Source organism: Plectropomus leopardus, chromosome 13 (genome assembly GCF_008729295.1).
Source record: "Plectropomus leopardus isolate mb chromosome 13, YSFRI_Pleo_2.0, whole genome shotgun sequence".
Lineage (NCBI taxonomy): Eukaryota > Metazoa > Chordata > Actinopteri > Perciformes > Serranidae > Plectropomus > Plectropomus leopardus.
The window spans coordinates 14,579,232-14,643,116 of NC_056475.1; the positions used below are offsets into that span (position 1 = coordinate 14,579,232).

General features: G+C 39.2%; 1 protein-coding gene across 1 annotated transcript; it reads left to right on the forward strand.

The window, feature by feature from the left end:
• Nucleotides 1–3,332: 3,332 nt before the first annotated feature.
• gabra6b (gamma-aminobutyric acid type A receptor subunit alpha6b) lies at nucleotides 3,333–37,214 on the forward strand. Its single transcript, XM_042498959.1, has 10 exons — nucleotides 3,333–3,717; nucleotides 3,870–3,994; nucleotides 4,423–4,490; nucleotides 5,573–5,793; nucleotides 6,388–6,470; nucleotides 7,677–7,820; nucleotides 8,050–8,202; nucleotides 14,636–14,910; nucleotides 27,376–27,632; nucleotides 36,138–37,214. Exons 1-10 carry the CDS (start codon nucleotides 3,629–3,631, stop codon nucleotides 36,148–36,150), a joined length of 1,428 nt encoding a protein of 475 aa, XP_042354893.1. The 5' UTR covers nucleotides 3,333–3,628; the 3' UTR covers nucleotides 36,151–37,214.
• Nucleotides 37,215–63,885: the final 26,671 nt, after the last annotated feature.

A 63,885-nucleotide genomic window follows, 5' to 3' on the forward strand; every position in this document is an offset into this window, starting at 1 on the left:
GTTTACATGATACAGTGACAAAAAAAATCATTTATTCATTCATGGGCTGGCTCTACATGCACTTTAATTATCCCCATTGTGCAGCTCTCACTCCTTCAGAAGCAGCTACAGATTGTGTTTTTACAAACATGAAATGAATGGCAGCAAAAGAAACAGGGAAATAACAGTTATGGTGATATTTCAAAAGCAACAGATTGTTTATTTGAAAATGCAATGTTACTATTGTACATTTGGTTGTTACTGCAAAACCTCACCTCAGTGAGTCTGTGACTTGCAACAAGTTGATTTTTTTTTTTTTTTTGGAAATGTGTACAGAAGTTAGTCTGCTATAACGGTTGCAATGATAAAGGTTTACATAAAAACAGCCATCGCTCTGACCATCTACCTGTATTGACATCAACGGGAATCTCATCCTGTTTCTGTGTCAAAATCTCTCTCAGTATCAAGTATGAATTTACTGTGTTAATATTTTGTGAATACTGAAGAGACCTTAGTAATAGGTGACATGCCTTAAAAGCAGAAATTAATAATGCCTGCGTGGGTGTGTCCAGTGCATGATACTTACCACCAGCTATAGAGGTGGATTAAAGAGTAATGGCTCTTGTCTGTGTCATGTGAGTGTGTGTGCTATACTCATGGGCCTCTGCTTGTTTGTGATGCCACTGCATAGCATGCAAAGCACATTTGCACCAATGAGGGGAAAGAATAACTTCACTCTTGTCCTGGCTCATCCACAGCCTCATCTAGTGCCAGCAAAGTGAATCAGGTCAGGAGCCGTTCATGGTCAGCGTGTTGCGGTTGGTCCGTTGAGCTGACCTCACGGTTGATAAGATCAAGTTGATCACAGCATTAGGGTCAGATTATGTTCTCTACCAGCAAGCCAGCAGAGACACTGAAACAGCAACTTGTTTACAAATGATATAAGACTCGTTTTCAACTGCCACAACTGCCTCTTCTCCATGCATATATGACAACTGCTGCTGCTGCTTCTCCTACATGCCTACCATCACTGTTATTTCCACCGTTCCCCCTATACTGCTATTTCTACTCCTGCTACTGTTTTTCAGCTTCAGATTGTGGGTTGCAATGGATACAAAGAAAAATATCTGAAGATATTTGATGTGATCCCCCAGTACACCCAGCAAGGTTACATATGTCCCTGAACAGCACACCATACCAAGAAACTCCTCTATAGTGTTGCACCACAAGAAGCTGTTTGACGGTGACTCCTCTGAGGAAATACATACACTCTCTGTTTGTGTGGATCACATGAAAACACCAGTTACCTCATGTAAACCTGAACCTTCCGCTTTTACTATAAAGCTATATCTTCCAGTGCTCGCTAGAGGTTTTTAGTAAAAAAAAAACCAAGAGGAATCTTTTCATTCATCAGAAACGTCTAATCTCTGAAGGGAATAACTCTGGACGTGCTTGATCTGAAAGTGATCCATTGTTTCTGCATATGATTTTAATCATATTTTGAAATCATTATATAACTTGTGTTTTGAGTACAAAGAGGCCGGGAGTTGAAGGATTATGTTGTGTAATCAGTCAGATTTTAATGCACTCAGAAGAATATCCTATATTTTTTCTCCCTCACATGAATTATTGATAATATGACTATGATACCACTTATAATGAAAAAGTAATGCTGTGCTGAAAAAATGTATTCTAGCTCATTGATCAGCGGAGACACAATGTAGTGAAGACACCCGCTGAAGTTGGAACATCAGAAAACATTAGATCTTTTTTTTCTCTCTTTTTTGTGTCAGTTTAAGGGTCAGGTTAGGTTAAGGTACATTACATGCAGTGCAAGGGTTATAATTAGCATTTAAGTCAGAAATGGTAGTGCAGTCAAAAGATCCCTCCCACACAGTTTTTGCTTTAACTTGTACTTGTTCACCAGCTTTAGAACTTAATAATCATCATATTGAATGTATCACAGGTGCATTTTTTTCACTCAACTTTTAAAATACAAAAATGTGCCAAAATCAATTTTTTGTTTGTTTCTTTCTTCATTTAAACATGTAAATGATAAAAAAGGTACAAGACATAATTTGCAAAGTTATGTGGCTGAGAATTGCATAAAAACCCTTCAAGGGCTTGAAAATTGGCATTCACTGAGCAGCATATTAGAGGAAATAATTACAGCTGAATACTGTAATTTCTGCAATTTGAATGTATTTTTCAATAATTTAAGACATACACTGTACAAATTTTCCCCCAAAAATATATTAAACTACTGGCAGCTGTGGTTTTCAGCATTCTGCCATTGTTTTATTGTTACAACCATATTTACTTTATCAGTATATTAACAGCAAATGTATTACAGTATTCTACAGTTCAGTACAGTGCATTTCTGGCACCAAGCTTTTATTTTTTTGAAGCGCCGTTACCATTTATTCTTGCAGTAAGTTTTATTTCTTTGTGTTCCAAGCCAATGTATTTACATTTTGTGAAATATAATTGAATATGTGGTAATTTTTCTAATGTGTGGACCTTAAACTGATGATTAAGGAGAAATCTGAACCCTGTGACTGGACCAGTTGGGAAGCACTGCTGTAGCTGACCTGCAAGTGGGTTCTGTCTCTCCGTTAAGCCTAATTCTAGTAAAATGAAAAATACTGCATAATGCTGTAAAATCAAACAGCAGCCTACTGTTTATGTTAACAGTTTCTGTATTTTGGAAAAACAGTACATTACTGTAAGAATATTGTGACATTTTTACAGTAATTTGTTACAGTGTAGACTTTGGCACTTGGCTAGAAACCCCTGTGCCATAACCCCCATCAGATGATGGTTATGCACGCTGCCACAGTATGTTTGCCACTGAAACCTCAACCTTTACCGTACACAAGGAAAAAAATGATGCAATTTCTTGAATTGTGTTTTTGCAACAGGAATATTCTGATGTCAGAGCTGTAGGAATAGCTGTCTTTGTGTGGTACTCCCCCCTTGCTCATTGTCTATGGATAGTGTGAGTTTGAAGTTGTACTAAATGTATCTACCACCTACTCCACTCAACCACCCAACCACTATATGAATCACAGTTCATCATGCTTTATCTCTACTAGCAATTTTCTGCACACACACACATGCACACACACACACACACACACACACACAACTGTAACAAAAGCTGAGAAGGCGGTAGCAAAGTGATATCATATAAAAATTATACTGCATTCAAAAGGTCACGGGGTATACTGTCCATTGATATGATAGTACAGTTATTTGTGCAGGCTCTCTTCCTCCACTTCTCCCTCCTCCCTCTCTCTCTCTCTCTTTCTCTCTGACGCTCTTTTCTCTTCATCCTCCTTAATCAAACAGGCGCCGTCATTATCTCCATCAAACAGAAAGATGTTTTCAATATCCAGGTTGCACTTCAGACCAGTGTATTTCTTGTTAAAATGCCTCGTTCTGTTAATATTATAGCTCCCCTCGTCCCTCCTCTTCACTCTCTTAAAAACTCTTCAGGTTTTTCCAACTGAGCGATTCAGGCTGAGGCGGGCGCAACCGCACTAGAGAGGGAAGTCAAGTCGTGCTGGACTGGCGCGATATCCTCGCACCGTTCACAACTAAAAGAAGATCTGACCCGCGGTTTAATCATGCTTTTAAATGATGGACTATGTTGATTTTAAAAGTTGACCAGGGATTTCTAGTTGTGGGGTGTTTGCGAGGCATGGCTTTCCTTTTAACTTGCTTATTTCTGTCTTGGTGAGTATGACAACTCTTTTCTCTGCATGTTCTCCGACTTTTACGCACGGGAACCAAAGACTGTGGATGGATGTGCATTTGAGAAACTCTGTGTTTTTCAGCTGTTTTATTATCTGTTGGAATAGGCTTTCATTAGTGTGTATGTACTTTAGTTACAGTGCGAGCAGTGTTTGGGGAAACCAGCACGGTGATACCAGTATTTATTTGGATAACATCACGCGCATATTGGATAGATTACTGGATGGCTATGACAACAGGCTACGACCTGGATTTGGAGGTATGTTAGTGACCGTGTCATATTGTATTTTATACGCTATTGCCTCATAAATTATTGGATTAATGTTGTTTTTTCAGAAGAGAAAGTTTCACTCCAGTAGTTGTGTTTCTCATTTTCATTTTGCTCTTGTGCTGTAATGGTTAAATTTTACAGTTTATTTTCCTTTGTACAATTTTGAAAATAACCAACAAACAAACTGGAAACTGAGTTTGAAAATCAACTTAGATTAAAAACACAACTACTGGAGTGAAACTTTTATATATATATATATATATATAATTCCCAGTGGCCATTTTGCTAAATGCATAGGGTATACATTAAATACAGCCTATTTTTTTTATGCTTTTTATTTAGAAAATATTCAAATGTCTGATTCAAAGTTGTTGTTTTTGTCTGTACCAAAGCAACTACTTATCCCTCTGCTGTAGGTCCAGTTACAGAGGTCAAAACTGACATCTTTGTCACCAGCTTTGGACCTGTTTCAGATGTTGAGATGGTATGTAAAACATACTGACAGCTGAAACCGCCAATTCACTTGCTATCATGCACATAAATGTGTTTTATCACTTGTTAAAGTCAAAGTCAATGTACGAACACAAAAGAGAATATGTACAGTTGTCCGGTGCATATAGCATCTACTGTAGTCATGGCTCCCCCAGCCTTCATTATTCCAGCATTTGGGCAGAATGTCATTAGTGCAGCTTAGGATTTTAATCTGGTTGACAATCCCCCCAGTCAGAGAGCGAGAGAGAGAGATATGTGGCTGATGTTGGGACGGGATAGGTTTGCCACTCCAGTCATGGGATAGGCTGAGTGCTCTATGTCTGTTGTATTCTACACTGTTCAGGCTTTCGTTGCATCTAAAGCCCACTTTAACTGCCATGGGATATGATGGTGGCAGTTCTATAGAGAGGCACGTAAAAGGCTCTTCAGGGCTGCAAGGCCATCCATTCGAGCTAAAAGCATCCTATAGTTTATGCTGACTCTGTAGATGAAATAAACTGTATTCATGTTTAAGATTTTGTCATAAAGCACTTCATAAATGTATGCCACTTTCACACAGGGCAGTAAATAGAAAATACCATAAAAGATAAGATAAACCTTATCACATTTATGCTAAAAATATATTTTGTGTCTTTGGATGTGTTTGACTTGCTGTCTTTTAAAATATTAAAAAAAAAAAACAGAATCTTAGTACTATTTTGAAAAGATTACAGTACATCTGTGTGCCACATGGACTTGTTAGTATCTAAAAATCCCATATAAACTCCCTTAAAAGAAACAATAGATACACGTCTTGATTGTTAAATCTGTAAATAACTGCAAATCTATGTTTTTAGTTTTATTAGTACCGGCAGCAATAGAAGAATAGTCCAGAAATGGAAAAAAAAAACAACAACTGACTACACTGCCAGCACTCTATCCAGCAGGTCCAACAAAAACCATGGCTCACAAACCCATCTGCCATTCTCTCCGGGGGTAGTGGAGATAGTAGCGGCAGGAGCAGAAGCAGCACCAGCAGTAGGATTGGTAGTAGTAGTAAATAAATCCTTAACCCACACTCTAACCTCCACCCAGGAATACACCATGGACGTGTTCTTCCGTCAGACATGGATCGACGAGCGGCTGAAATTCGAAGGCCCCATCGAGATCCTGCGGCTCAACAACCTGATGGTCAGCAAGATCTGGACGCCAGACACCTTTTTCCGGAATGGCAAGAGGTCGATCTCTCACAACATGACAACCCCCAACAAGCTGTTTCGCATCATGCAGAACGGAACTATCCTCTACACCATGAGGTAACAGTGCTGGACAGCGAGCACCAAACCCAGCCAAGACCGGAATAGAGCACAGACCTGGAAGGCAAATCAAACAAAATAAGCATCCAAGAATATGCACAGACATGAAAAGAAATGAAGAGTGCCATTCCAAAAAAACAAGATATGTGCCATCTGATACTGAAAACAGGCCTGGAAAGCAATTCAAACAAACATGACTCCAGCTTTGTTCCAATGTAGCATGAAAAAAAATCCCCCTGGAGCTGCTGATGGCACAAAAAGCTGATCTTTTAAATAATTAGATTATTTAAGTGGATCAACTTTACTTTAAAACCCTGAATGATAAAGTTCAAGAGATTTATTTAATCCATATTATTACCTTGTGTCATTAGTTACCTTTGGGAGAGGTACAGTTACATAATGCGATATCATTACCTATTAATCTCCGCTGAGCCCAACTTACATTGTTTTTTTTTTTGTTTTGTTTTGGCTTTAGTCATATGTTGTACAGCATGGCACCACAATAACTTTCTCCAGCTTTAAACATTACTTAGCAAGTAACAGTGTATCAAATATAAATCAAACACTCCTTTCAACTCTTCTCTATTCTGACAGATTAACTATAAATGCAGAGTGTCCCATGCGCCTGATGAACTTCCCGATGGATGGCCATGCCTGCCCGCTCAAGTTTGGGAGTTGTGAGTTTGTTTTTTGTTAAGCCTCGCTGGTCTGACAGATGGTGTCACTCTCAAATGATCACTCTGTCACTGAGTAACTGACTGTCTGACAGCGTATATTCAAAGATTTCAGTTTGAAATGTCTCCTACAGAAACATTTGGGGGAAATTTTAAAACAAATCCATGCCGGTCATTCTTCATTCAATATCTGTCAATTTTAACTTAGACCAGACCTGCAAAAATGTTGAAATGAAAGTAAGATTTCTCACCGTCAGGGAGAATGTTTCTGGTTGTTGTTCAACAGTTGAATATGCAAACTGGTATTTATTTACTTGATTTATTATAAGAATGCAGACAGTTACTTTTGAAAGCCAGAAAGCGGGGAGCAGTAAAAGTCTTTGTCCCTGTGTCTATTTTCTTCCCAAAGCGTCAAAGTTTCTTACTTCTTAAAGAATTACGTGGTGATGGGGTGATGTTTATTTGTAGGCCAACATGGAAGTTACCATTGCCCTGAATCTCTCGTCAAAAGGCAATTTTTCCATTGGATTTGTGATTATTGCAGATAAGATAAATAAGCTCTGTGGCAAACAAATGTTTATGATATTTCCCCGCTTTTGCAGCAAGATAAGCTTCACAGAGGAACACCGCTTTCTGTAAATGATTTTTGAAGAGTACATGCAAATGCCTTAAGTAAAAAGTAAATGTTAGACTATCACTGAACTACATCACGGTCACAATATGGACTTCAACATCGCTACCACAACAAGACTGTAAAGCTTTTCTGAGTGTGACGCTGACGCTGATTTAACTCATTTAGCAACTTGTTAACATATTTTTTAAGACATGTATGGGCTTCAAAATTTATGAATGGAGAAAATTATCAGCATACTTAATGTTGTGGAGCAAAACCTTAAATTCTCTCTTAAAATCTTGTGTTAACCACAGACCTTATTTCAGGAATCTAACCAAAAACCTATTAAATAAACCCATTGACTTCGAGACAAGGGAAGAAGGAGGTGAATTTGTGTTTTTGAGGATAGGATAGGGTTACAATAAGAATGTCAGAGTCAGAAAAAGGCAGAGTAAGATGGACTTTTCCTTCGGTATTCTAGGAAACACAAATTCGGGAGTGCTGAAATACTAACTCATTTCTGGGTTTTAGGATTCCTGCAGCACTCTATAGTGGTTGACTAAATTCTTACATAGTTCTTCATCATTCCTGTCTAGATGCTTATCCTATCAGCGAGATTGTGTACACTTGGAAGAAAGGTCCTCTATCCTCTGTGGAGGTGCCACAGGAATCATCCAGTTTGCTACAGTACGACCTCATCGGTCAGACTGTGTCGAGCGAGAGACTCAAGTCCAACACAGGTGAGAGGATGATACTTTACGATTCAAAGCTCTGTGTTTCTATAGGGTTAGGTAATATCTTTTATAGTACATTGCTTGGGTTTTTTAAAATCAAGATATTTTGAAAAAGAATCAGTTATGTTAGAAAATAAGTAATAAGTTCTTAAACTTCTACGTGTGTGTCTAGGAATTACTGTTTTGCCACCATTAGAAATACAAATGTCTTATGTGTTAACTCTCTGAATACCAGGCGAATACGTCATCATGACCGTCCACTTCCACCTGCAACGGAAAATGGGATTCTTCCTGATTCAGACTTACATTCCCTGTATCATGACTGTCATCCTGGCTCAAGTCTCTTTCTGGATTAATAAGGAATCAGTTCCAGCTCGGACTGTCTTTGGTAAGATCTTTTAATTTTCTTATATGCTATATATATATTCCTGTGTAAGTTTCAAGCTTATTTGAGCGAAAAGGGATTCTGATGCAAACTGAAATAAATGGAGGGAGAACACATGCTGCACATTGCTTTCCTGCTGGGATGGAATCATTTGGAAAATTCGAGTCTATTCTCACTTTAGCTGCCAAAATTGCAACACAATGGCTTGCAAATAATGAAGGTGTTTTTTTTCCAGAAAAAGCAGTTTTCTCAGCTTTTATTTTGCATGATTGCAATCATTTAAAGAGGACTATCATGCGTGGTATGTAAATCACATCAATTCACTGAGTAGAAAAAGCCAGTGAATTTCTAAAGCTGTGCCTCTGATGCATAATCTAGTAGTAGTTCTAATAAGTTTTATATGTTGTAAGATTCTTTTTTTTTATCAAGTTTTTGTTCTAAGTTTTCAGCTCTTAAAAGTTTTTCCTGCAAGTATCCAAGACTCAAATGAAAATTTATTGACTCACCACCCACTGCTCGACCCCAGTGTGAGCCTAGCTCTGCAAACTTTAAGCAAGCATACTTTTCTCTATTTACTGTGCTCTGATTGGTTTGAACTGCACTGAGTGGTCTTTAGAATACAATCTTCTGCATGAAACAAAGACAGACACAGTCATCACAATACGATTTAACCTTTCTTCATTATCCGTATTTCTCCTTCACTGTGGTAGAGCTGAATTAATTGGGAATGAATGTCCCTTTTTGAAACTGGTCATGCAAGGGCCGAGGGAGGGAGAATGTTTACTTGGCTCTCTTCCGAGCACTCACAGGTTCCGCTTGCTCACATTACATTACGCTACAGTTGCCACCAAGCTCTAGCCTCAGGAGCAGAGAGGGTGAGAGACATTGAAGAGAGATGGAGAAAGTGAGACTGAGAGGAATGAGGGAGACAAAAAGACAGCAAAGAGGAAAAACATGGGGAAAGTGTGTGGAATTTCCTCTATATTTTAATTCAGTTTATGTTCATTTTCAACAAGCTGCAGCTGAGTGGTGTAACACCGCTGGCCCTTGTAGATTATGGTCCTGTTGTCTGTGCTTGTCTTTGGATATGAGCCAGAGCTCTGACGAGCCTGCGCACACTTCTTCGGAGAATAGATCCCAATCATTAGTGTTAGCGTGGAAGTTAGGGCCCCATGCGGAAAGCACATCTGTGGCAACTCATTAACCCCACTTGTCCTGCTGTTTTCATTTTACTCAGTATTGGGTATAGGATAAAAAAAAGCTCATTCTCTGAATTGGCTGCTGTTGAAAAGGAGCTCTGGGCAAACCCAAGGCACGCTGGGTATTTTAGAAGAGGTTGTATAGAAAAAATTTAAATACCACATATTGGATTTTTTATGACAAGAAGCTAAACTTTATCTTTGAACTGTAATAAAGTTTGTTGTTTTGAATTAAAGTGCACTCCTTCGGAGCTCTTAAAGGAGTTACAATATGTTGTTGCATATTTTCTCCACTGTAAAATCTGACAAATTGATCTTACTCAAGATAATTTTGGAAAACGACTGCTTTGGAAAAGGAAAGTAACTAACTATTAATCTTAATTTGTGTTAACTTTATACTTATACAAATATACAATATACAAATATGACTGACCGGTTTGAAACCAGCAGAATATAGATATATAGCACAGTATACTTGGTTTACTTAAGTTGCTAAAACTTAGAAAGATTGATTTAATTAAACTTGTAATTTTCAAGTTGCAACAACATCACAAAGTGTAGCAAATATAACTACATTTTGAATAACATAACTAGATATAAAGTATCCATAAATTAAGACTAATAGTTATATTTACTTAAAATTGTCAAGGCAATTGGTTTTCAAAACTTTTTAAAAGTAAGATTATCTTGTCAAATTTTACAGGGTAAATTGGCAATATGTTCAAAAATTCATTATCTAAGTAAGTTTCGTTGTTGGTGCATGTGAGATAAAAGGTTGAAAATGAGGCTAAGAGAAGACAAATTGCTATAAGGTTGTGCTCCACCCTGACAGTACATTAAGTCATCGCATGTTGTGTGCTGGATTGTCAACAACCTAAAAGCTGAAAGTCCCCTGAGCACAAGTCTCACAGACTTAATTGAGTGTGGCCTAATTTGTACCTTGCTTTTTTTCATGTAAAAGGACATAAATGCCCCAAGCATTTCATTTCTATCCTGTCTTTATACTTCATCCCCCTCCCTCCCACACTCTTTCTTTCTTTCTCTTGCCTCTCCCTCCTACCCTGACAGCCTTTCTTCCCATGTTCCTCCTCCCCTTTGCAATCATTTAACTTGTGCTTGAGCTTGAGACAGTCAGCGTTGGCTGGCTATCGGAGGAGCTTGTATTTGAGAGCTGTTAGCTTTCACTGCTGAAATGGTGTGTAGAAATGCTTTTGAGACGTTATTAGGTGCATTAAATCCCCCATAAGTTCCAGTGCTGCTAATGAAATGTGCACGACTACAGCACACACTTGGTAAGAGCATGGACAGCAGTGTTCAATGGCCCCCTTTTCCCTGCTTGCTTTAGCTTGATGAAAGTGAATTAGATATGTACTTTGTTAATGGGCCATTAAAAGAGATGTTCATTGTCAGCATCTTTATCTGACTTAATAAGGTTGGAATCTGGGCAAGACAGAGGAAAATCCTTTTTAGTGATTAGGAGCCATTTTTCTGGAGGCAAAATAGCACTTCATATCTATTTGTTTTGGTGTGTTTTGATATTTCGCCACTTCAAAAGTGCCTCTAAAATGCAGCTGCCATGGAGGTTTGTGTGGTAATTTCAAACCATCATGTATCCAAGAGAATTTGTGAATGGCCTCAGATACAGTGTTTTTCTTGGCTTTATACACTTTGAGGCTGCGCTCAAAGGGATCTTTGCCGTCTGTGCTTCAATCTGGAGCCATGGCCAGAAGTTTAGAAGAACTTTTGACAGATTTTGAAAAGCCTAACGCAGTCTTACTTGCTGAGAAAGATATCAGAAACCATGTTGTTTTCACTCTCCGTGCATCTATTGATACATGCGATAAACAGATATTAGCGCTTTGTGGCTTGTGTTTGGGTCATCTTGACTTGACAGCTTTCTTGAGAATGTTTACAGATAATTGGTCCCTTTTACTGGCATGCCAGTGCAGGGGCACGGTTTAGTCTGCTTATGGACAGATTAGCATCAGCTGAAGTGAGTTTTTGGCAAAGCTTACTGGGCTGAAATGCCACATGGTCTGACATTCTAGTTTTATGCCATCAAACAGAGCTGCTGCCATGTGTCAAAGATAATCCTCGGGAAAAACAATTGTGCACACACTGCAATTCCTTAATTTCAGTATTTTGTTTGGTGAAATTAACTTTAATGCCTGTCATTAGGGCTGCACAATTAATCAATATATTATCCAAATTGCAGTATGGCTAAACGCAATATCCAAATCTCAGGAGCTACAGTCTTTTTGGCAAAGGTTAAACCTGTTGCAGCATATCATTATGAATGAAGAATTGTGGTATTACAGAAATGCCTCGACCTGCAAATGATATTATAGATGAAAAGGAACCTGCTTGTTTGATACAGACCCAAACAAAATTCACATGATTTTTTTCATTTTTTTCCAAACTAAATTGAAATGCAAACTAAAAAATTACTGCCTTGTGGTTGTATGCGTCCACAAACCACTCAAGTTGCACTTACAGCTTACATCCATGTCTGTAAAAACATGTATGCTATGCCTCCCACACATCTCCCCCGGCAACACAGAAAATCTGTACAATCAGCACAGTGTCAAGATGGGCATCCAAGATTAGCAACAATTCAGTATCCAACTAAATGTCTCCCCTTCTGTTCCTGACTTGTGGCATGAAATAATGGCCAGAAAAGTAATTTTTGCAGAAAATTATGATGTCAAAGTAAAGCTGACCTTTGACTTTTTGGATATAAAATGTCATCACGTCATTGTTTTATCCTATGAAACATTTTTGTAAGATTATGTCATATTAAGCATATGAACTCTTGAGTAGGGTCAAAAACATGTCATGTGAAGTTTGACCACTTAATTCTGTATGCAATATGATTTTTGGCATATCATGCAGCCCTACCTACCATGTTATACTATATCTTGTTACACATTGTGTTACTTTATATATAAAATAACAAAATATTTTTGGACAAAACACAAGAATAATTATTGACACCTCTCATCCGGGGGATTAATGAACTGCCTCCAATTTCAGTTTCAAGTTTTGCAGTGTGCATACATGTTTTAAAATTGAACTAGGATCAAAGATGATGTAAATTGCACAATTGACCTTTTCTGCTTGTCTCCATTACCTTTACTATCATATTGTTACCTGTATCAACACTGAACACACTTTGTATGTAATTAGGTTGTGCGTGCCACGGTATTCCAATGAAAGAGTAGACATGAAAACTCAAATTTAGCCCCTTAAGAAGAGTTTTAATTGGCGTCTACACTATGAGCAAGACTTCAATCTCGCACACTGTGCATCTTCTGCATTTTTATTCACAAATTGAGTCTTCAGAAAATCATTTAATGATAGTGTTGAAAGCTGTCAGACCTGTGTGTCAATGATTCACTGTGTCACATGCTAAGACCTCACTAGCTTTGAATCATCTCTGCAGCATTAGAGAGTGCTTCAACTGCTATCATCTCCGCAATGCTGAAGTGATCACAGACGTTATTTGCCAGATGGTATAATTTGCTAAAAAAGTTGAAATGGCATTTTCCAAAGAGATTCTGCAGTTTTGTTTTACCACTTAAATGATAAAATAGCTTTAGTGAGAAGACCTGGTAGATTTGATCTATTGATTTGGAGAAAAGAGTCTCTGAAGTCAAAAGGCAGGCTGAATATCCTTAAACTGTCTTCTAATATATAGTGTGGGATTACATTTGTTTGTGTGTGTGTGTTTGTGTGCCTGGGGTGTGTCCAAATCAAGCTGATTGCAATGGTCTCTCATAATCAAGCCTCTACATTGTTATTCATTGACAAACATTTCCAGGCGTTGAGTCATTTGATGGTTTCTCAGAAACAGAAAAATAAAAACTTACATGCCTTCACATCCATCATCATTTTCCAGCTCCCTTCATACATATCTGGAGCATAACTAATCACAACTGAGAGCTGAAATCTTGGTTAATAACCACTGTCCATCCAAGCAGGGCGTTGTAGTTGGGGGAAAAAACTTGGACTGATTTCCCATGCCCCAATTGGGAGGAGAGACATCGAAAATACTTTTCAAAATTTTGATTGATAGTTTCGTTTGTTATTAGTGGCACAACTAGATTAAAATTGGCTTAACAATCCAGTTAAAATACTGGACTTTGTAATAAAAAAAACAGTGGAAGCTCTCTGGGGGTCCTCTCACCCCCAAGTGAGAGGACCCCCAGAGAGTAAGTGAGTGAGTAAGTGATGGCTTGTGCTGCGGAAGCACCACTTTACACTGTTTGTCTTTCCTCACAAAGAGGAATAGGGGTTCCCAAAAAATTAAAAAATTAAAATAAATTCAAAAGGGGCATGAGAGAGGCACTGATCAAGAGAATAACGGCCGGGTGCCCACAGAGACTAATTATGCATAAGGCCAAGAATTTAGTGCTATGCTGACCAGAAGATTTAAGAAAACAAAAAACAAGCTTTACTGTACCACAGTGCTCTATTGAGCCATTTAACAGGGAAAATATGTATTCGCTTCCCTTATGAGAGAGATGAGAAGATCAATACCATTCTGTTGTCTGTGCATTGAATATGAAGCTAGAACCTGGAGGCAGTTAGCTTTAGGCATTTAGACTTTAAGCAAAGGAAAACACATAGACTATCAAAATAATGGAAGTAGCTTCCATGACATCATTGGTTTGTGGACTCTCATTTTAAAGTCTCAAGTTTGTCATTTCAGTCGTCTCCATTTTATTTTTTGGAGCCAGAACTGACTGAGAAGCCGAGGACACTGCTGACAGACAGTTTGTCACTCAGTGCAGCCCGCTCATAATTATGCAAAACTTTAAGTATAAATATAATGTAAACAGGTGAGTTATAAAAACACTCACCCCCACCAACAGCTGTTATGAATGTTAAATTAGCTACAGAGACCAAAACTGTTTTTTGGGTTGTTGGTTTTTTTTTGTATCAGGCTGTAAACATGATTATTTCCGTGTTTGCTTCATTATTGAGCCACTGAGGTTGCTGCTTGTGAAAACATCTAGTCTCTTGGCTAACAGAGGATGAGCAAATTAACTTTTCCTAGTCTTTTTTGTTTGTATACAGATTTAACAAACCAGAGAAATTGCGGCAACTCAACTTAAACTAACATACTGCCACAATAAACACAACAGAGGCAAGATAATCAATGCTAGTTCCATTGTAAGATAAATTTGAAATCAAGACCAGCCCACTCATGATTTCTCTCTCCTCTCTGCGTCCAGGTATCACCACTGTCCTGACCATGACAACACTCAGCATCAGCGCCCGCCACTCCCTCCCCAAAGTTTCTTACGCCACAGCCATGGATTGGTTCATTGCTGTTTGCTTTGCCTTTGTCTTCTCCGCCCTGATTGAGTTTGCAGCCGTCAACTACTTCTCCACCCTGCAGGCCAACCGGGAGTTGAGGAAGGCAGCAGCCATGAAGGCGGCAGCTCAGGAGGCAGCCGCTGCAGCTGCAGCTCCGGCCGCAGCCACGGGGAACGACGGAGAGGTCTCAGTAAGTCTGCCTAACTCATTCACTCTTTTTGTGTATACATGTATACAAAGTCAAATCTGTTCTGACACAAAATCAAACCTGCTTAAACTCACATTTAAGAAAGGGAACTGTGTTTTCGGTAGAATTTGGTAATTAAATGCAAATGCTAATAGACATGCTCCATGCTTATCAGTTAAAGGATAGAAGGTGAGATGGATACAAAATTTAGGTCTGTACCGATCTGACTTTTCTTCCCCTGATACCATCTCAGATACCCAAACTCTGCCAATAAAGATCCAACACCAGTGCCCCCTTTTTCTCTCTATTCTAAAATCTGTAAACCTCAGTGTGCAGAACTGAATAGGAGTCCTTTTTGTGTCAGTGTTGACCTGTCTTATACACGAAGGTTACATGCAGGGGTAACATTATTAGTGCTGTGTACAGATACAGACCTTACAAATTGCATTGAGTTTCTGTGATAAATGGTGATCAGAGCTAATGCTGCACTCACAGGAAAGGGAAAGGGCTTCACTTGGCCTCATTACATGCCTCTTCATCAAACCACTCCACTGGCTCCACCACACTTCTGTATTTTTTCTCACAAATCTAAACTGAGCTGCTAAATAACATAACTCTCTGCAGGGCTTTTTACTCCATTTGCTGAAAAATTTGTCATAACATCAGTACTCATTTTCTGAGCAGTTCTCCCTCATCAAACTTTGTCAAACATGTACTATATTTTGTCTGTGTAATGTTTACTGACATGGAATGTCTAGAAAAGACATATTAATAGCAATTTCCGTAATGCTGGCTAATCCCCAAGACTTCCGGTTTTACAATGACGTACCACTGCCTTTACACAGAACTTCAGTGAGGAACACACACAGAGTGGTGGTTAAGTATCAGCAGGAGATTTGCACATCAAAATCAGATAATGCCAGCTAAAATTGGGTGATATGACAATGCATTCTGCTTTCTCACGCCCTTGCACATTATACACTGAAAGCACCCTTTCACGTCTCTATTAGCCTTTTTAAATCTGGCATCAACATGCATCTGGGTGATCTGATCACAACTGGATAGCTCTAAATACAGGTATAAATGGCCACCAAGACGCATTTTCAATGCTATCACTCAACCACTTGCAAAGGTGGTCTGGGACACATTTCACCCAATATCTTTTGTATTATAAACGCTAATGCCATGCTAAGGCGTCTCTGACAACGACAAACGTCATCAATGCAGGAAATGGTGGCTGTTATGCTCCTTAACTTACTATTTTATGTTGAGTTAGATGAAGCATTGTGTAACCATCCCTCGTTTTGCCCTATGAGACATGCTGGATTCTGCTGACAGCAAGATCTCCAACTGTACTGACACAACTGCTAACATGAGTAGCGAGCAGGCAACAGAGAGGCCAGGATGTAACAACTGTGCACAGCGCAGTAATGGGTTAAAAAAAGTACCTAATGTGTGAGTGACATGAGAAGTAAATACAAAGTTTGTGATTGACAAATGTAAGTTACATATTGTTATGTAAAAACAGCAGTGACTTTTGGTTTCACATGCGACACAAAAAGTGGTGTCCTGGTTGAAAGTCTATGTTTGTTTGATCCATCCACCGCCCCTCTCTTCCTCCCTGAAAGAGTGGACTTTCCCACTCTTTATATCAAAACAACTGCTCTGAGCTTTAAATACTGCTGTGGATGGGTTGACATAGAAATTAGTTACCACCCAGTGGGTCTCATAGAGATGTCAAAGAATTCCTACTGCATTGGAGTTACGTTTATGTCACAAACTGTTGGTTTTCAACAACCTTGGAATGAGAACATGCTGGATATGACGGTATACACCATGTTATGGTAGAAGAGTGTGCATCAATAGAGACTGTGTCTACCACAGGAGCTAATTAAGGCAGGCTATATTGTAAATCAGGGTGTGATCTTGTGAGCTCACAAATCCAGCTGCCTTGCAAGGTAACATGAGGCATAATTGTTCTCAAGAGCCTTAACACTTTCTTTTTGAAAGACTGTTTTTTTAAAAATAATTGTTCAACTGAATTTAAAGAGCAATTACTGTATTGTGATATATATATACACACACACACACACACACACACACACACACACACACACACACACACACACACACATATATATATATATATATATATATAGTTACTGTGATTTAAAATGATAAATACTGTGAGAGAAGATTTTGGCCATATGATACACCCCTAATCCTAGCAAATCCATGGGGCAAAACAGTTTTTTTTTCATGTGGATTGGTCAAATCTGACTGATAATTTTGTGAAATGTCATGCTGGACTAGCTAAAAGCAGAACCATGGGTATACAGATTTCATGAGAATGTGGATGACTTGCTTTTAAGATTAGCTGTGATTTCTGTGGCAATGTGTGCCAAGTGGCTGCAAAGGGTTAACCCAAATAAGAGAGCAAGCAGTTTTGGGGTTTAGTACCATTGTAGATATGTAGTATACATTTAATCTTCCTGTCACTATCATCTCTTTGTATAGCTGGTTCTATTTCACATGCCTTTTATTTTTCTGGTTTGACTCTCTCAGTTGTTTTCTCTTCCTAAGCTTGTCTCTATTTCTCCTCTTCCTGTCTGTCCTTTTCTGTTTGTCTCTCCTTCTGCCTTAATGCAGCTCTTTGCCTTTACATAACAATTTCAATGTTCTCCTAGTTTTCCAGTTTCATTTACCTTGACTGGCATTAAGATGTAAACACACCTGTGTTGCAAAAGCATATAAAATGAACAGTGGAGAAAATAGTGGTAATTATAATACAAACTGGTGATAGAAGAACATTTCTTGAGCATAGGCATAAATCCAGCCTGACAGCATAAAGACATTCATGTCACAAGCTCCATATGTGGTAATTAAGTACATTATACATACAGTATATGTACTATAGGTGGTTAAAGACAGATATATGTTGACAGGTTACTTATTATCTCTATGTCTTGCATTGTGGCAGCAGGTAACTAACTGAGCTGCCGAGCCCTCCCACAGAAAACAAAGTTTTTCTGGCAGAGCTTTTGCAAAACTTGTATTTATCTCTTGTGGGGTTTTTTAAAAAAGATCTATATTTTGGACACATACAAAACTCTGTGTTTTGTCAAGATTTTCCTTCCATTCAGCTTTTTATTTTTATTATTAGAAGTTCTATTTAGGGATTGGTTGTAGGTCAGTTTTCAGGTGATTTCTTTTCCTCTCTCCATTGTGGACTATACTTTTCTTTAAGGTGTTTTTAGAAGTTTTAATTAGTTCTGGGTATTGTTTAAATAGTATGATACCCATACCAGTACTAGTACCTTTAAGTGTTGTGTGACTGGAGACATTTTGATACTGCCTGGTGCTGGATTATTTTAGTGGATACCTATTGAGTATGGAAACCCAGGCTTAGTTTTAATGGAGACGGAATATTGCATATAAAGATGGATGACGTAACAGCTCCCCCAAAGTGAGGGGATCTTAATCGTCCCCTGGTTGCTGGCTGCGGGACAGGCTTATTAGGCCCACCCCCTCCATGTTAGTGGATGGGGCAATTTTTACCAAAGATGGTTTCTGTCATTTAAGGCATTTTTTGGGTTCCCTTTAGCATAGCAGGGGTATGCGACATCCTTTTCATACAGTCAATAGATGAGACTGGTCTGAGGCTCTAAGGCTGACTGGTTGTACTGGTTATAGCATGGTGAGGATGTTTCAGTGGCTCTGTATCAAGCCCCCAGGGAGTACGCCAGGCGCTGATGCAAAATTTACATAGTGGCCAAAAGTGGAATTACGCCATCTGGGTCAGTCAGGTGATGCACTCTGGCCCAAAAAGACTTTTCCCCATTGATTAACATCGGGAAAGAGACATCTGTAAATCAGTAAATAATTTTTTTTTGAGTGTCAAAACCCCTGCGAAACGACTTTTATCACTATCTGGATTTAAACCATCCAGTTTGATAACATTTGGAAAGTCTAAAAGCTGCGAGATTTTAGACCGCCATTCAAACTAGCGAGGCTCTAATCCGGAAGTTGGTCCAGAAGTTACCTGCTCTGGCACACTCGGCCGCACTTGGCTGCACTCGGCTGCCGTTAGTCTCTAAGTACGCATGCTCTATGGGCCAGTAGATCCCACTATTTAAACCCAGAAAACGAGCTCTTTCTGCTTCATGCACCAATGAGCAGCTCTCATAGGAATGAATGAGGCCCCGCCCCCATGGCTGTATCCAGACTTCCCTATAACACATCTATCACTGGTCCAATATTACTGGTTACAGAAAAGTATTATATGAGGATGTGTTTGGTTCTTCATGGTTTAGGTGGTTTTATCTTTTTTTTTTTATCTTTTCTACTTGCTCTACAATATCTTCTTCCCTTTTCATATAAACGATGCACACTATATACAACCTCTCTTTCATCCGTTGCCTCATCCTAGAGAAAACCCGTCATCACCTAGCTTATATGTTATCCATACATTCATCCATCCTTCTTTTCTTCTTCCTCGAACACACATACACAAAACTGTACCAGCATGTAACATCAACCCTCTTTTTCTGCCTCTTCTCTAGTCCCCTGTTGTGCTCTCAATGTGAACCCTCTATTCTCTCTCAACACACACTCTCCCCCTCTCTCTCTCTCTCTCTGTGTCTCTCTCTCATGAACACTTGACCATCTCTCTTTTTGCTTGAATGTGCTGTCCGCATATACACACTAGAACACCACAATCTCCACTTTATCCACGCTTGTCCTCACAGTCCCACACAAGAACACACATAATCTGCAGCACACTCAAACCCATCGACAGGCACATATATGCACACACGTAATCTGCAAATTACGGGCCACACATCCATACAATTCACTCATCACTCTATACGATGTTTTATCCATCCATTAATCTACAGTGTGTCTATCATCCATCCATCCCTCTCTCGCAGTCTTCTATTCTGCCCTGTAACTGTGATAACCACAGAGTGACACGAGGAGACAGCCAGTGGCTCTGTGAACGATGTTGCTGCAGATTATGTAAGAGCCATAGATTAAGGGAATATCCAGCAGATCACTGCAGGCTCACAAGAAGGAGGGCAGCCACCACAATGAAGCAGAGTGGGGGCTGAGAAAGCTGGCCCAGTCCATTTTTTGTGGAGCAAGATGGAGAGATGCTTGTGAGGAGCCTGTGTGGTTTGTTTTTGTGTTGTATGTGTGTGCGCGTGAAAGAGAGTTACACTGAGAGAAAGAGAGAGTGGGAGGGATGCATCATGGAAAATGACTGCTTTCAACAAATATGTAGGAGGAAAGACTCTTCATTACACAGAGAAATAGGAAAAAACACAATGGTGTATCGTTGGGAATAGAAATAGCCGTCCAGCAGTCACGATTTTAAACACTATGACCTGTTATGACTGTCAGGTGAAGCCATAACAGGAATGGGAACCTCACAGCGACATAAGATAATTGTTTCATTTAATGAGTCAGATATACAACTGTAAACACAAAGGGGAAGGGGGTGTTTATCGGTGTGTATAAAGGCTGCTGCATGCATTGTCAGTGGCGTATGTGAGTAGGTGGTGCAGTATGTGGTGCAGGAAATAAACAGAACATAAAATATTTGTGGGAGGAAAAAACTGAGAGAGAAAGAGACAGAAGGGACCTTTATTTTTAGGCCGAGCCACAGGTGCCGGTAATCACAGGATTGGTGATCACTGCTTTGGGTGGGGAGACGTCCTGATTAAATCAGTGCAGGTTTGATTTTTAAGCTTTTTTTTTTTTCATGGCGTCCTGGTGTCTTTATAATCAGTTCTTAGTGTTGTGATTTTCAAGCTCAGGTGTGAGTTTTGACAACAAAAGATGCCATTCACTACATCTAAAGTAGCTTGTAAAGTTCCTCTATTTTGTTTATATTTAGTCTTTTTCACAATGCATTGAATGTGTCCTTGAGGCTTCCCAATGTGCATTAGATCAGTGGAATAGAGTTTAACAAAGAGTCATGACATTGACCCCCTGTGGTGACCAGCAATGGCAATAATTGAGCATTATAAATGCCATGTTACGCACTTAGTATTTTTGTCATCTTCTTCTTCTTCTCTCTGCAATCAGCAGGAAAGCATATCATGTCAGCCACTTGCTTATGAACTTCTACGTTTGTACCCATTTGTGTGCTAGTAGGGAACAAGATGCATATAAAACATGGAAATGCTCAGAAAAATTGCTCTGTAACACCACTGGTAATCCAAAACTCCACATGGTGCCTTTATTTTTTGTACACATCTTCAGACATTTTAATAATGTGTATGACAGCATTATGAGTGTGACATTACACTACATTTATATTGTTGTCAGTAGCCTCGTCAGTGACTTCAGCACTACATTATTCTGCACTCTGTTCCCTATTCGCATGGGACTACCATTACCCGGGGTTCTCTGGTAATTTGTAATAATTGTGGAGGTCGTTTGAGATCCTAATCCCGTGCAAATCGGACATGCCTGTAATTTGTCAAGTAAAACTGCCACTGCAAATTACTTAACATATATCGCCAAACACATAGTTTATATGATAATATTAGTCCTGTGGGAATTAAAATCTAGGTTAAAGGATCGTATTAAGATTTTCTGTTTTCTCCATGCCTCATTTCTGCTTCCTGGTTGATAATTAAAGAGGCTGTGTTGGCAATTATGAATGAAACTTTTGGCAGCATTTTGGCGGGAGAAGGCTCCTCTTGCTACACAGCGTGGAGACCCGTTTGCAGAAAAGCAAGCTTAAATGATAGTAGAAAGAAGATAGAAAACATGACAATGTATGGCACAATCGGTTCTGTTTGTTTAATGTACATTTAGAAGAAAAAAAAGAGATTAGTACTGTATGCTACACCACTATTAGCGCCATGCAGTGCCTGCTGTGTTGCGTAGAATGGAGTTAAAGATAGCTGTGCACATTATATCCGAGGATAATGTCAGTAAATTTAGGTAAAATACAGTCTACGACACGCCACATAGAAACGTAAAAACACACAAAGGTGCTCTGTTGAGGGGCCGTAGAGCTGCACACAGAGGAGAAAAAATTAGAACAGCAGAGCAGCCTTGTTGATTATAATGGATGCTCTGCCGTGTCCCATGTATTTTGGCCGTTAGGGGTAAAATCAAAACATCATTTTTTTCTTTTCACTTTTTAACCAGCAGGGGTTTGCATCTTTTTTTAATCTCACGGTGTCATCTGTCTGACCAGAATGATGCAAAACCAGCGTTTAAATCCAACATTTTTGCCACAACAAGCTACAGTAGCAGACTTAACATTTGTCCAGTGAAGAAAAGGGGCAGAGTGGTCTGTGGAAATGTTGGACTTAAAAGTTATTTTCGCCCTGAGCAAACATTTTATCATTCTGGACAGAAAGAAGACATTTGTAAAATGTTTTGACTTTTCTCCCAAGCTTTGTGTAACGGAGACTAAAATCATTTGCTGAGGTCTCAAATGGGACTATGGTTATTACTAGTGTTTTTTAAAGCCTTATCACTCTCCTTTACTGTTTCCCCTTGAGGAAGTCACATAGCAAGCTAGTAGCTAATACTACACTGGAGTTCAAGGTAGAGTGTGGATTTGCGGAACGGGAAAGGATGATATGTCAGGATGGGAGGTAAAAAAAAAAGTCTTTCAGAGTGTTCCTTTTTATTTTATTTGTAACCGATGATAACATAGTTTTTTTCACTTGTCAATTCTATTCCATCTTTCACATGGAACTAATTCACTTGAATTAAGTGTAATCTGTGTGTTTTTCATGTTTAATCCAAGCACAAATTCATTTTATTCTTTTACTTTCTAAAGCTAAACAATGAAAAAAAGTATCAAAGCTGATATACTCAGGATACATGCTGCCTTGCTTCAAATACATGAATACATTTACATACACATATTTAACTCCACCAGCTAATAATCATCCACTAATGTACATACACCCACTCAACACCCACGTAGATGAACTTCCTTGCACTTACTCCCGTGCCATATTGGTAGTGCAGTTAGAGTAACCTTATTTTACACACACACCTACACATGCACTATAAAACACACTTACATATATCTCCCGCCTACCCACACATGACTACCCACACCCAAACAACATCCATACATCCATCAGTCAATGCCCATCCTCCCTGTGTCAAAGTGGGTCTTTTGAAATCTAGAGGATCGAGAGGATGGATAAAGAGAAGCTGATCCCTCTGGGATTCGACCAGGAAGAATCCGAGCAAGCCGGTTGTCATTATCAAAAATAGCTTGTGTATCAGATCAGCTGCGCATACCTACTTTACGGCGCAGGTCATGCACAGTGTGTAATCACTGCAGGATCGCTTACCTCAAGTGGAAGCATTACAGTGACAGGGAGCTGACATTTAAAGCTTCAGCCTAGTGTTGCAGTTTTTTACAGCAACAACACAAAACAAATAGACTATCAAGACCAGTTTGAGCATAAATCCTCAAATTAATCTTACAAATAAGCAACTAAAAAAGTGCCTGGCAGAGTGCACATCTCTGCTGGGCAGCCATATGGTCACCCAGGCTGATTGCAGCCACTCTAAACAATTGTTTTAATTCCAGCTGACGTGTTGCAGAAGCTACCAGTAACTTTTATTTTTTTTTTCATTTTTTTTTGATGGAGCTGTGGCATAACTAGACTTTGAAAATAATTAAGGAGCAGTCTGTCTTTAGGCTACTACACAACAAATAAGAAAAAAAAACAACCATAAACACAATTAATATAGACCAAAAAATGAAACAATCTAACTATGTGGCCTATTTACTTACTTGTGATAGAAGCACAAATATCAAGGAAAAATGACCAAATCAACAAAACTTTTAAATTTTACAAAATCAGGCCAGCAAAACACTCCATGTCTGAAATACTCTTATTGTGGTATAAGGCTGTGTGGTGGGCGGAACAAAACCGGGGAGAGCTGCAGCCAGTGAAATTTTCCCTCCCGGCTCCCTCACAGTCAAGATGGTGGCAAAGATAACTAAAACAGAAAGTAATTCGTCTCATAATGTGCCTAACTTTAGTTAGTCATAACATATCAGAAATGGAATGGATCCTCCGATGCTCCAGTTTAAAAGAAGAAAAAAAATGTCTTTGGATGTTTTTAGCCACGACAAAGGCCAAAATGTGGCTTGCAACAGACTCAGTAAGGCTTGTTGTTTCTAGGTGACACGATTTGGGGAACAACAGTTAAGAGGAGTAATAAGTCAGTACTTAATGATGGAATAAAACAGTCAATTCAAAAGATGTCTTCAACAAAAGCCAATCAGTGCAACCATCAGAGATCCTTGAGCGTACAGTCATTAATGTGCAAACAAAATATTAGGTTGATTGGTCTAGTAGTTTGCAAGATTAGCTTCGGACAGATACACGCAATCGCTCACTCACACACACAAACACAAGATCAAATGCGTGATCTACTCCAGGCTTATGCCTGGTGGGGATAATAAATCAACTGCAGGGAGCATACCTAACCCACAGATAGGGGCATGCATTGTAATTTAGTGATGAGTGAGCTTAACGTCAGGATGACCAGCTGTTAGACTGCCAGGACCCGTTCCCCCGCAAAGCCCTTCCTCGCTCTCATGTTTCTATAGGATTTAACCAATCCTAATCTATTGTTTTTGTATCCTTTCATCTACTCCATGGACCTTTCAAAACGCCCTATTATACTTTACCTCTCACTTCTGTGGAGTCAAATGCTGATATAAATATTTTACTGTAGATTGTAGTCTCTTAACCCTTTAAAAACCTGAGCAAATTGGCTTGTATGCTTTCAAAACATGGAAAAAGGCAATGAATAATGAAATAAAAAATGATCCAAATATTTGCAAGAAATTAGTGAAAAGTACCAGTAAAATACCTGAAAATTAGTAAAAAAATATATATTTCAAATATGTTTTTTTTCCAAGCTTTTATCTTTTCCCCCCATACATTTTCTAAATCTACAATTTTTTTGCTATTTGTAGATCATTTCTTACCAAGTTGCTCATGGTTTTTAAAGGAAAATGCTCAGTGTTCAAAGGTTTAAATACTTGTGAAAGGTGTCTGAAAGCAGCACAAGAGAAGTGATGTCACTCCAGATTTCAAAGGGTTAAAGATATGTACAGCACACCAATGAAGCCTGAAGAGAATTTAAGACTTGTTTTTATTATTGGGCAGCATCCTTTATTCTTACACTTGGAAACTATCAGTGCTTTTCCAAAGTGAGAGATGATCCTGCATTTTAGGGATACTATGAATTACAATTTTATGGTTTACCAAAAAGGAGAAAAGTTATTCTGTAAATATTTTGGACTGAAGAGACTGAGTTTCTTACTGTATGCAGTTGCGCCAAACCACAGTCATGTAATTTACAAACATACAACAACCTCTATTCAGAGACCTTCATCTTTCATTTCTCAGTTTCATGTCTCCATGGTTATGCTCCTGATGTCAGACCATTCAAACAAAATTGGAATGACAGGATCGCTCAACATAATCAAATCCACACTGCCTAATAGTCAATAACTGTACATCTAAAGACAGCTGTGATACCAGCATCTATGAGGCTGTTTGGGAGATGAGCATCAGGGCAAAGTCATATGACAACAACACTGAACCCTCTCAAACCTGGGCCAGTAGGCTTGATTTATAAAAAAAACAACAAAAAAAAAAAAAAAATGGGGAAAAAGGAATAAAAAAAAAACAAAGGAAAGGAGAGAGGACAAAGTATAGAAAAACTGACCTGAAAATCAGCGAACAAAGAAACCAAAAAACACACACTAAAAAGAAAATTGGAAAGTTAAAAAACACCACATAGGAATAACTTGAAAAAAGTGCTAAAAAATTATAATAATAATTAAAATAAATTTATATACAATAATGATGAAAATCATAAATTTCTAAATCTAAACTATAAATATAGTTTAGATTCAAAAATATGTCCCTTTGCTTTTGAAAAAAATAATTTTCTAAATTACTAATTTCTTGCAAACTGCAGGACAGTTTTTTGGCCTAGTTGCCGATTGCCTTTAACCCCCATATTTCAAAAAAACCAAACCAACTTGCTCGAGGTTCAAAGGGTTAATAAACACTCAGCATTCCTTAGTTGTACATGTATTGTTGGGGGAAAAATGAATCTGCAAAAATGTCAAAGTTTAGGAAATGAATAACTCAGGGACTAATCTAGCTTTATTTTGAGACTGACCACTGTGCACTTTTGGAAGCGCTCCCCTCAGCCAGAGGATTGTAACAGTTTGATAGTTTCTCAACCTGTAGAGGAGCATGTAATCCTGTAGCCTAACAAATCCAGCCTAAATCTTGCAAGTTCAGTTTTTGCTCCAAGACTGTGGTCTGGAAAAAACATCCACTGTGAGCTGAAAAAGCCTGACAGCTGAACACTGGATCGACCAGTAAACTTCAGGGAGTTTATTTCCTAACACTTGCAAACAACTAGTCAAACTCTACACTGCAGTGAACATGATTCTGCAGAAATTTGGTTTATTCCAGGACCTGTTTGCTGAATAAGTTAGGAAAGCTAAAAAAAGCGGACAAAATATGTAAACATATGTCCCCATGAAGAATACAGTCTTAGAAATCATAAGGTTTGCGAAGGACAAACATTTTTTTTCCTCTAAATAGGGAGTTAAAGATCTTCTTAAAAGTCCATAATCATCATTTCTATAACAACTTCATAGAGCCTCTGTACTACCTTGATCCATTAAGAACTCACTGTTTGTGCTCTTTCAATAGTTCAGAATGATACAGTAATTTATACATTTCTCTTTGGTTTATAAAAAAGGATGGCTCTTCTTTTCACTCTTTCTTTCACTCTGGCTGACTCTACCTACAGGCAGCACGGTGTTCCTTGACCCATTTCCCAGATGTACTCTCCCTTTCTCTCTCTGTACACATACTGTAGCTGATTTACAACTATTAGAGCAGGGAGCATGTGCTGAGATCACACTGGTTTACTTAAAGTTGATGAGGCATAGCGATAACCATGTGTCAATACACCGCAAGCCCCTTTTGTTTAATATGTTTTGTTTGCTTCCCACCACTGTATCAATCTTCATGGAACGGGTTGATTGAAATCACATCAAATCAGAAACAAAACATCATTGATTTCCTTTGTCAAGCTTAATTACTGCGTCGCTCATTGGTATTCTAGACCTTTTTTTGCACGTACCCACACTTTCCACATGCACTGTTCAACTCACAGCTGTGCACTAACATCATGATTTCTTTGTTAATTCTGTGTGGAATGAGTTGATATAAATTCCACTATAACATGTTATCCTTTTCAGTCAGTTACAGCATAAAAATTCTTTGCACATAACATATAATGGTTTTATGACTCTCTGGAACCAGCACAGCACCAGTTTCATAATTAATGCTCTCATATTACATCATGTGGTTACTGCTGTAATGTCAATTCACTCTTACACATTTCCTTTTTTCCCTCTCCGAGGTGGATGCCAGCAGTGTACTGAAGAAGAGGATGAACTCTGCCCCGCTGTTTGACCGCCCTGCTAAAACATTCCCCAACCCCCCTGTCAATGCCCAAGCCTTCCTGCAGCAGGGTTCAGCCGTACCAGCCAACAACGTTCTGACTGGCACCAGTATCATCGACAAATACTCCCGCATCCTCTTCCCCCTTTCGTTTGGCGCCTTCAACCTGGTCTACTGGATCGTCTATCTCACTAAGGACACGATGGAGATGTCCAGGTGAACAGATGGCATGGCTGCTACGAATATTTTCAGCACATCCTCACTGAATATGATTTATTTGTTTAGATCTTGAACAATTTGCAGCAGTAACTGTGGTAGTTTAAAAATGAATCAAAACAGACCGCAATGACTGCATGGCCTACTTTTCACTCTACAGAAAGAGATTTTAAATGGATTGTTTGGATGAAATAAGTTACAGTTTCCAAAATTTGCTGACATAGTTTTCTTTGTGAACTTGATGTGATGATGATGGTGCTGATGTTGGTAGGATGCCTGAATTCATCAGAGTTGTTGGAGCTTTCCATTTGTTTCTTATAATTTAGCTAATAATAGTGAAATGTCCAAGGAGCAGTAGATAATTTAAGCCCATTCTCACTCCCAACTCATATTTTTTTAAATTTGCATTTGTCAGTGATCTCTGCGTTAGATACTGATGCACTGAAGCAGCTTTCACAGCAGTATGATATGCACTGGACGATGGCAGTTTTTGATGCAGTGAGCAACAACCTGAATCATCAAATGCTGCTGCTTTCTCAATGGCGACACACAGACGTCACCCATTGCAGCAATATGAAATGCATTGGCCAGCAGGAGTTTATAATGCCACTGTGAAATATGGTAGTATAAAAAGCGAGAGAGTCCCAAAGGTTGGGCAGGAAGGGATGGTGGATGGGTCAAACAAACTGCACTTTCACCTGGGAGCCAGCTGTACATTTCCTGTGTGAAACCAAAAGTCAATAGAGCTATTTTAATAACACTGTACTGTATTATTATGTGTAGCATCTTAGCATAATGATGTATGCCACAGTGTATGTCACATGACATTCCATAACGTTAGTAACAACTACGCTCATGTTAAGCCAAGCCATGGTGTTTTTTCTAAACCTAACCACGTGCTCTTGTTGGCTAAGGTTGAGGAAATAAACCTAAAAGTGTTAAACCTAGGTTGTAATATTTGTTTAGGAGACTGTATGCCTGTAACAAGCAGAAACTGTATGTACAATGCACATGACAAATGCAAATTGACACGCCGTCCATGAATGTCTAAAACTGACGCAGGAAGGTTAGCGCAACATAATCTGACTTGTATGTCCACTGACAAAGCAGCAGTCTTTGCAGAGTGAGGATGAGAAGAAGTTGGTAATCTGTATCATTGCAGTTTGTAGTTTTAGGCAAAAAGGTGCATCACATACTGTATATTGTATTGCATATTGAGTCGATAATGTATGCAAAGATTCTGTGCTCAATAATCCATATTTCAAGCAATATTTTAAACCACACCACATCTATGGGCACATAGATGTCCCAATGCTCAGAAAATAAGGTAGATAATATGGAAATTGCACTGGTTGTTTGCTTCGTCTATAAACTCTTCTTCTGTGTGTGTGTATGTGGGGGGAATGCAAAGTACGCATCTGTCTCCAGTATATGTTTTCTTTATATTTTCATTTACCAGCCAGAGAGTTCATATATTATTCAGCAGCCACACAAAGCTCTCCCACTTTCAGCTCTAATTATTTACCATATGGCTTTTCCAAATGTGTCAACAGAGTTTAAGTGTTGGTCACAAGCTTGATACAGTAGTTGATTTATAATAACAATACAAGACCACCAGGCAACACTGGCTGGTATTTGTCATTCACTGTTTTGCAAATATGTCCAGCACTGTACAGTGCCAACGGACTGCAGAGCTCATAGCCTGCAGGTGTCTGTGCTTTCCATATACACTAAACTACAAACTGCACACATGTAGCGTTAGAAAAAAAAGTTTCATACTGAATAAAATGCAAACCCTACCAGCCACATTCCCAGCTATTGTGTGTTGCTGAACCATTTTGGTAATATCTGTGATATCTGCCATACGCTTTTAATTAAAACACCATTCGTTTCAAAGAAAAGAACAAGATGGCTACTGTGGTTGTCAAGTTGAATTGTGAAGGCTCAGAGGCACATAAGTGTCATTTCAAGTGTCTCTCATGCACATGATAAACTGAGACATATACTATATGATTCACAGACTGATACACACAACAGTCTTCATGCCGTTGTTATTGCAAAAGCAATATGTCTGTCAGTGGATGAACTAACACTGCAGTGTTTTGATGGCACCAAGAGATGTATGTTGCTCTCATACATCACCTCTATGTATCCTGTACAGCTTGACACTTTGACAGAGTACTGAGAGTTATGCTGGAGGAAGGAAAAAAGCTCAGTTTATGATCCATGTGTGTATGCAAGTTTGTGTGTTTGATTTGTCCCAACCATATGCTCTAAACAGATGCATGTGCCTGGTTGTGCATTTATGTGCAAGCTATCGATGCGCTTCACCACCCCTAACTCCGGGGCTTTTCAACTGTGTGGGTTCAGCTCCTTTCATTCGCTGCCTTGCACTTTCTCTAAAAAGGGAATAGCCCTGAGGCCTGAGCGGAGACAAGTCAGATGACATGACAGTGTTGGCAGGCATCTGGATAGCTCTGTGTGACTAACCCTCTTAGTGACACTGTCTCAACTGTTTCTATTAATTGATAAGGACTCTAAGTGAGAAAGCAGATCCTGACAGTATTCATGTAGGAGAGCGGCAGAGTGGTGGCCTTCAGGCAGTGGGAAAAGACAGGAATTAGAAATAAGGAAATAACATGCAATATAGTTTGCAAGTGTTTCCGTATAAACTGGTCTGCAAAACACAGTACTGCCTGCAATACATTCAAGTGTATGACTGAGCAAGTGCAATGAGTGGGGGGTAAAGTGATGAAAGGAACGAGAAGGTGATACAACACAGTGCCCCAGGGCTGATAACTGTAAATCCCAGCAGTGTAAGAACCTGCAGCTGACCACCAGCCAGTGCGAAGAACAAGAACAACCACAGGTTGTCACTGTGATTGATTGTGGTTACATCATTCTCACTACAGCAGCCAACATGGACAAAAGCTGTCACACAGTGTAGCTGCAGATAGTGTGGAGGGAATTTACGCTTGAGTTCATTTTATCTCACAAAATGGCTGCATACCAACAAGAATATAAGATAAGATAAGATAAGATAAGATAAGATAAGATAAGAAGACTATAATACTGATTAATGCTGTTTAATAGATTTCACGTTACATCAGCTCAAGAGCCAGAAGCAAGAGAAAAATGCCCAAAAAAAAGTATTTTGAGTGTCCAAAAATGATAAAATATTGCAAGAATACAAATTAGATTAAAAAAATACTATAACATTGTTATACACTACAGAAATGTTTTACTTTTGTCAATCTTTACTGACCAGATTGCACAGAAACTAGCTAGCCATTTTACAGTCACATACTAACATGACATCATTTAGGCAAGTTTATATACATTTAGCTTTTCACCTATGTGTAAACTGCAGTTTAGTAGGGCTGTGTATTGGCAAGCATTTGGCAATATCATGTATATCACTATACAGAGGTTACTTTTCATTATATTGCCATTTATTATGTGTTATGTTGCAATTTCTTGGCAAGTCTTATTATTGGGAAACTATAACTGTATTAAGAACACACCACCATATACCTAAAAACAATGGATTTTTACTACTGTGTGCAATTTGAGCAAAGGAATTAACATTTTCCTATATCAATTTTAAAAAAAAAAGAAAAGAAACAATAACAATACGGAAACAATAAGAAAAATTTGTAAGCAATTAAAAATCAACCTAGTATTTTTGAAAATCAACACAGTATCGCAAAAAAGTATTGCGATACTCAAGTGTGTCCATACTTTCTTACAACCCTACATTTTCGGTCACTGAAAACAAACCTATTATTAAATTCTAGCTAGGGTGAAGATTTTCTGCATTTTGTTTTCAGTACTGCAGTGTAGAAAGGGAAAACAGTGTTTTGGGCTTGTAACATCAGTGTGTGTGCTGATTTCATCTTTGTAAGTTGCCACAAGTGAAGCAACATTTCGTGCAGTGGTGGACGTGGCCAAAATAGTGCTGGCTCTGACCATCCGAACAGGACTCTTTACAAGTTTGCACATAAAGGTACAGTCACTCTTCCACTATACTGAGGAACGGCGGTGTCAGAATGGGCCATGAAGGTCGCTGCTTCAGGTTGCCTTCTGGTAACTGCTTTTTTTCCCAGGCTGCTAATTGTCTTCTTTGTTTGGCTTTAGGCTATATAGTCTTCTGTTGGTTTAGTGTGCTGTTGACAGCGCTTCAGTTGTGTTTTTAATTTAGACAGAGATTTTGTTTTTTTGAGAATGAATGAGGGAAAAATCCCATTTTCAAAATTTCATGTGCATGAAAGAGGGCAGTGATCTGTGTGGGTGAGGGAGGTGCGTGAGCCTGTAATAATGAGCAAAACAGCTCGAGGTACATTACCAACATATGGCTTGCCCTGATGTACATATAGCCTGGTAAAATGAGATCTGCCTGTGGGAGAATATTAGTGACAATGTGTAAACTAAAGAGTTAAGATAATGATAACGCACATGTAATTAAGCTGAACTGTGAGTCTATGGAGCTTTTATAGCTCTGGTGAAAATGAAAGCATTCCTGCTCAGTGATCTGGGCCACAGCTGAATCACAGTCCACCGTACAATGCTTCACACTTCCACAATTAACACTTTACATTTCACAGCTATTTTTATGCAGCACCACCCACACTAATGACCCCTTGATTCTTAGTTAGAATCACCTTAATCTGAATATCACGTCCATTAAATGAAAGCAGGCAGTCCTTTTCACTCCAAAGAAATAAATATACAGCTCCAGAGTCCCCAACTGAAAGCAGATAGCGGCACATGCAACAGACCTCTTTCTCTCTTTGTAGCCTCGCTTTTATTATAGAAGGCCCTCCTGCAAAGATGAGCTGGACCAGAAGAAAAGAGTGTCTGTTTGTGTGTGTGCAGGTGGATTTGTGTGTGTGTGTCTCTACTTCTGTGAGGATACAGGCGAACAAGTGTATAAATGTGCCATGGCAGCAGTGCCTACCGACTGGAGGCTATTTTAATGAATAGCAGCATTCAGGGTGAGACATGAAGGAAACAAATTTGCTGAAAACACTTCCTTCCATGAAGGGCCCCAGCTGGTTGGTTGACTGGTTGCGGGCTGGCTGACTGACTGGTGTATGTGTGTCAGAGTGGGTACAGCAGGCGATAAGCCTTGCCCCTCTTTATTGCCCATCAGAGTGCCAGGCTTGAAAAACAACTTCCCCATTGTTGCTCATAAATCAAAACCACTAAATGCTGTTTCCAACTCAATTCCTATTTTCGACTGCGGGGCCGTAGCCATAACTTTGGTGTAATGATCATTCAATTACAGGCCACTCAGACAGGGAGCGAAGAAGACCGATATAAACAGCGATCCCCTATCTATCAAATTTCTGTGCGCGGCCTCGTGGGAATTGCTACATCCGCCTTTGTCGACCTGTTTGTGTGTGTTTGCATTTCTCACACATCTACCTGTGTTTACATGGACGTCTGTGTGCACAGTCAAGCGTGGAAGTGTGAACAATTCCTTATAAGACAAATTGTTATCACACAAGAAAACTGCTCTCTGTCCCTGACTTTCCCTTCACATATACGTACATGCTCATTCTCTCTGTCCCACTATCCCTCACACTCAATTGCTTTCTCTATTCCTCTCTTTATCTCAGTGTCACTCTCTCAGACCCACACTCTCCCTCTCCCTGCTTCCACCTCCCTGTCTCTGTACTCCCCCTCTCCCCATCGCTCTCTCTCGATGAACTGCCTGTGCTCTGCTTCCTCTTTGATAAGACAGGACAGCCCAACAGGCTAAGCAGAGTGGTGTCCCTCTACCTCATCCACTCAGCATTATTCATTCAGTCATTTCGGAGCATCTAGGAATCTCGTTTCTGGAGGACTGTGCAAATGTGTCTTGTCTATCAGTCTTCTTCACTGGCTGTACAGATGCATATTGGCCATCTGGTTACTTTGGCAAATACATTTAATGAAACAGGGCAGTCTTGTCTGCAGAGAAATGGGCCCATCACCAAAAGGTCACAAGTTCAGCTACTGCAAGAACCAATATGAGTCTGTCAGCAGCTTTATGACCCATCAGTGTTCCCAGAACGCTGCTCGCTCATTTTAAATGACACTGGATACAAATGTGAGTTATTACGAGGGCTGTCTAATAATTAACTTTTAAAAAAGCAATTAATCACTGAATTTCAGTAGTTTATTAATCACATTTCTTTGATCACATTTACAATTATTTTGCATTTCAAAACAGTTTTGAAGTTCAAATTAACAAGGTAAAGCAATTCCAGCCCATTCTCACTCCTAACTTATTAAAAAAGTGCTGCTATGTCAGTGCTTTATTGCACAAGAGTTTCATGAAAAGCCACCCTGCGTGTCAGTTTAAATAATCTAACTTCAGAGTTCAGTCAGTTTCACAGGTTTTCATCAAGTATTTTCTGACATGGGTTTCAAAACAAATCACAGATTTTGCTTTACCTGGGCTTTAAAATCAGTCTCTACAGTCAGATAAATTAAAGTGCAGATAATAATATCAGCATTTTTTTTCCTGTTTCAAACTGTGTTCAGATAAATGACCATCATTTGTTTTCTGGCCAGGCATTCTTTGCCTCCAGATATAGTAGTGTATTATTTTCATCTTGCGTGTTTAGCAACATCAATCTGAAAAATGACTATTTCAATTTAGTTTCCTGTTGTGTGCCATAAAATGGTCAAATACATCAATATCAAATGAGGTTTTTCTTTTCAAAGAATATCAGAAGAGATAGATAGTACGAAGATGTAAAATATTTTTTGGCAAATTCAAATGAACCTGTACCCTCAGTGTTTTGTTGCTCACGCTGGCTGGTTTTTGAGAGTCTGTAGGGGTCCATGAAATGCTATACTGTACATTAACCATATTTTTATTCAGACACAGACATTTGTATTAAATAGGTTTCACAGATATAAAGAGGGTCCTCACATAAAACTAGGCCGTCTATAGAATACGAAGTCGCAAATACTTTTGAAATTGGTGCTAAATGACCAGAGAAAAGAGAGAAAAAGTACTTTGGCATTGGCATTTGGTCAAAAGGTGGAAAACTACAAGAATTAAATTAATAATTTTACTGCAATATACGGTTCTACTGGTGGGTGATGTACTGCAGCCTTGTCTGTCCAACACAATTACCACCGGCGGGATCTGGTATTACAGTTAAACGGTGAGCTAAAACATGTTTTTGTAAACATGTGAGGCAAGAAATATGCATCGCAGTGACAAAAACTTGGTTTATATTTGCTTAGTTTTACCGTAGTTTTTTCAGCGTCCCTTTCCACTTTGCAGGAAGCTGTATGGAACCCTCTTCTTCTTCACAAGCTATTACTGTGAAACTGGGCCTTAAAAAATATTTCTGAAAACATTTCAGGCACAACACAGGCAGTGCATTAAAATAATCTTGATTAACATTCGATCAGCACTGCCTATTTTTTTCCGTGATAGAGAGGGTAGGAGGCGTCTCTTGATCAGCTTCTTTACTCTTTGTGTCTGCGTGGAGGCATCGACAAATACAGCCTGTAGTCCGAGTAACAACCCAACAAGGGATATCTAGGCACTAGTTAGATGGAGTTTAATCAGCACATTATACCCTCACTGTTTAGATAGTAGGCTGGTTGAAAATTGGCAAAATTCAATTTTCAAAATTTAAATCGAACAAACATATTTTTACAAATCAAATCTAGCGCTCAAATATTACAATGTTTTGACACTAAGTGTATGGCTACATAAATCAAACAATATGTGCACTGTTTAACATATGGACAGGCTACCTGTTGTTAACCTGAAATATTCACACCATCCCACAGTCACTCATACTGTAGCTACACACACAAACACACATTTGCATACTGGAAACATTTCAGAAATGACTGTAATTTGCAATATTCAAGTAAATTCAACAGCATTTTACCCCCATGTTTGCCCTTTAAAGCACATAGACATGGTGCCTATTCCATCCCAAAATGCCTCCTCACCAACCAACACAGAAAGTTGGCTCTTTTTTGCCAGCAGCCATGTAAGTTCTCTGGCTGAAAATGGCTCTCAGTGCTGTCAAAAGTGTCTCCTGCTTTAACACATCAGGCGGAGGAGGTGGAGGTGTGAGCTACCTGGCAGAGGTTCCCAGACGAGATTCACAAGGTCTTTGTGAGCAACGTTGGCAGTGAGGGACCCAATAAATTTAAATTTTAAATTCAGCCTCAAATGGATGCCAACCTTCACAGCAACACTGAACAACAGCACGCTGTTACATCATACTACTGCGCGTTGTGCAGGCAGATGTGGACGCATGTGAAATGGCGTAGGGGTGTGCGGAGGTGTACGCATATATCTGTATGTTTGAATATGATAAAATATGAAATGCATGATTGGAAGAAAAAAACCTTTATTTACTCAAGGCAGCACACCAGAGCGCCCTTCTTTCTCCCTATGTTTCTCCTTCACACACACTGTGCACAGTTGCCATCTTTTCACTAATTCTATCTTTCTTTTCTCTTCTTTCTGTCTTACAGGGACACCGTTTAAGCCAAGAGTTCGTCTTCCTGGAAATCACATACACTGTCATACACCTGCACACACGCTCACACACACATACACAATAAATAGATGACAGACGCTTGCCAAGCACTCTTTTATGCCGCCTCAGTGCATTGTATTTCTTTTTAAGTACTTCCCTGGAAAGTGTGTTTTGAGAGCAGATGTACCAGCTCTTTTTGCCAACTTGACCCGGGAGCTCACAGCCTGTGGGCCCCAGGCTCTGGATAAAATTCAAACAGGTACTACATCGCTCTGTCTCTTTCATTTCTATTTTGTGTTCCCCGATATTTAAAGAAAGTTACATGTTATGACACTTTTTTTAGTGTCCATCCTGTATCCCCTACCCAAGTGGATGGGGCATGACGCAACAGCTAAGCTAGCTAGGCTGCAGCACCAGAGGCAGAGCCACTACTTTGTTGTACGTATTTATTTCTGTCGGCATGCAGTCCCACACGATAGTTATTTTGCATGTGTGTTTGAAATGACACACTCCCTCCACACTTGAGGGAATGCGTGTACCCAGTGACCTTACTGGATCCAGTGTGACTGACTGAACTCACAGCTCTTCTCTCTTCCTCCTCCCAAAACACCCGCTATTTTTCACTTCATTGGCCTAATTTCCCTCCACTGATGGAGTACAGAGAATGTGAGGCAAAATCTTCAAAGGGTTTTTGTGGTGTGTTCCACAGATACATTGACCAGCTTCAATATTTACTGTCACATGCACATGCGGATGGAGAAACGTGCACATATGCACACAAAAATACAGACACTAAAACGTACACATATGCCACTCACTTACACTTAAGGCTTTTCATGATTTCCACAATGTCAGGGCTCTATTTCCTGGATACCCTCCAGACAGACAACAACTCTGAATCATCAGTGCAGGATCAAATGACTATCATATAAAACAACTTCTTGTACCATTTTTAGAAACACACAGTACCTACCCATAGGAACAAGAGAGGAGTGCATTGCCAAATTGTTGTTAAAAACTAATGTTCAAGTTCACTGTGTAGGATTTATGGGGATATATTGGCAGAAATTGAATAAAATAAGTATTTTATTTTTATTTTTTATGATCACCTCAAATTCAGAAATGTGTTTTTGTTACTTTAGAATGAACTGTTTCTAGATAGGGAGTGGGTCCTCTTCCATGGACTCTGCCATGTTACTACAGTATGGACAAACCAAACACTGGCTCTAGATAGGGCCATTTGCATTTTTGCATTGGCCACTGTAATTAGCAGCCCCTCTATTCTGAGAGTGTCGGAACAATGATTTTTAAATGTGAAACTGCTTTACTCAAAGTTTTTTCTGGTTTATCACCAAATCTGTTTAATTAGGATAAGATGAAAAGTCTGCGGATAATTTGGCTTTGAGTAAGAATCGCCTGAATGTTTGGATCTGAAGTTATCAGAGAAATACGGTGAGCAGACATTAGCAGGTGCTGGGCTAGCAGGCCGTCTGCAACCAAACAGTGTCAGAGGGCCACTATTTTGTAACATGGAACTGCTTTATTTTGTGTTTTTTGGTGAGCTCAAGAAAGGAAGAGACTTCTGAGGATAATTCAACTCACGGTAAAAACTTCCTTAAAGTCTATCAGAAAAAAGGTGAGCACACTTTAGCATGACATGCAGAAAAGCATAGGAGAAACACCGACTTCTTAAATGTGAAACTGCTTTATTCAGCCTTTTTTACTAGTTTTAATGACCTGGTCCATTTGTTTCAGAGAGGAAGAGACCTCTGTGGATAATTCAGCTCATAGTTAAAACCTCTTAAACACTGAACAAATTGTAGCCAGGAGAAGTTTAAGCTGGTTGTGTACAATTTAGGGGGGATTACAGATTGCACTGTTCCTTTATAAACCAGAGGAATTCCTTTGAGCTGCTAAATGTGTGGCATGCAAGACACTAATGTTAACACAGTGGATGGAAAGGGTGGGAATAAGGAAAGAAAACATACAGTTAAACCACTACTGCACATACCCGCTAGTGTCTCATACAGTAACCTGTATCCTGGCAACAACTGATTTTTCCCTGGAGAAGATTTAAGCCTTTATACTCTAATTGTTATCATTTCCTTTTTCCGTTTTGTTTCTGTTTATTGAAGTGATTTTAATTGAAGTTAAAGGATTCCTACATTGATTGCCAGTTATTTTTTATGATGACAGCTCTGGCTTCTGGTTTTTCATTACCAGAGCAGCAAAAAAAAAAAAAAAAAAAAAAGACACCGAAACCTATCATCATCTATTATACGAAAATGCCAAAGCGTATTCATTAATAATCCACTTGTGTGGATTTGCATATGATTATGCACTGTTTCCAATTAAGCACAGATTTTAACATGTTAAAGCCATGTGGTGTCTAAATATACGCTGATGTTTGTTTGCTTCCTCACGACATCCATCATCTGCGAGGATGTTCTCATTAAAGGTGTCTCTTATTAACACAGGCACCTTATGAAAAAACCTGCACACAGTGCCAAAATATTATAGTAGTCTTGAAAACTGTACACTTCCTCCATCTGTTTATTGGATTTAACTTTGATGTAAATTCTCACTCAAACATTTTTAAAATGTTGTACAGTTATTGTAAATTCTTATTAAATCTTGCACATACTGAGGGCCCTATTTTTAGAAGTTATTTAACAAGAAGTAATATGATTTCCTGGTTCTTAAATACTGTGTTATGATTTTTATTTATATTCTGGTTTGGAAAGAAGCTTTTCATTTGTTGTAATTCCATGTATTTCTTATGAGCACTTTGATTTGTGAACAGACCAGCATGGTAGAGCACAGTGCAACAATACTGGTAGATTAAAATTATGCATGATTAAAACTTTGCATCATAAACGTTTTTTTTATAGAATAAAAATATGCAATGTAATAAAAAATGCAATATAGACTCTGGTTGAACCCCTAATGATGGGATCCATTGCTCAAAAAATATAGTGAAGCTGCAAAGCTTTCTTGAACTTGCAAACAACGACAAGAGGATCAATATTGGACAATTCTGCAACAGTGCCAAGGATTTTAAATTGTTGCTTTCTATAATATCTGCAACTATGGTATGTTTAGAGTTAGGCTACTAAAGCATAAAAAAAGGCAAACTCCTGAGAGGACGCAAACTTCACTCTCTGGCATGAAAATCTGATGTGATCTGGACTCGAGTGTACTTTAAATCTTTGGTCAGCTGACACTGAAATGATGTGTAACTATGGCCTCATATCAGTTATGGAGTGCAAAGGATCTGTTCATTTAAAGGCCTGTTGTTGCATGTTTTTTTTTCTTTCACTTATACACCAAAGGACTAAAAGAACAGTGGTGTCAGACTGTATGAACTGTCTTTGTATCCTCCCTCTTTCTCCACTTCATCCATCTCCCTCCTCCCCTCTGTCTTTGAGGCAGAGGCTGATGAAACAGGGCATTTCAGCCCTTATTGCCCTGCGTGTCAGGCTCCATTGTGGGAGAAACCTGACTGCCAGTGAACTCAGACTGCCACAAAACTGCTGGCTCAACCCCACTGGAGCCTCAGAACACCAACGACCTCCCACCTCCAGCGGTGGCTGTGTGTGTTCCTGCAGAGAAACCTTTAGTCGAATACTCAAACGGGTTTAAACTGCAATGAGAGGGTGTGCATGAACGTGTGTGAGTGTGTGTGCTGTTATTTTTTTATATATGATTGAGCTCGTTTGCTTTTATCAGTGACCCGATTGATCTGCCCTCTGACCCCCAGCCTAGCTGCTCAGCTCCAGCGCACCACCGAGAGAACCACACTTGCATGACCTCCGACCCTCTATGTGCTTGTTAGGGTTGTTGAATGTAGAAGGTTGTGACCTCCATAGAATATAGAAATCTATCGCTATGGTGACTGCAGCCATGAACTGCCCTTTAGTCATATTGTTTCATTCCACAGGCATGGACTTAATTGATTCTTTCATTTAGCCAATGTTATTGCTTTTTTTCTCATTTTTACACTGTCATTTGCCTAGACACAATTTAGAAGACAATGAATGCTCTACATTGTTATTTTATGTGTATATTTTGTGAATATGATTAAGTATTTCTGTAGGTTGCTATTTGTATTCTGACCCTGCTTGATGATCAGCTGCACTGCATTGACCATTTGTACTGGTTTGAATAACAGACCACCAACTTTTGTATTTTTAGCAATTTAGTTCAGTCAGCATTTGCTCCTTGTACACATTGCTCTCCATTAGTTTTTATTATTGTCATCAGGGCGGCCTGTTTTTATTGCAAAACAGTATTTGCCTATTCAGGTCTCTTGTCCCCTGTTAATAAATGAACCCCTACTCTCTTTTCCCACAGGACTGTATATTACTATGTTCAATAAAGCCAGATTATGTATATAAACATATAAAAATATTTCTCTTTTCCATTTTGTACAAAAATGCCACTGTCCAGTGAGAGATGCAGTCTTTTAAAGAAGCCTTTGAGGCTCTGCTTATTGTGGGATTTTGCAAATACAATCTTTGTTGTAAGACTGTGAAGATGCAATCTAGGTAGCCCTTCTTAGTGGGGCATTTTCTTATCGTTATTGCCATGATTTTCCACTATATGACATGAAAGGGACTGTTTTCGTCCAAACAGATGCCAAAAAATAGATTTCAGGATCCTTATTACAGTCCCTCCTCATGTAGAAGATCACAATGATTGAATCTAACAACTTAGATTTTACTGTTAATCACACAGTATGAAGATGAAAATTCTCATTTCACACATGAATGCTACTGTATTGTAAACGTGACTCCTTTACCACTGCCGATGATCATAGTAATGATGTTATATGAGATGTCGTGAGAGAACTGTAGGGATGTGGTTTTAGTCTGTGACTCACCCATTTATATAACTCAGTTTCAATATGTTCTACTATGTGAATGGGTTACACTACAGTTAACTATACAGCTAATGACACTGAGTGCATTCAGAGATACTTTGAAACCGCAAACACATGCACACAATCAAGTTTATGCAGCTATATATAAATATGTGCAGACATACTGTACAGTGCATGTAGCCCTATAGGAAAGTGAGGCTGTAACCCAAGCAGTGTTAACTCTGCATTCAGCCACCCAAATTACTGTAACCTCCACCCCTACCCCCTGACACACTCTCCTCTCACTCTGCTTTCATTCCTCCAATAAAAGTAGCTGGCAGACAGAAATAACCAGAGGCCCAAGGACAAAAAAAGGCAAGTTTTTATCATGCAACTTCCTGTTCTGTTCATATGCAAACGCATGTGCTTCTAGACCTGTCTTAGTCTGGGTCACCGTAGCCAATCACAAAAGGGTAGAGTGCCACCTATTGGTGCACAACCTGAATCCTCTCTCCTCTCCCTCACCACCTATCCACTCTCCCTCCTCCCACAGACACAGTGGCGCTCGACTCCTACACACTGACTCACCATATGTTTTTTACACACGCACAGAGAAAATCACAGTTTGAGTGCACACAGTAACCGCACGCACACATAGACTGACATGTGGAAATATCTCGGTGTGTGTGCATATGCGAGGGTGCACACAGATGCTCATGGATGCACAAATATGTGCAGAATCACAGCACAAAGATTCATTTATAATGCAGAAAGTGACAAACACTAACAAAGCAACATTAATAAAAAGTTGCACAGCTGCGTAATATATCAAGAACATTTTTTCAGATTATTTTTCGGTGCATTTTTGGCATTTATGAAGTGGACAGCATAGAATGGAAAGGTGGGAGAGAGAGGGGGGACATTCAGCAAAAGGCAACAGGGTGGAATTGGACCTGGACCGCTGCTGAGGCCGCAGCCTATAGCTGATAACTCATAGGAACTTTTTTTTTTGTATGATTACTATACAGATTTGTCTCAGAGGGGACCTAAAGTCCAGCAGGGAGCCTTTTTTACTTGTTATTTCTCATTTCTCTCCCTTTTTAGCCACAATCAAATAAAAAAAGCCCCAAAAATATAGTTAAAAAAAAGAAAAAAAATATCCAAGTTATATTGTGTTACCTGTGGCCTCAGGATTTACAGATCATTGAAGTTTAAATCTATTCAGTATGTCGGACCTCTGTCTATGTGTTTATCTGATTACATAAGAATTTATAAGGTAAAGTTCAAAGGGTCTTATAGGGTTTTTGAGGTTCTTGCTTTATGCTAGGGTGTAAGTTTCATTTCAACATGGGGGTTTGTCGGTTTTCCAGCATAAAATTTTAAGTACAAACACTTAATTTCCTGCATTCTGGTAAATTTTTACGCATGATCTGAAATCTACACCTGTCTTCAGGGGACAGCTCCTGAACAACTATATTTAAAGAATCACTATTTTGCCATTGTTATTTGTTTTTCATATAATTTAGATAATGGAATTAAAAAATATCCAGCTATTAAATAAAAAAAGACAAATTCTTGTATTGTACACCTAAAGCAAGAACAGAAAAAAAGTGTCAAACCATCAATGTAATGCTCATTTTTCAGTCACTCAGTCTCAGTCTGTCAATCAATTTAAGGTGCAGAGACGAGCTTCAATACGGAAGACGAAAGTGTTTGAGGTTTTTTTTTGCATGCAAAGCTTTGCACATTATCTCCTGTATCAAACAAAGTTTAACCAGAGTTCAGCCATTGTTAAGAAACACTCTTTTCCACAGTGAGCCATTATGTAAAATGAGTTTTATGAGCACCTACTTTTGTTTCCTGTAAGCCCAAAACCATGACGACAGGTGGATGTGAGTATCACTTTAATTCATCCAGTGGAGCTCATTGGCTTCCACTGTCATGGTGATGTGAACTCTTGAAGGAATAGCTGTTCAAGAGAGAATGATACATGTGGGCAGAGGAAGAGGAAGGCTGTTTATTTTGCTGACCTTTGACCATTGAGAAAAAAATTATTTATACACTCACTCACTCACATACACACACACACACACACACGCGCGCACACACACACACACACACACACACACACATGCATGAAAACACATGCTCCCCCTACACAGACACACTAGCTGGGAGTGAGCGAGGGGCAGCTGGGCCAAAGTGTAGCTGTGTCTCAGTGCTCCTCCACTGTGAACGATTTCCACAGCGCTGTCAGCAGGCACCGTATTAACCACATCAGATTCACTCAAATGCCAGACTGTCACATGCAGTCTGATTCATCAGCTTTCCACACTGTCAACCCAGGAGAGAAGAAGATAGAGAGACAGAAGGTGGGACAGAGGGAGGGGGCACAGAGGGAAGATGGAGAGGTGAGAGGAGAGTCAGGAATAAAGGGAGAAGTGGAGAGCGGAGAGAAGGAGCGGGATAAAATAAGTAGAAAGAGAAATAGGGATCGAGGGATTGAAGAGAAAAAAAGATGAATAAATCAAAGGAGCACAAAAGCAGAACTCCAGCTCTCTCGTGCCTGACATGCCAAGCTGCTGCTCGAGGAGAAACACAGCGACGCAAACCAGGCAATAACCCGGAACGCTGAGTGTCACACAGATGGGAAACATACTCCGACTCTCTCTTTCTGTCTCTCTCTGTGTGAAAGACACACTAGTGGTGGTGTTTTGTGTGGAGGTGCCGGCTGAATCTCATTTCATTTGGTTCCATCTCCTTTTCCTCTGAAGGATGTAATGTGGTGTCATGCACACGGATCTCCAATTCCATTCGCTGCTTAGTGGCAGTACGGTGCATGAAACAATGCTTAGGAGGTTTCACTAGATGTGGAGCATTTATATTCAGGCATATCACATTTCAGCTGCTGAATATATAAAACAATATGGTGTTGTAAGGCTCCATATTAAGTCTATTTTTTATCGACCTGAGGAGAGAATCCTCAGTGTTTAGCGATACTGTGCAATGTGTCACTGTTTGAAATGTAAATGAGCTCTGAAGAGGCTGATCACAGCTGGAGTGACTATCTAACTGTCAACTTGTTGCAAAATAATTTTGAACAGGCAGAGTTTGCTCTTTAGGCGGATGACAACATAATTGATGTGTCATTTCGGTTTTTTTTTACCTGTTCACTTCACAAACATGGAAATTTGACTGATCTCAGGGTACTGTAAAAGGAAAACACTGCTCACACACCAGCACGGAGGGCTTCTGCTAAATGTGATTACACTGGGTGTTGTAAAATATAGGAAGTAAAAGTGACATAACATGACAAAAATTATTCATACACCATATTTTGTGTGTGGTTTGGCAAAATTCATTCCTGCAACTGTCATATATACTTTGTACTACAGATGTTAAACGCAGTGATGATGGTAAGCTGATCTTTCATGAACATTTCATGCTAAAAAAAGCAGAACAGCTTATCGCCGTGACAGAGTTATGTCAGAATTCATGCCAATCCTGGTAAGGTGCAAACTTTGTTAGCAACAAATGAAATATCCAAGTGAGCACAAGTGACTTGATCACACACTTAAGCCTCCACTCTCAAAATTAGAGGAGCAGAGTGTGGAGGAGCCTCAAGAGAAGATGGACATTAAAACTAAATTTTGTACAGTGGCAATCCTAGACTCCCGGGGGCCCCTGGCAAAGAAGCCCATCCAGGTCAGGGTCCTCTGGGAGGCCAACTTTACCCGCAAGGTGATAAGCAAGACAGGGAAATTTAGCTTGGATCTTGAGGAGCTGAAGAGCATTTATTCATCGACAAATACACTAAACTGTACACACACTGCCTTTCAACAGTAACGTTACACTATGTTCCGGTCGTCATGGTCTCACTCTCTCTTTAGGAGCCCCACTTGGGGTGATTTGGGTCAGCGGCAGTGCACTGTATAGTGCTATGCTATTTGCATTTTTATGTGAGTGCTGTTTGTCCTAATCATTGTGCATTGTATCGTATCATCAAATTGTATTTTTTCTACTTTTAATTTTTATTATTTAGGATGCCTTTGAACATCAGGCCGGGGACTACTGATGAAAACTAGCTCTTTAGCTAACTCAGGTGCATTTACATTTGTTTAATTGTGGATTAATGTATGCTGTCCCTTCATAAATACACAAATTAGAAAAAATGCTTTATGCTTTTTTTGGGAGGCCCCAAACATTTGACTGGTTTACCCCTCCTGACGATGTGCCTCTGATATTGTATTATCTTATGTTGTACTAAATATATGTTGTATATTGTCTAGCAATAACTACTGAATCACAAAAAATCAACTAGGCAAAAAGTTTCCATTATCTGTCTGCAAAGCTGTGTTTAAAAGTCAAACTTAGATTGAAGCAAGAAATCAGGCTTTCCCTGATTCTACCACCGAATTGATATACTGTACTCCCATTCACATGAATCATTTTAAATATTAAGTTTAACTGTATGATAAAACATTACAGCTTTACAGTCATAAAAAAGACATATAAGTTACAAACAACAGCTACCTTTAAGACTTTAGTCTAAAGCAAACCTTCTTTCATTGAATTTATTTGGACTATTGAAAAGGGCAGCGATCAAATTAGCATTTTCTTCGGTTTCAATTAAAATGAGAAGCCATGAAAAAAAGACCTGAGCATATACTTTTCATTAATTTCAAATATGACTTTGTCTGTGGGTTTTTGCCCCATTACAAAGTAACTAATAAGCTTAACCTCCTCTGATTTGGAGACATTAGTGGAGAAATTGCAATACTCAACCCTGCTCCGTATTTAGCCTCACTAACCCTTCTGTGTAATTGACCTTAGTCTGCTACATCATGGTAGGGTATATGTGCAGACCCAGTGTCATTTCATGAAAATATATTCCTGGTTAATTTGATGAGGAACATCCTGTTCTGATTAGACCTGCACACGGGGGACGGTTAAAAATAACCGCAGAATCAGTGACGAACGACCTGCTTCGATATACTCCAGCGCTCCACACGCTCCTAGAACGGAAACACCGCACTGGGCAGATGAGGAGCTTCAATGGGCATTTTAATGTAAGATCAAAAACAGAGTCTCTGAAAGGATTACAGTGAGAACAGTTTTACGTTGTTCTCTTTGAACACCATTGGGGCACACCCTGTAGCTTTATTTGATCATCTGGTTAAATTTTGTTTCAAAATTCAAATTCAGATAGACTAAAATCCTTAGAAAGCTCAAACAAGAAAGTTAAAACACAATCACTGGGATTTAATGCATCTCTAGAGTTTTGCTTGTTGCCACTGTCTTCTTTAAAGGCAAACACCCAGAGAATCAAAGGTAAATGTTTTGGCCTAAATGCATGTTTTCAGACAAAACTGAAAGTGGCTACATGCAAGGATGGATTACTGAAAGGGGTCAAAGACCCATAGTGCCAGGCTACAACCCCAAAAAATGCAAAAAAAAAAAAAGGCAAAATCACCACAAAGTATATGTATGTCTTGTACTTATGTATGAGAGGTGGTGGGGCCTTTTGCAAATCTGTGCCTAGGGGCCCATTGTCCAATAATAAATCATCTTGACTGCTCACAAAATAATATAATACAATAATTGCCTACCTAAATCATTAACTAGAATATCAAAATGAAATTATAAAAAGTTAAACTGAATCTTAATGTGTTAACAGAGGGAAATACAAAATAGAGGGCTTGGGCCTTAATGCATGATTTTCTTTAAAAGAAATTGAGGTTTTGTGAGGCCTAATGGGAGGAGGCTCAGATGATGAATGAACTTAAGTCGATCTTAAGTGTCAAAGGAAAAAGAAAAAACACCAACATCTCTCTTGTCCATCTTGCATGCAGTTTCAAGACTGCCTCTGACTACATGTTTTGAAGTTACAGTATAAGAAACGCCTATGATGATGATGATGATGATGATGATGATGATGATGACGTTTATCTTCACTGGACTACTTTAAAGAGCGTTTTACCGTTTCTAGCATTGTGTGTGATGTCTTCGTGCACTGATTCGTCTCTGTTATGACTAAGAAAAAAAAGTGGTGTGTTTAAGACTAGTAAAACTGAATGCTCTCTGCTTCTGGTAAGAGTGCAAAAACCTTCAAATTTCAGGTTAAATGAAAATGTGTGCAATGAATATATATTTTTCTAAATTCATTGGCTCAATCATTGTATACTCATGGCTAAATGTTATTCTGTGCATTATGAATACAAAATGGAAAGCAACATGTACCAAGACCTGGGCACCATGTAAAACAAAACATTGATCTAATCACTTCTGGCAGTAAAAATAACCTACTGCCAATGTAGGCATGCATGAATTCAAATTGCATAAAGTCCCTACATAGCAACAGCATATCATTAAAGTTCCTCTTGATACCATAGCAACCAAGTTTTTCCTATTGCAAGAGGTCAGTTGGAGCTTGTCGAGAAGATGGCGGGGTACTAACGGCTAGTTCTCCCACGCTGGCAGGTTAAAGGTCGGCTTCTGCATCAGGCCTGCACTCTCTTCCGACAAATTACTCATGAGTACACATCTGTTTCTTTATTTGTGTTGCTCACGTCCTCACCATATTTCTCAGACACTCAATAGCTCTCACTGTGTGCCACATTCAGACTTGTTATTTTGGCTCTTTGCAGTGTTTCTCACCCTCTTCACAGATTAAGCCATGCGCTACAGTTTTATGTTTCATACATTTCACTCTAAGACACGAATATCTCACTCGTGAATATCATTAGCAAGTTCCTGTGTCAATTAATTGAACCGAAAGTATTACAAATAGCCTGTGTACATCAGGGAAACAAAATAGCATTTTGATTACAGAGTATAACAAATTTATCTGAGTTGAAGGGTACACTTTAATAATGAAGTTGCTGCGGTTTGTATGACCAGTGAGGAGAAATTAATAAATGCGATTCTGTGGCCCGGGCGACGAGCCAACTGAACTGTAATCAAAACCATCTCATTTAAACAAGGCATTACAGATGTCGTGCTTGTACTTCACCACATATGAGACTGGATTAAAAACAAAACTGAGATGCCTTGCTTGTTTTTTCAGTCCACAATCCACATGTGATGCCTGGAAATTACATTTTAAATGAAATGCAGGTGCAAGCGGGAATAAAAAAAAAACATGGATGCAATAGGAGATTTAAAAGGCATGACTAAATTAAATTGAAAAGAGTTTGTTAAATGGAATGAACTGAGCAGAGTAGCATAACTTTGTGAAGTTGAGCATCCTCAAACTTGCAACAGTGAAAACTTTGCTTCGCCCACTGAAACGGACACACAGTTGTTTTCTACTCCAGTTAAACCATGCAAAGCAAAACTGAGGAGAAGTTGATTGCCACAGTCAAAGGTTTTCCTGCTAGATATATCTCGAATGTGCTACATGTTAGTAGTTTGAATACTTACCAAGTGGCTACCTCTGAGGCTGAAAACTGAAGCTAATGCATAAGTGCCAAAAAACTGCAGTTCCTCAACTGGCCACTTGAGGCTGACTCCAGCAGCGAGTCAATCCCCAAAGACCCCCACCTTAAAATGCCCAACTTCACAGCAGAAATAAACATGTTACATCCAGGTAATAAAAACGGTTTTGGTGTCTGTAGCCAATTTAAACATAGATGACAACTCTACGGGGGTGAATTGTTACATAACTCACCCTTTTCAAAATTTTATGAAGTTACACATATTTATGGACAGGGCCGCTTGAGTGACAGACTGTTTGTGAATGATGGCTGAAATGACGACTCAAGGCTTCAAAACGGCAGTCCACCAGCCAAAGGGTGACGTCATGGTAGCTCTATTATTAAACAGTCTGTGGTAGGTATGTGTGAACAGGGTCAGATTAAAAGGACAAAGGGGAGAATTTCAAGCAGCTTGATGGATCATATTGATGATGTGTCTAATGCAACCCAAAACAGCATTGATGACTGACGAGTGCCCTTGTCTGCCTCTTAATAGGAAAATCACAGAAGTGCTGAGGATCATTTAACCCTGCTTACTTCTATCGATCATCAAAATCTGTAGCACGAGTACTATTATTGTATTATTATAATTAAATGTTACATTTTATTTACCATGTTAACTCAAGTTAAGTGTTATTCAAAATATTTTAACCAGGAATTGTAGGTTATATCTATTTAAAATAGTAATTGTGGTTTTATCTTTAAAAAGTAATTGCACTAATAAACTGTTATTTATTAATTATGGTTAAGAACATTGTAGTGGAAGCTATATTACTAGATATTAGTCATATTTTCAAATAAATTCATAAAGGAGGGCAGTAATCATATGGATATATATACACTGGGCGTACACTGGTATACTAAAAATTAATCATAATAATCTGCTGGTTTTGAAGGCTATTGTACGAGATGGCATGGTGTCCTTTTTAATTTGTGCACTGCTTGTATTTATGGCCTATATGTCAAACTCTTTTTAATGGCTGTACTGCATTCAAACATTACTGAGAAACCTACTATATAACTAAACTGTACTACTGTTTGCTCCACTGTCAGTGACATATGTTTTATGTCTGTCACTGTCCATGAGCAGGATCACATCCATTCATAGTCTGAAGTATAGTGTTAACTACTGACACTGCAGTTTAGGCAAAAGACATTCATTGTGAGGATTACAGAAGGGGAGAGAGAGAGTGACTGACAGAGAGGGGGGGGGGGGGGGTTGATGGGAAAAGCCAATCTGTACTTACAGAAGAACCCGTGCTATTAAGCAGCTTGGTGTGACCTCAACATCTAGATTATAATGTAGATATATTGCACCGTGGATGCACTCTGCCATTAATCCACAAAACATGAAGCAAGAATCAAGCTTTTACACCAGCATAGTAACATGCACACCATGAAAAAAAAGAAAATAAATAGCAAAGATAAATTGATATATACACACATCCTCTAACCTGGCCAACAGTTACAGTATATAAACAGCTGTATAAGCAATTTATAGCCCTGAACAGTATATTAGGCACCATGATTTTTGCATTAAAGCATCTCTATACATCAACTGGCTTCCTGGCTCCATGCACTCAGGAGAGAAAAAGTGTTTTATTGGCAGGAAAACCTGCCCTCTTTGCTGTTAGAGCCCCTTACTGAAATCAATGCATTTAGTATCGAATATGTTTTTGGCATTTTGGTATAGGCCATAAAAAAGGCATGTTGAGAGGAGCAACGAGAGAGAGTGCTCATTAGCCAGTAAAGGATGAATGTAAACAAAGTTAAGAAGCTCAGATTTAAGATGGCCGAATGTTTCTTGTACAACAGTTGAACAGTTTCTTTAAATACATTTACTTCATCAGTTTAAATCACAGGCTGTAATGGACACTGAAACCATTTGTGTGCATAAATAATAGTTCTTAAAGGGATAGTTTAGGCTTTTCGAAGTGTGGTTGTGTGAGGTAGGTATTCATAGTCAGTGTATTGCATACAGTAGATGCTTGCTGGCATGCCCCTGGTTTGGAGGAGAAGGCAGGAGTCCAACACAGATGCTAAGCCATGTCATTGAAAAAGTCCTGCTTAAAAAAACTAAAAAAAAAATCAACAACAGTTTAATTGTCCACTATATTGACGATATTTTCCACAGCTTAACTTTTATGTCAGATGCCAATAGCAGCTTCATCTCCCTATTGATAAAGTCACCAGAGTCCATTGAGAAAAACAGTAATGTGGGCTTGCTAAACACAGGAGCTGCTGGTCAATCGAAGCCTCTATCAGTTAGTTAGTGCATGTTTTGTGTGACTTTGTTGAATCTGGACTAAGCCTTTTAAATGCTTAAGTCGTACAAATATCCAAACAAAATAACTGATCAAGGTGTCACTGTTTATCTTGATGGAGTTTGGTTTTAAAGAAAGCAAAATAACAGCTTAATTTCTCAATGGGAAATCACTACCTGATTACAAGGTAAAGCGGTGAAAATATTCCAAATATAACATATACATAAACTTTTTTTCTTCCAGGTGCGACTACTCCACAGCAGTACATTGCCAAGCTTACATGTCGGACTCCAGTCTGCTTCTCCAAACTCAGGGCGTGCCAATTGACATCTACCGTATGTAATACAGTGACTATCATTAAGTACCTCATACAACCCCACTTCTAAAGAGCTGAGCCATCCCTTTAATGACTCTCTTTATGACTTTATGAAGCATCAGCATGCATTTTTAGCCATAAATACTGTAGCTGCTTGGAAAGAGGTGACAGTGTAACCAATCACTGCAAACAGCTCAATCATTTCTTTACAGGTAGCCATAAACTCCATGGACATGAACGATAAAGAGGACGTTAAAAATAAACACTGAAATATGACTAAATGATGGGAATTCAGTACCACAGACCACAGATCTACTCTGCCAACCAGCATTAGACTCTACTGTAAAATAGACCTACAGTCCTCTTTTTTTTCTCCTCTTCCTTTTTGCACCAAGTTTGCATATCTTAAGTGGAAGATTGATGACAGGCCTCATGCTGTGGACAGAACCTATGCTAATGAGGAACACAGGAGACCTCCCCTGGGTTTAGAAAGCATGTTGAACGAGAAGAGGCAACAGTGACTCTCTGCACAGCGGGTGCTGGCTGATCCTGCTGGAAATAGGTGTGTGCATATGTGTGTGGGCAAAACGGGTTTAAGTGTTTTTTTTTTTTGTTGATGGCTAAGTTAACTGTGTTTTAAAAAGGATATCCATGTGAATACACATGTATATTTAACATGTACAGTATGCCTTCATAATTAAAGAAAAGATTTGGTATGATAGGTGGGGGGGTAGAAATATTAGACACAAATAAGGTCAAATCCACATTACCATGGTAACCCACCAGAAGAGACCAGCTGGTCCATCTGTTCCTCGGCTAACTTTGAGCCGGTTCTCCCATACCTCGTACCAGCTGCTGTTGTTATAGTCATACAGGATCTGTGCACTCAAGCAGTAACATCCTGTGCTCTGCAGTTTCACTGGAACCCAATTCTGAAGGATGTTTTCACAAAAGAAGACATATCTCCTCAACATGCATTGCACTGATGATTATTATTTACAGACGAAAAATGCTTCTGTTTTTGTGTTAGTAAAGGTCAGACAAAGTGGAGGCATTAGATTTTTCAGTTTTATTGAAGGACAGCAGGGAGGGTCTTTTGTGCCACAGGTCATGAAGGTCACCAATCCTGTGTATCACAGCTTTATTTTGTAGCCCAATATTGTTGTTTGTTTTGTCACCAATTACTGGCTGACACCCATTTAAACAGTTTTCCCCGTCTACGCTGTTACGTGTTAAGTTGTGCATTAGCACACTGAAATGGAACGGACCCACAAGACTATTCTTACTCTGAATTTGTCAATTACCGTCGCTTTGACAGTGCTTAGAGTGTATGATCCCAATGCAAAAAGGCACCTTTCGCGTCTTTACTGATGCTCCCATGAACGGCATTAGTTGAGAAAGAACCTTTGGTGTCGTTATTATATGATGCCAGAAGGCACATGTAACACCAGCATGATACACCACCACAGTATGGTGTCGGATTAAAACTCTGCCAGTAACAACATAACATGGGGAGAGTGAGGGTGCCTACAGGGCAGGTGGGGTCCAACAACCCCGGACTTTCATGTGGGAGTCCAGTGTTTGCTTCCTGTCTGAAAGTGAAACCGTTCATGCCGTTGCCTAATCCTAACCATTTGTGGCAGCATGAGTGTTTGTCGATGTCCCAGTGTTGGTAGCCATGTTAGTGTGTTGTCTAAACATAAACATGTGCCATGTCATCCCACCATGCGCATTTGTTGACATCCTTGTAGCGGTATTCTAGAACGTAAAGAGAAGACATAGAGGAAGATGTAGACTGTAGTATGTAGACACGGATGTCCACTGCAAAGCAGAACCATGTGACGACTTGGGATGAGAACATGTTGGGCCTAGTGACACTGACTCCAGTCAATCTCTCCTGTCCTGTAGTAGTGCCTTTCCCTCCAGTCCCACTCACCTGACCTTCCCCGCCATCTCCTCACCTGTTCCCACTTTCCATTAGCCTTGCAGTTGCCTGACCTTCCTCCTCTCCTGCTTCCCTTCATCCCAAATCAGCCCAGTCGCACATATACCAGTTCATCTCCCCTTGTACTTTGTTTCTGGACAAAGTTCCTGTGCTGCATTGTTGTTTTATACCTCTGTTTTCTATCCACCTGTAACAGAGCCTATGATCTCTCTGGACTGTCTGCTGTCTGACTGTCTACAGATTCTTCCTTTGTTGCCTCACACACACCAGCCATGACAATAAATATAGTTATAGTTCAACTTCTGAAGTCATACCAGCAATACGCATCTACAAAAACCTATGAATTTTTTCAATGTGCAATGGGGGACAGAGTTTAAAATGCATTTGTAAAAATAAAAAGTTGTAGATGCTCTCATATAAGCATCTTCCTACACAGGCTGCCACATTAAGTGCACCCAAAGTTGATAACCATTCCCATAGCACAGGCAATTCAAGCAACATACTGTACACTCTGTTCAACCACAACAGCTCTATTGCTTACCATTGCAAGTGCAGCTGAAGTACAGTAACAGCCCTCTGTTGTGGAATTAAATCATATCATAACATAGCGAGTTTTGTAAGTGTAAGTGTCTCGTGCAAAAATGCCAAAAGTGTCAAAGGGCAGTAAAACTTTGCCCTTTAATTTGCCCTTTTAATCAATGTACTGGCCTTTTCTGCCCCACAACGCCCTCACTCCTGCCGCGCACAGAGACCATGGTTACAGTTGCATAATATTTCCGGCAGGAGTGTTTTCAGTCTGTATGTCAAATGGATATTTTTCTGGCTAATTTCTCACCATGGCGGCCACTCTGATTATCATGTGAGCGCGGGGGGTCCAGAGCCGAGAAGCTAATGAACTGCTTACATAAAGTCTTCTGCCAAGGTTGTCTCTCTCCGTCAGGATGTCTGGGAAAAAAGCTCACTGCTCACTGGAGCGGGGCGTTCATATCATGGATGGGCTTTGGGGGGGAAAGAGAGAGAGAGAGAGAGAGAGAGAGAGAGAGAGTAGAGATGAGAGAGGTAGAAATAATGGGAGAGTAAAGGAGCGAGGGAAAAGTTGAGAAAATAACAGATGGCTAGCTATAGCTGGCTGGGTAGGTGGATGGATGATGGGGATGAGAGGGGGACAGATGAGTGGATGGATGGATTTATACATTCATGGATGTATCGTGGATGGTTCTAGCTCAGAGATCTATGGAATGTGTGAACCAAAATGTCACATACAGTTTAGGGGAAACACTTTTTTGTCATCGCAATCACTTTACTGTCTGCTATAAATACAAATAGATTCCAAAGAGAGAATGGATCAAGATGGCAGTCAATCTGAAATATCTGAACCAAGATTTCCTTACACAATGACAGGAAATCTTATTGAATGGGAAACCTTCAAGTGAATGATGAGCCCTGACCAGGCAGTTGTGTCACATGGGTCAAGGCATGGTTGTTTTTGGTTGAATGGCTTGCTTGTCAGCCTGGAACCACTTGACCCCGATGACAAGAAAGAAAGAACTAAGGAACAAAAATCTCAAGAATAAAAATCAGCAGTGTGTCCAAAGACACACAATATAACACATATTGGCTCCCTGGTTCATGGACTTTTGTGTTTAACTTTGCTGCACCATTAAGGCTGCAGATCTTGTTAAATGGAGGAAAAACAAAGTGAGTCATGGTCATCAATGTTGTGGTATTTAAATCATAGCAATGTACTGTAAGTGCCTCATGTGAATGCAGCACCATAAGTCTTTGTTTACAAAAGTATTTAAAGGATCAGTGTGGTGATCCAGCAAGCACATATTAATCCACAAATAAAAACAGACCCCAACAAAATGCACTACTTTATGCACTCCTTGCACTTTAGAGAATTAGATCATCTAAAGAGCAGTGGTGAAAAAGAACTCACATTTTTTTGCTTTAGTAAAAGTAGAAATACCAGTGTTGAAACACTTTGTTACAAGTAAATGCTCTGTATTCATAATAATACCTGAGTAAAAGTAAAAACATAGTATCATCAAAATGTACTTTGAGTACCAAAAGCTCATATTCCAGAATAGCTTATTTCACAGTAATGTTATGTTATATTATTGGAGTATGAATATCAATGCATTCGAGGGTGCATCATTTGAAGGTTGCAGATAATAAATGTGGGGCTTATTGTAATCCATCCATATATTATTTCAATATACACAGTATAAATGTATATAAGATACATTAGACACTGATATAGGTAGACTGGGAAATTTCCATCAAGATTCAAGATTCAAAGTGTTTATTGTCATATGGACAGTATGGAAACATGTTTCCCTGTACAATGAAATTCTTACTTTGCTGTCCACAGAATGCCTAACGTTTAGCAAATATAAAAGAAATATGAAATAGAAATTTAAAAATTTAAAAATTTACAATAGAAGAAATTTAGAAATTTACAATAGAAGTAGAGTCAGAGTCAGTCAGTCAATCAATTAATTCTAATTTATAAAATTAAATTATTTATTCACAGTTTTAATTTTGTTGTTTTTATTTACAAATACCTTCAGTAACCAAATAAATGTAGTGGAGGAAAAAGTAAAATATTTCTCTATGAGATGAATAGATGTATAGAGTAGCAGAAAATGGAAATACACAAGTAAAATACAGGCATCTCAAAAGTGTACTTGAGTACAGTCCTTTAGTAAATGTATTAATTGCACAAAAAAAAAATAATAATCTGGAAGATTAATCATTATTTGAGTATAATACAAGAATTCCCCCCATAACACCTGCTACTGATTACTAATTGTCCTGAATGGAGATCATAAGGACTGAAAAGGCGATGTTTCAGTTCACTGGTTTTGTCTTGTTTCATTTTTTTTTTGTCTAAAATTTTCTCCAATTCCCTATGAACTTACAACAGTACAATTTTCTGCTCTGATCCCCCACTGGTTTCCCACCCACAACACTGCCACTTATTATAGAACTCAAAACCAAGCTGGACGTACTGCTGTCACGGCACATAGCAGTACCTCTTGTTTCTCCTACACAGCATGCTACAATATCTTTAATAAAAGACTGCAAATTATGTGTGTATGTTCCATACACACTATTGTTAAGGGAATCAAAATACCTCTAAAAGTAATATGTTTTAACAAATTATACACAACTGATACAAATGACTGTATTTGTTGTGATTATTGTGTTTCCTTACACCATGTGCTTTTTGTATGATGTATTAGAAAAACAGTTTGCCAATTTGGTCTTGACCCTCACCTATGGAAACAAATGATAATTTGCCTCTGACTGATGATGACGCTCAGTACTCTGTAGACTTGATGTGATTAAAGTTTAAGTACAAGGAATGTTACTGTAGTGTAAGCCAATGAGCTAAGCTCAATCAATAACATCACCGATTCTTGACTCGCTGCAGGCTATGCAGTCGATCTTATGTAAAAGCTGTGTGTTTCCCACTCGTGGGTGGTTTTGCATGACCAAGCTGAAAGCAAAACCTAAATAATCCCCGTTGAGCTTACAGTATGAGTAAGATTGATATTTTTCGCATTAATTTAGCAGCTATTTTTTCCTGGCAATGCACTGCTTGAGTCATAATCGTTTCTGTGTAACAGGCTATGGCATAATGTGGCTTGATATGCAGCCAAAAACATTTTTTGTTAGTGTTTTACGATAATAAACACCAGTTTCACAAAAAAGAAAGCTTGTTCATGTGTCCATTTATGAATCATTCCCCAAGTAGATTACTGCCTAAAGACGAGAACATAAATCAGTCCTCGCCTTTAAATATTTAACTTAAGTATTAATGTATTTGTAGACTTTATTTGCAGGCTTCAAATTTGCTGCTCTACTAATATTGCATGTAAATCTGTAAATAAACAAATGAGACTGGTGAGTGCACACTAGGGGGCATGTCGGATTGAAGAAAAAGGAACGCAGGGGAGAGGGAGGAGAAGCAGAGTGAGGGAGAAGTACAGGACGTGTCCATTATGTAAAGTAAGTGAGAGGCTTGTAGTGGCGTGAAAAAGGTTGGGGAGAGGGGCAATGAGTGTAAAATGATGAATAATATTTGGAAGACAAAGAAATGTGCGAATGTTAAAGGTGAAAGCATTCAGGGAAAAGAGACCCACAGGAGCAAAGGGAAGAGGGCAGAAAAAGAAAGACATGGTCAAGGAAAAGGATGTGGGAATAAGGGAAAATCCAGCCTGCAATGAAGGAAGGGAATGTGGGAAAAGGGATCAGTCTAAGGGGAGAGGACTGGTGCACAGACTAGGGTTAAAGAGGAATTGAGGAGGAGAAGATATGGAAAAGCAGTTTAAAGAATGGCAAGAGACCAAAATGCAGAAGGTTAACAGGGAAATCTGTCTTTCTGTGAGATGAGAGGGGGAAAAAAATCATGTTCCTGTGAAATGAAAAGAAAGAAAGCAGGAAGGGGCTGAAAAATGATGTGAAGACGACACAACGAGTAAAGAATAGTAAGGTGGAGGGGCGAGCAAAGAGTGAATTGGAAGAAGATAAATTAGCACAGGAGGATGAAGGAAGAAGCGGAAGGAAGGATGGGAGACATATAACAGCACAGGTGGATGCGGGATAAGGAATGAGGGGCGGATGTAATGGACACTGTAGGAGGAAGATAAGGGATTGGCTGGATGGACAGATGAACATCTATGGGTGAATAAATGGATGATTGGAGGATGGCGGGATGGGAGTATGGATGGGTGGATGAAGGTTATAAATGAGAGAAGAGGGTACCCGGAGAAAAGCAATGAGAAAGGTGGCATCTGAACATGATCAGTGTGCGGCAATAAATGATAACGGAAAACTGATTATGGCAGAGACACTTGACAAAAAAAAAGAGTAAAGAGATGCATGTATTGGACAACAACAACGATGATGATGCTCTGCCTCATAGGTCCCACCCCTCAATTCTCTGTCTTCCCGGCATGGTTGGCCTGCTTGTCAGAGATTGCTTCCCACAGAAATACACGGAAGGATTTGTGCAGTATTCTACGTCAACCAATTTATAGCCGGGTTCAATATGCTGACGGTGCTCTAGTAAATACCTGCTCCAAGGAGAACCTTCAGGCTAATGTTGAGTTGACATATTTCACATCAGCATATATCATTTTAGGCCTGGCACTCAACCCAAACAAAAGAAAACATTCCTCTTTCCATTGCCCTCGGAAGCACAGCTGTCATCCCACAAAAGCTCCGCCAACAATAGATCCCTTGAAAATGATTACTTCCAGGCAATTTAACGTAGACAGAATATCCGGTAACATAAAGGTCACAGGTTTGATGTATTCTACATAAAGTGGAGTTCTCGTTAAACCCTTTTTCAGAGAAGAACTTAATAGTCCAAAAGAAGCTGAGAAGGAGTGTATATGTAAAAATATAAAGTGCGAGGATTTGTTTGATTAAGGATTGCCAGTGTGTGATTTCAGTTAGCTAATCACAAGCCTCCAGGGACAGTATTGGGTTGTGGGGGAGGTTACATGAGGAACACCGACCTAAAAATACTTATTTTTACTCATACACAATCATTACTAATGAAAAAATTGTATAATTATTTTCACTTTTTTTTATTATTAATACAAACACTCCAAAGTGACCTTTCATAATTACCTTTTGTAAAACCTTTTTATTTTTTCCCAAATCTGATCCAAGCCACATTTGGAGGTGGTTTGAAATGCAGTTCCAATTGGATTTCTAGAGATGCGTCTCAGTCTAAATGTGCTTACCACTCTATTTCAATTTCAGATCCATGCTGCAACTAGCAGAGCGCTTCAGAGGACAACATGAGGAACAACAGTCCGTGGAAAGCCACATCACTACCTTTGCTAGTTGCTAGTAGTTTCTGACACTGACATCATTCACCACAACAACCAATGCAGATACTGTAGGTTGGTGGAGTCTGGAAACACAAATCCAAAGTTATTAGTTGCAAAAAACAGTGTGGACTGCCAGTCTTCAAGATCTGATTTAAGAAACACAATTGATTTGCCTGCAGTCCGAATGTAGCCTTAGTTCTCTCTGTCCAAACTGGTGCAATCATGATAACACTGCAGCATTACCAATCAGACACTTTCAGGTACAATAAATCCCTCCTCTTTTGAATCACTTACACAAGCGTCTGTTGAATGATATCCTCTCCCAAAAAGTCAAGCATCATCTGTAAGTGAATGATAACTGATCCAACACAAGGAACTTGTGACCAAAGAATTCTTTTTTTATGTTGTTTTGTCTCTGCACTTTGGATAAACCTACAGAATGTGCACCTGTCTCACCAGGTGACTTATTCACTGCAACCTTAATCAAACTGCGACTTTGAAATGCCATTGTAAATAGGCTTTATTCAAACAGACTTTTCATTAATTCTCTTTCACCGAGGAGTGACAGCGAGCCAACATGCACAATACCAGGACCCTGAAACTGAAGCGCCTAAACGGAATTCAGCCATTGTTCACTCGATTTTTTACACCTGTGCTTTTCCTGTTGCAACATTTTTAAAATGTGTTAAATGAAAAAGACTCACAAAGAGACAGCAAATAATTCATACTTATATTTCCAAGCTCCACTTGCAATTACATTATAATTTACCACTCTGAGTCCAGCTGTTAATAGCTGCTCCATTTAATTTGTGCATTGTGGGACAATAGCTTACATCAACAGCACTGTCAAAATGTTTTTGTAAGTGCACTGACTCTTTGGAGTATATCTAAGTTTGTCACTCATGAGTATAAATATAAAACCTGCTTGGGATTGGGACAAAGGTTGTGCCAGAAAAACTTTAATTACTTGGTTGTGTTGATTGAGGTTTAACCTCCAGAGCAGTTTTGTCTCCAGAAGATGTTTGTAGAGCTAAAACTCCAATTTGCTGTCTCAGCAGCCGACGTGTTCAACGTTGCACTGTCATGGAGCAAAATAGTGCACGCTTCACTGCCCATCTTAAAGAGCTCTGGGTGACATCATCAGCTGCATGCTAACATGTAAATAAATATGGGTAACCACCTCTGCAGGAATGACCTATCAGAAACAGAGGGGGTCAATCCCTGTGTTGCAGCAAATTTAGAGGGGTTGAAAGTACAATAGAAAAGATCCATGGCCTGGTTTTAGTCTGTGGCCTGGTGGTTAGGATGCTCTGTCTTAAAACCATTTGGCTTGAAAAAAAAAAACATCAAACAGTCAGAAACCAAACATCCCTGACCAAATTATTAACACTATAACCAGAAAGCAGTGAAAGATTTCAACAACAATGACTCAGAAAAGCTGGGAAGTTAAACTGACTCATGTCCTGGAATTGACCCCCCCCCCAAACTTTGACACAAGTGCCATCACCATAAAGTGGATGGGTCATCTTAGAGTGTGAATGGCTCCAGGTGTCCTACATAAATCTATTCCCTCTTCAGAGATTGATGTTGTGGCCCTGGAGGTCAGAAAAAGCATTAATATGACAATTCCAAATCACAGTCTGAGAAATGCCACAGGTGCAGGAAGCACACAGGACACAAGGGACGAAACTGGGGAGGATTACAGTGTTGGCTTCAAGGCTGATGTGATATATGGTGAGTCAATCTCCCTCTGAAAAGGAAATACACTTTTTTTTTTTTTTGTAGGTTTTCAAATGTACACTGGTCTACATGACAAAGCAGCAACGATTTTCATTTCATAAAGCATTGTGTATCCCATAACTTAGATCCATTCTTCATCATTAACAAAACAATAAGATTTTGTGGGGGTTTTCTACACGAAATAAGAAAATTTGTAGAAAAACAGACGCATGGCTGCATGTCAGGAGTATCACCTCAACAATAACACAAACTTGTCATCTTGAGTCATTCATTTAAATTGACCTTTGTCTCACGTCATGCCGTCTACTGTTTGTAATTTTGTGTGTTTATGTTGTGTTGTTTTATTTATTTATTTTTTTTAGCATTTTTTATGGTTTCATTCTAAACTATTTCCCTCCTATGAAGTGTGAATGTGCTATTCTGCTAATAAACGTATTAATCTAGCCCCCCAGAAATGCTGTACTTACAGTTAATTCATTTTATTATGTTTTGGGCAATTAGACCCTGCTGTTATCCTTTTATCATTGCTTTTTAATGCACAGTACAGTATGTGTGCTAGTGTGCATGTATAAAAATTGCATTAATTGAAATACAGAAAATATAGATTTTTCCATTAGCAGTTATAATTTATGCAAAGCAACTTTGTTCTCCCTCAGCTAGCAAATATCTGTCTGTTCTTCTTTCACTGTGAGTCATATGCTGCTGCTATACACTCACACCCTAGAATTAACCTTACCCCTAACCTTACATTTACATGCAGTCAAAACACAGATGTAACTGAGCCTCATTTCCAAACTCTAATCTTGAAACTGACCCTTCCTGTGCTTGATCTCATCCTGAACAACGTCTTGTCTTTCATGGTTTTCCCTGATGTCACTTTAAACGAAGCACTTGATCCTCAGGAAGACACACAGCTTTTCCACTGAATGTCAGTGTACCTTCATACAACAATTCAGTCCATTACTATAGTGACGCTTTGCAGGAACCAAGCTACTTCATCTTCCATACTGTTCACCAAAAATATTGTCACAGTGTATTTGGCATATATAAATGTGCACTCAGTCTTGAAACTAGATTAAAAAAATGCACTGGTACAAAAATGCAATTGCTTGGCCCATGTTTCTGTTTAAAATTTTTCTGTTTTAGCTCGACTACATGTCAAAAATGTGGGCCATGCATGAATAGATTTACCGTTAAGAGCATCCTGTCGTATCTCTCCTTCTTTTGAAAAGCATGAGCATTATTTTTTGTGCATTGAGCACCTGCAGTGACTCATTTTCATTCACATCATCAAAGAGGGACGAGCTCTCTGAACACATTAAAGCCACCAGACTGACTCTCAAGCTGTCAGCCGGAGCGCTTTATCTGAAACGGGATTGATGCTTAAGAGAATGTGAACCTACATTCTACTGTATACGGCACTAATACATCCACTGCAGCCATCTTAACCACCATCACACCTTATTACCTCTGTAAGCTCCAGTGGTCACCTCTCCCTCACCAGCGTGGTCTGGTGCCTTTCATCAATCATGGTCAACTAGCTATAGAGGCCGAATCGGGGCTTGGTGGGGGTTGAAAAAGCATTTGGGACAAGCTAATGTAGCCTAAACAAACAGCCTGTAAGCAACGGTTACAGAAAGATGACACGTGATTTGAATTTCATTTACGCTTCTGATACTGTGATATAAAAACTTGTAAGGGCCGTTTTACATGTTTGTCTTTCATTTTTATTGTCAAGATTTTTGTTACTCCTGTTCATGCACACGAACACACACACACACACACACACACACACACAATGCTGTTCAGTCAATGCTGTCAATTTACGTCCACATCACACCGACATCAGTCTTCATTAAGCACTTGACCTTGGATGTGACTGGCGAACCTTGCACAAAGCTACAGGGCCATTGCAGTGCATGCTCTCATGTTCATATGTGTTATTTAATGTGCAGCGCTATATTTTTAAGTCAAAGTAGCATAACATGTTCTTGCATATTTTTTTACAGAACAGCAAAAAAAAAACTTGTTTAGAAAAGTGTCATGGCAGTAATGCATGACAAGGATGACAGCGTGTGTCTACAATCAGGAAATCATTTATAGCAGCTATGAGAAGTCTATTGAAGTATTTATTTAACAGTACTGTTGATGCCTCTATATAAATGGCATAAGCATTTGTGAGGAGACTGGATATATTATGATTCCGTATGCCTGCCTCTGGGTCGGCAGCAGGTCGGCCCCGGCTCTCTAATAAATTCAAATTAGTGAGCAAAAGCTGTTATTTATATCCCAGCACTGGGTGTATGAACATCTTAAAACCTTATTAGAACTTTTACTTTCTTTCGCTGGTTATTGATCTCTCCACAATTAAAGGTACCTCATCAGTATACAGTACATCCCGTAAGCTGTTTATCCGAAACTCTCTTCTGTTTCCTGCTCTTCAAAAGCAGTTGCATGTCTGAAGGTCATGGATGAAGGCAGCTCTTTTTGAGAGGAGGCGGTGGTGCTCATGCTAATCTCTGAGGTTTTTGTCCACAGGGGCTTAGAGAGTCAGCCAAAAACAAAAGTAGGAGACTGGTTTTCATTTCCCCTGAATCACAAGCTGCACTCCTTGTTATCGATTTGTGAACGGGGTCTGGATTGTGTTCTCAGATGTTTTATTAACACTGCTGCTTTTTGGTTTGTTAGTCATGAGAGTTAAAATCAGAGCACAAGCAATTTATTGATGGCTTTTGCATGCTGTTGTATCCATGGTAAGTTTGTGGGCCATGCTATGAGGCATGTGGGACTTAGTTTTTCCAAATCACAAAAGAGAGAGTCTCAAAAATTGCTTCATGATTACTATTAGTGGTCCAGATTGCTATTGATGAAGCCCTGTTCAGGCTACCTCATTGTGGTTTTTAGAGACTCATTTATTCCATTGTCTAACCAGTTAATGCCTATCAGGTCAATTACTTCTTGTTTCACTATATAACCAAATGGTCAGATAACTTATGTGGAATGGATTACTGAGTGAATAAAGAGTATGTATAGCATTAATATTTGACTTCTAGGCTATGATCTCATCACTAACCATGAGGAATCACCACAGAAAGGAGGTGGGAGTGACAATAATAACGTCCTCATTAATAGAATATGCACCCATAGACTACAGGTGGATGTTAGGGTGGAGGTGGGGCTGCTGAAATATATTAACAAAAGCAGTAGTTATGGTAACTGCAAGTGACAACATAGCTTTCAGAAGAGAACTGTCCATAGATTGCTGTCGATGATTATTGAACAGGCCTACC

Excerpts from the sequence above, each read along its gene's own strand:
- gabra6b (XM_042498959.1), top strand. The coding sequence starts at position 3,629 with ATGTTGATTTTAAAAGTTGACCAGGGATTTCTAGTTGTGGGGTGTTTG. Across the intron at positions 3,995-4,422 it reads GCTACGACCTGGATTTGGAG|GTCCAGTTACAGAGGTCAAA; the intron begins GTATGTTAGTGA and ends CCTCTGCTGTAG. Across the intron at positions 6,471-7,676 it reads CCCGCTCAAGTTTGGGAGTT|ATGCTTATCCTATCAGCGAG; the intron begins GTGAGTTTGTTT and ends ATTCCTGTCTAG.